The 60,000-nt window shown below is 38.4% G+C and overlaps 1 protein-coding gene across 1 annotated transcript; it reads left to right on the top strand.

The window, feature by feature from the left end:
- Nucleotides 1-2,455: 2,455 nt before the first annotated feature.
- Nucleotides 2,456-44,894, top strand: LOC121381962 (ceramide kinase-like protein). The gene is made up of 13 exons (XM_041511397.1): nucleotides 2,456-2,745; nucleotides 7,840-8,130; nucleotides 10,015-10,146; nucleotides 12,393-12,456; nucleotides 29,092-29,234; nucleotides 30,058-30,132; nucleotides 32,186-32,366; nucleotides 34,938-35,015; nucleotides 36,345-36,454; nucleotides 37,462-37,673; nucleotides 40,225-40,575; nucleotides 43,643-43,842; nucleotides 44,433-44,894. The coding sequence occupies exons 1-13, from the start codon at nucleotides 2,520-2,522 to the stop codon at nucleotides 44,527-44,529; spliced, it is 2,160 nt and encodes a 719-aa protein (XP_041367331.1). The 5' UTR covers nucleotides 2,456-2,519; the 3' UTR covers nucleotides 44,530-44,894.
- Nucleotides 44,895-60,000: the final 15,106 nt, after the last annotated feature.

Raw genomic sequence — 60,000 nt, 5'->3', positions numbered from 1 at the left:
TTGAAGTAACCCCGAGGAAATACAGACTTTTTGAGGTATCAAGGCCTAATCCTTATGGTATATAAAACCTCTAATAAAATAAAGAAAACAACCCAAGTAATCCCGAGTAAACAAAGACATTATGAGGCATCACATTCTGATTCAGACGTAAATGAGACAATAAAGTTATAAAGTATATTATTAATAATACTCGGTAATATAAACTGTGATAATGTGTGTATAAAGTATTAACTTAAATGTCTCTATAACAGATATAATAAAACAATTAAATTAGCAGGGGCGGTAACAACAATTACGTGACGAAAAATCTGGCTTTGCGATTTCACAAAGGACCACTCATAACGAAGGTGAATAAATTTGACCACAAAGAACATGTTTCAATAGCGTGTATGTCCACCATGTGCAAGTATGGACCCGACGTCGGACAGATTTCCGTCAGTGACAATAAGAAAGAAAGAAAGAAATGTTTTATTTAACGACGCACTCAACACATTTTATTTACGGTTATATGGCGTCAGACATATGGTTAAGGACCACACAGAGTTTGAGAGGAAACCCGCTGTCGCCACTACATGGGCTACTCTTTCCGATTAGCAGCAAGGGATCTTTTATTTGCGCTTCCCACAGGCAGGATAGCACAAACCATGGCCTTTGTTGAACCAGTTATGGATCACTGGTCGGTGCAAGTGGTTTACAACTACCCATTGAGCCTTGCGGAGCACTCACTCAGGGTTTGGAGTCAGTATCTGGATTAAAAATCCCATGCCTCGACTGGGATCCGAACCCATTACCTACCAGCCTGTAGACCGATTGTCTAACCACGACGCCACCGAGGCCGGTCAATCAATGACAATAAGGTCTGTCCGCTGTTGGCCACAGATACCGCCCCAAACCATCACAGATCCACCACCAAAAGGTTCAGTCTCCTATATCAAAGGCCGTGGTATGTGCTATCCTGTCTGTGGGATGGTGCATATAAAAGATCACTTGCTACTGATGATAAAATGTAACGGGTTTCCTCTCTAACACAATGATAAAATTACCAAATATTTGACATGCAATAGCCGATGATTAATTAATCAATGTGCTCTAGTGGTGTCATTAGACAAAACGAACTTTTTTTTGGTGATTGTCGGGCACTTGTCGTATTATTGTATGAGACGGCCCTTGGAAGACGGAATGGCTCAGTGGGCGATCATGTGACGCAACGTCACGATATAAGTCGGCGAACTTAGAATTCTGCTGTCCGGACTTTGCCGAAGCTTAGCTGAATGTGGGTGTTGTCAGGTTTCTTTCTGTAGTGTGTGTATTGGTGATTAATATCTGAATTTTTTTTAATCAAGGAACTCGAAAATGATCGATGTAAATGTATTTGATGTCAAACATAGGATTGTTGTGGTATTAGAGCGGATATCTTTGACTACTTTTTGGTGGTCGGCGATTGCCAAAAAATTAAATAGCTGGGCTCTGACTGTAATGAGAGCGTATTTATGTCCAAATGTCCGTCTAGCTCTCTTACAGTCCTCGGGCTAGCATAATACATATAAATATTACGTGTATACATGGGCGTACATAGGATTTTGAAAAGTGGGGTTCCAAAATAGATTGCAGAGATATTGGGCATATATTTCTATGTTGAGTTTTGAAAAGGGGGGTTCCAAAATAGATTGCAGAGATATTGGGCATATATTTCTATGTTGAGTAAATATAATAATGTCAGATATCAATGTCAGATATATTAAATTATAAAAAAAAGCGATTTGTGTGTGGGGGGGGGGGGGGTTCGGTCGAACCCATCGAACCCCCCTATGTACCACCATGGTATATTGCTTAATTTTATATTATTTTAAAAATAATAAACATGGTATGTTTTGACCAATGTAAGGGTACATTTTAGTTTGTACATTTTTGAATGGGAATGTTTTGACCAAAGATGGATACGGTTTGGTATGGGACCTTTTGACCAACAATTATTATGGGTATCTTTTGGTTCGGTACGTTTCGGTTTGGGTACGCCAGTTCACATTTAATTTTTATATGAAATAAACAAACATTTCAAGAGAATAAAACATTAAATTATCATTTAACACGAATGGAATTTGTCATTTATTTCGAACAACACATGCCCGACAGCAGTGGGTGATTAAACTGATTCAGATGGGGGCACAAGCCGTATTTTTGTGTTTATTTATATAGAATAGGACCATACATCCAAAGAAACTCAGTACATTTACGTCCTCAAATGGATGGAGTATAGCACCCCCCCCCCCCCCCCCCCCCGGTTCCTACGTCCCTGCACAGTTTGTTTGATATGCATGATTCACCGATACGGTAACACAATTATGAACATGCAAGTGAGGAATGTTGATACGTTACTACGACAACAAAAAATCTACTTCCGGTATTGGTAATCCAGCCAATCAGAACGAGATTTAGACTGACCTGCAATCCGGAACATAACGAAAACACCGTCCAGCTGAAGAAATAACATAATATTAACAGTAAATATTCGATTAAACATGACCCATTTCGATGATGATGTTCATGATTTTACTTTCGATGATGACGGATTTCCAATTCAAGAGGTGCCAACCATCACCCCGGTTCCTGACGTGCCAGATTCGGCTTTCTGTGACGAAAAAAACATAACGGACTTGTTCAACATGTCTGGTGCCGTCTATGATGTGACGCTGTCTCTGGCCGAGGGAACGCTTTCTTGGACCAGCGGCAACGCGCTTCCAAATGGTGATTAGCAACAGTAATATTTAAAATGTGTAATGATAACATTTAGTTTTAAATTAGCCTAAAGTTATATTAACATAATGTGAATGTCTGCATTGTCAATTTGCCCCAAACCAGACTTGCCTCACCCCCACCCACAGGTATCCCCAAACAACGACATCGGATATGTTATACTAACATTATATAATAAAGAGTATATATATATATATATATATATATATATATATATATATATATATATATATAATATGTAACGGGGACCATACAACTCGGACCGGGGGACAACTCGGCCCAGACATCTCGGCCACGGGGCCGAGTTGTCCGAGACAACTTGGCCCCATGGCCGAGTTATTAAACTGATAGACGGGGCATGCTGTGACACATTATATGCGTGTTAAGTATGATTGTTGGCTATGTCGTAGTGTCGAAGTATTGTACTATAGTAATAATAATGCATTATACTGATAGATACTGCTAACTATATGGTCACCATTAAGAATGACAATTGTGTATGTCGTAGGCGCATATTGTAGTGTCGGATGGGTTTCTAGAAGTATTGTACTATAAAAATAACGCAAAAGACAGCATTTGCCAAATTCCCACATTTATTACATTAAATACATACGCACATATGTACGCAAAAAACCCAACAGAACACATATACATAAATAATTATAATAAAAAAATAAAACACCAATCACCAAAAGAACATAGAAATAAAACATCCAACAAAAGATAAAAGTCAGTGTTGTTACAACGATAAATCACTTTTGCATGTTTTTTCTGGGATCATCTCCAATGTTTAGGCAAAACAAATTATTTGAACAACGGAAACTATCTTCAAAGATAAATGGATCAGCAATTTATCAATTTAACAAAAAACAAATTCTTTTATTTCTGTGAGAATACTTTAATTTAAAAAACAACACTTGTTCAACAATATTGTTCAACAATAGACAAGATTGTCCATGTGCCGAGTTGTCTCTGGACTCCGGGCTGAGTTGTCTCGCGGTGGACCGGGTTGTCTCAGAACTCTGGGCTGAGCTGTCTCGACGTGGGCCGAGTTGTCTGGGCCGAGTTGTCCTCCGGGCCGAGTTGTCTGGCATTCATATGTAACTATAGTATTTGTATTAGGGGTTTCTGTTTGGGAGTACCTGTGCCCCCACCCCCAATATATTCAGTAAACTCACGCCTTAAAAGTTACCATCAACATCCCCAACTTCATTTGACAAATGACAAAAACATGAATATGATACTTATGGAAAGAATATTTTTTTTTTAGTTATGGTATTGTCTATTGCGGATCCATGACGTTTCGCCCCCCCCAGCCAGTTCGCCCCCAGTCAGTTCGCCCCCAGGCAGTTCGCCCCAGAATAATCTGTCAGTTCGCCCCCATGATGTGCCAGTTCGCCCCAAATCGTTTCCAGCATATATTTTTCAAAACACTTTTACTTTTGTTTTTAAGTTTAACCACGTTTTTTTGAGGGGGCTGGAACAGACTATAGGTAAAAAAAAAAACATAACGCAATAATATCAATATAAATAAATTTTCTTTATTAAAATATTAAAATTATGTAGGAAAAATTATGTTATGTTATGGAGCATTTCGGCATTTAATTATTAATATATCCTAACATTAAAATAATAAATAAATATATATATTAAAATATATATATTAATATATATATATATATATATATATATATATATATATATATATATATATATATATATATATATATATATATATATATATATATATATATTGATCACAAGACATGTAAATAAAAAGAAAGTTTACCTGTCCCTCAAACTCGGTGATTCCATCTGTTGCAAGTGTCACATTGAAGAGCTTCCTGGCGTGGGCGCACAGTGCAAAGGCATGTGATGCAAGATTCCGCCATTTCGCCAGGGATACGGGTTTTATGCCATTTAGCATCTTTAAGAAACTTAATCTCAATTACTCAATTGGCTTGGGTTTGTTTAAATATAATCAAAGTTCATCCTTGTTTTCGAAGGATTACCGGTAAGTAATTAATGCACTATTACGGTTCACTTGACCGCAGGTGTGTGTGTGTTTCAAACTTGTTATAACAATTACAGGTAGAACAAAGGCTACAGTGAATATCAAGATGAGGCCACGTTGTCATTACGAATCAAAGCGACAAACACCTTCAACCGACATCAAAGTACCATGATTACGCCGATATATGTATAGCGCGATAACTTGTGAATACCGTTCCTTCTTCTCTTACGTATTTACTGATTGGGTTTATTTTAAATCCTGCCCACCTCAAACTCAAACCAATTATACTTACCTGATTTAGTTTTTTTATTTGTCTTTGCAAAATCTGTCATAGCTGTTCTTCCTCTTTAAAAAATATCAGTTTCGATTTCCTGTCATATCTAAATATATCTATGCATTTGGGGTGGGGGCGAACTGGCGTTAGACTTGGGGCGAACTGGCGTTAGACTTGGGGCGAACTGGCATATGGGGCGAACTGGCACAAAGTGGGGCGAACTGGCTGGGGGACGAAATGTCTGGTTCCCGTCCATTGCCCTGTTTAGGTGAGGGACATGTTTTGGTGGGTGTGTTGTTTGGGCACAACAGAACACACATTTTAAAATTTCTGACAGAGTTGACTTTTGCATGGGGAAGATAACAAATGTATGTCACATTCACAGAAATTTTCGTAAAAATAAAAGTTTAAAACGAGCCAAGAAAGCAAGATTGAACTTGACCTACTCATAAACACGGCACATTTCTTAAGTTACAGTCTCTGGTTACCATATTATAATATCATGTACAAATATGAAATAGAAGCTTAATTGCACTTTTAAAAAACTTGTGTGTGTTCGCTATCAGCAGAGATTGTCAAAAGTATACGCTCGATTTGTCGTCTGTGCCGCCATTGCTCGGCAAAGCACAAATGACAGTCTGCTGTCAGTTTCAGTTAACACATGTATGCATTTGCGGATTTGAAATTAAAAGGGTCTTCTCAAAAAATTAGATGAGATATCATGCGCTGTACGAAGAATGTTTGGTTGAGGATAGGATACTACCTAGTATTTGCAGTGAATAATTTGCAAAACATAATTTTTTTAATGAATTGATTCTTAATTAACACAATTTATACACTCAAATTTTTTTATAATTATTATTCATGAATGGATTATGTGTATGTCACTACAATAGTCACAAAAATGTTGAATACCTTTTGTAGATCAAGATTCAAATATAGCCTAATAATTGAAAACAAATCCTAACAATAGGGGGCTTAAAAATCATTAAAAAGAATTCACTTGGCCTTGTTGATCTAGCACATGTGAGGTCATGTGCCACACACAGAATGTTCATTCATCTTCCTCCATTTTAAGTCAATTACTACGAATCAAGTGGACCCGATATCGGTAATTTTAAGGAATAAAGAAAAACGAGTTAGTAAAATTAATGGTTTAGGGCTTTGTAAAGTTTTGTATTTAAATACCTACTGTATATTGTTAATGGAAATGTTCACAAACTGTGAAGAAAAAACTCACAAATGAGTGCCAAGCAGATGACAATAAATTGAATGTTGATTGTGCGAACAGTGCACAAGAAAACAAACCGAACAGACTTGGAAGCCTAATGCAGTTAGGGACGTTGACAATACCATCTCAGGTAAAATAATCAACTGTCCCCCTCTCAATTGAAACTTGTGTTAGGGTTATGGCCTATCTTTTGTATTGATATACATTTAGGGAGGGTGTATAGGCCTACCAGGTGGTTATATATCTTTAGGGTTAGGGTCCCCTCTGTATATATGTTCTTTGCATATGACTTCATTCAGTCAGTAACTAATCTCATTCTTGCATTGGTTATTTAATTTTCCATTAATAATATTTTATGAAATTAAAAACAAAATTCATTCTAACTATTATTGTGTTAAAACAAAATATATGATTGTGTCACTGTAAAAACAAAACACTGCTTGGAAAATAATTATTTTCACTACAACTTCAAAGTTCAAATATTCAAACACATCTTATGATAGGCTGACCATTATTCAGGACTTCTAGATTATGGTAGCCCCACTCCCATGGCTAGTAATATTCAGTGTTGGACTAGTAAATAACTACTATTATTCCTATTAGTAAAATTGTATTTACTTAAAGTATGGCTAATGAATTTTTAAATGTGGCTTGTAAATGTTTTAAATCACTGATCCCATGGCTAGTGCATTTTTATTAAAATTCTAGAAGCCCTGTATTATTGTTTTATTCTGTGTGACATGGATATTAAAATACAATACTGCATAACCAGATATTTTTGTGGTCCAAGCTGTTTCAGGTTTCTTACTTTCAATGTTTGGCAACTCTAAAACGAGAGTGTTATATTTTCATGGTATAGCATATTGAATATTCTATTACATATATAATCAACATTAAAATTTTCACGTCGGCATCCATTTTCATGATATCACACTCAGTTGCAATTAAATACGGATATAATCAACATTAAAATTTTCACTTCGGCATCCATTTTCATGATATCACACTCAGTTGCAATTAAATACGGCATGCCAGTAATGTGACAATAATTCCTTATAATTTGAGGCATAATGAACAAATTCAAAAACAAATTTCCCATACCAGATTATGCTGTGATTCATATTTTCCCTTCTGGAATTAAATTATGGAATTCTGTAGACATCAGTACTAGACAATCCAAGTCATTATCAATTTTTTAAAAACAATTAAAAAATGAGGTGGAATGCCAAGGGAACTTTGGGGGAGGTTTGGAAGGGGATCGTAAAAAAAAGAAAGAAAATTATAACTTTCGCAAAATTTAGGGGGGGGGAGGGGCAGGCCCTAGGCCCCCCCTAGATCCGCCTCTGATTTGTGTGAGTTTTCTAAGTCGGATAATGTAATGTTAATCTGAGCTTGACATGTTTAACTCATACTCGTATACTGGCCTCGTTGGCGTTGTGGTTAGGCCATCGGTCTACAGGCTTTTAGGTACTGGGTTCGGATCCAAGTCGAGGCATTGGATTTTTAATCCAGATACCGACTCCAAACCCTTGATGTGTGATCTCTTTTTCATAAATTGTATTTCAGCAATAAAGAAGAAATCAAAAGGCTTGTCCTTCTTCAGGAGTAACAGTTCGAATAAGTTGCCGACAGATGTCAAAAGTCACGTGTGCCTGAGGGACCTTTATGGTGTTCGAGTTCACCGTCGCAGACGAGCTGATCAGAAACCCGGCGAGGGAACTTGTTTAGGTTTTGGTGTGTTTCTCAGTGAGAAAAAGGAACATTCGAACATACTGAAACCCAGAGTAATTTATTTTGAGCACCTGTCGGAGGAACTGTGCACGAGATGGGTAACAAAAATCAGAAGTTACTTGAATGGTGAGAATAAGGAATTATGGGGAAATAGTAATAAATGCTGTGTATACAGAACTTTAAAGTTTGTTTTGTTTAACGACACCACTAGCAATGGCGTAGGAAGGTGCCAAAAAGTGGGTGTGGGGGCCACACTTTTATATTTACACACTTTTATACTATTATAAAGCAAATATAAAGCAAAATATCTGAAAAGTGGGGGGGGGGGGGGGGGGGGGGGCACATGCCCTCCTTCCCTCCCGCTTCCTACATCAGTGACTAGAGCACATTGATTTATTAATCATCAGCTGTTGGATACATGTGAAACATTTGGCAATTTTGAGGAAACCCGTAACATTTTTCCACTAGTAGGAAGGGATTTTTTTATAGACACCATCCCACAGACAGGATAGCACATACCACATCCTTTGATATACCAGTCGAGAAATAACCCAATGGCGCACTGATGGGGATCGATCCCAAACCGACCACGCATCATGTAAGTGCTTTATACCACTGTGCTACGTCCCACCCGTAGATAAAGAGAGAGTACTAAAGTACGAATTGCTCTAATAAGTGAAAGCGAGTTGGATACATTTTTAAACAACAAGTTGTATTACTTGTAAGATACCGGCCTCGGTGGCGTCGTGGTTAGGCCATAGGTCTACAGGCTGGTAGGTACTGGGTTCGGATCCCAGTTGAGGCATGGGATTTTTAATCCAGATACCGACTCCAAACCCTGAGTGAGTGCTCCGCAAGGCTCAGTGGGTAGGTGTAAACCACTTGCACCGACCAGTGATCCATAACTGGTTCAACAAAGGCCATGGTTTGTGCTATCCTGCCTGTGGGAAGTGCAAATAAAAGATCCCTTGCTGCTAATCGGAAGAGTAGCCCATGTAGTGGCGACAGCAGGTTTCCTCTCAAAATCTGTGTGGTCCTTAACCATATGTCTGACGCCATATAACCGTAAATAAAATGTGTTGAGTGTGTCGTTAAATAAAACATTTCTTTCTTTCTTTACTTGTAAGATAAATGATATCTAGCGGACAGAAATGTAATATGTATTCTATTTGATACATATCCTTAAAAACCAGATTTAAAACAAATATAAAAATTGTTTCCAGCTTATACTTATTTACGGCATTTGCACTTATGCGTCACAAAGTAATCATGCAGTTTCTGGTTAACATATATGTCACAAAACTGTCAATATCTGTAGTGCCTTTTTGGTATGGCTATAGCAACTGGATCATCACCTCTGAGCAGCCAATCATGTGTCTTAAACTTGTTATCACATGTATGTGTGTTATTGGCATGTGTTGTAAAAAATAATAAATGATGTTCTCACCAACAGGTGTGTAAGAAATGTTTGCTTTTCCACACATGCACATCACTAACATTTCAAGCATTGGAAAAACAAACCCAATTGTAACAAATATGTCAGTAAATATTAACCTTTTGCTATAAGTGACACTGTTTGTACTGTATTCTCATATTCAACATCGTCAAGTGTTCTGTTAAATACAGATGTTTATGGATCCTACCAAAATTATGGTACACACATATAATGTTGCCATCTTGGAATATTAATTTATGGTCAGGTGATCATATTTGGGCATTCTGTTGTTTTTGGAAAACAATTTGTTTTTACATGACTAAGCTGATTAAAATACATGTTATTTTATGACTGTACTGATTCTAGTATGTTACCAAGGTGATATGTATAAAATACTGATCATTCAAATAAAGGCAATTTCAAGACATCATGGGGATTTGAATTTGAGATATATCTGAGTAACAATTTGTTATATTTGGTAGAGATTTTGATGATTTTAAGAAAATAGTATATTTTATCAAAGATAATAACTATATAATATACTGGTATGTATTTTATTTTCCTTTTTCTTTTAGCCATTCCAGGTCGCCCAAAGTCGGTGAAGCTTTTTCTTCAGTCACACGCAGGCGGCAAATGTGGTCGATACATCTATATGCATAAAATTCATCCAATTTTCCAGAATGCGGAAATTGATGTTGACATAACTGGTACTGTTTTTTTTCTTTCTTTCTTCTCAGTATGACATTTTATCTATATGGCTTTGTTATTTCGAAAATTGGTTACGCTCAGGGCCCAATTTCACAAAACATTGTAAGCCTAGTTTAGCACGTAAACGTAAATCTGTGATGAAACCACATTCTTCTTCTTATTAACATTACAACAAATATATAGTTTGAAGTACACATATTTCATTTTCTTAATTTTTCATAATGATATAATTTTCTGGTTGAAATAGATGCCAAACATGTGTCATGTGTAGGCTAAAATATGTAAATTTACAATGCTTTGATATCTGGTTTTAATTAACTGTGGTAATCCGTTTTAATGTGGGATGTTTTTGACTAAGAACTGAACTGTGTATTTGATCAGACCTTGCTTTTTAAGGTGCATGGGTGCAATCGCGCTCGTACAGTGCACATAATTTCAATTTGGCGAGTGGGAAAAACAGCACACGTTACACTCAACAAACGGCGCACGTAAAATAGATGGGTATATTTATTTCCACTGTTTACAAAAATCAACAGTTTTCATAGCTCATTTAGCTGACACGAAGGTCCTTTTATTAAACCAATAAAAATTAAAAACATGGCAGTAGCTTCCATGCAGTCGTTAAACTGGTATTTCTCTTTGTTGCACAAATCTAGGAAATACTGGCATAATAGACAATTTTGTAGACGTACCAGTCAATATCCAATCGGAGCTGCACTGTTTATTTTATTTATTTTGGAGAGTGATTTTTCACTCGCCTTAGCATATTGAGGTGTGCGATTTTCTACTCGCCTATAATTTTCAAAAACCAAGGACTGTTTGATCCAACACAATGGATGATAGCTGTCTTCCTCTGTCCATACTATTTGGATTAAAGCAAGGCTTTGTTTCAAAAGGATCTCATTAGAATATACTGATGAAAATAAGGGATAACACCAGTACTAAGAAGAAGGAATACAACCAGAATCCTTATTCATAGTGTCAGGAAGTTAACTGCGATATGGGCGGTTCATAGCCGAATGGTAAAGCATCCGCCTGATGCACGGTCAGTCTGGGATCGATCCCTGTCGGTGGACCCATTGGACTATTTCTTGTTCCAGCCATTGCACCACGATAGGTATATCAAAGGCCATGGTATGTACTATCACATCTATGGGATGGTGCATATAAAAGATCCCTTGCTACTAATGGAAAAATAGGCAGGACATAGCCGAGTGGTAAAGCATCAGTCTGGGATCGATCCCCATCGGTGGACCCATTGGGCTATTTCTTGTTCCAGCCAGTGCACCACGACTGGTAAATCAAAGGTCATGGTATATACTATCACGTCTATGAGATGGTGCATATAAAAAATCCCTTGCTACTAATGGAAAAATGTAACGGTTTTCCTCTTTAAGACTATGTCAAAAATTACCAACTCGTAATGTCGTTAAACAAAACAAACTTCTTTTTTTTAAAGCTGCATTATAAATATTCAATCCCACATTACTGACATTCAATCCTGCATTACATTTTTGTACTGCATGTATATACAGTTAAAGTTTGTTTTGTTTAATGACACCACTAGAGCATATTGATTTATTAATCATTAAATATTGGATGTTAAATACATGTATTTGGTAATTTCAACATATAATCTTAGAAAGCCACAGTTTTTCATTAGTAGCAAGGGATCTTTTATATGCTTCATCCCATAGACAGGATAGCACATACCACTGCCTTTGATATACCAGTTGTGTTGCACTATATACAGCCATTATGATGCTAATATAGTGACTGAACTCAGGTCTTCAATACCTTCTTATTATTTTATGTTCAAGCTTATATCTAATTAAGGTTCAAGCACACTGTCCTGGGCACACACCTCAGCTATCTGGGCTGTCTGTTCAGGACAGTGGGCAGAAATTGTCAGTTGTTTTGTGGAAGCTGTCAGTTATTACCTGAAATTATTTCGCCAAACTAAAATAAAATTTGCTAACTGCTTTCGAAATTCGCAGTTGGTGAATTTGGTGAGTACCTGGCCTGGTGCTTATAAAACTTTTAGAGTCTGGACTCGAGACTCTAATAGAGTCTGAGACACTAATGTCATAACAATGCCATACCCACTGTATGCGCGTGACATCATTAGAGATTGAGTCTGGACTCTATAAAAGTTTTATAAGCACGGACTCAGATTGATTTAAGCCTTTCCTCTCCATAACTAAATAACATGGTTATATTAAACTGAATGTTTTTTGTTTTCCAGAGATTCAACACAACGAACACATCAAGCAAGAGATGATTCATCTTAACTTAGACGACTTTGATTGGTACGTTTGTCCTCTTTGCATTTACATTTGTCATAGAAGTCTACAGAATTGTAGTTTTAGTAATCAGTGTCAGTAAAATATTTCATGGTTTGTGCTGTCCGTCGGTGGAAAAGTACACATAAAATATTCCAATATTTCTTTGAGAAATGAGATAACCTGTCTGTTTGTGGAGAAAACATGCTTGCTTTCTTTAGGGCTTACATTTTCTTCACAATGCAATGCAAAACAATATGGTTTTTCAATGTAGAGGCAAGGGACAGGATTTAGCTCAGTCGTTTGAGTGCTCGCTTGAGGTGCTTGCATTGCATGATTGAACCACCTCGGTGGATCCATTCAACTGATTTTCAGTTTTTTCTCGTTCCAACCAGTGCACCACAACTGGTCAAAGGCAGTGGTATATGCTTTCCTGTCTATGGGAAAGTGCATATAAAAGTTCTCTTGCTGCATTAGGAAAAATGTGTCAGGTTTCCTCTGATGACTGTGTCAGAATTACCAAATGTTTGACATCCAATAGCCGATGATTAATTATTCAGTGTGCTCTAGTGGTGTCGTTAAACAAAAATAAAAAACCCCTAAAAATTCTATGTATGAGCAATATGGAGAATGCAGAGCAAAGTACATTCTTTGAGGTTGCAGGGTTTCTGGAATTTTTATAAAATCCACTAGCCATGGGATCAGTGATTGATATATTTTTACTAGCCACAATTAAAAATTCACTAGCCCTACTTTACTTTAAGTTAATACAATTTTACTAAATAATAATAATAATAATCAGATATGTCACACTAACATTGGGGGTTGGGTGTAGGCAGAATATTCATATTTACAAAATAGACTTAACATTTGACTTTCTTTTTCACTAGCCGTCGGGCATGGCAACAGTAGTTATTTACTAGCCCAACATTGAATATCACTAGCCATGGGAGTGGGGCTACTATAATCTAGAAACCATGGGTTGGAGGATGAAATTTTGAAGTTTGGATAGTATAAAACACAATTTTATGACATCTGGAGTCCAAAATGTTCACTAAGTATTTTATATAACGGAATTAGATAGTAAAAATAAAAATAACCTGAACAAATTATGGAGGAGTGTGACGAAACCACGTTGTTTCATAAACCCGATTCAGGCCCCTCCTTCAATTGAGGTATAGAGTTCCGAATGTTCGGAAAACCCTATATGGGCCTCGTCTACAGACTGTGAGACAAAGGACTTCCAGAGAGAGGCCAAATATTCCAATCCTCTGTGTTTGTGTTCATGTATAAGTTTTTATATCGGCCTACCTACCGTTGTGTAGGAACAATATTTAAATATGTATTTAATATGTACATGTTCGGGCAGATTCCATATATTTTTCTTTATATTGTAACTACACATATTATTGTACCTATATTTAGTGAGATTACAAATACTGCACCTACGGGTGAGTTTTTGATAAGAATTTACCTACATTTTACATGTTTTTAACCTCTACTAAGTACGGGGAATGTTTTTAGTAAAATCTGTTATGACCAGTGGATGCGCCGTATCAGATACCTTTAGGGTCATGTTGCCCTGTGGTTGGAGATTGTGTTGTTTTCTTAAGAGACGATAATCCGATTAGTGAACAAACACTAATTAACTCAGTTACAGGCTGATAGCCGGTTTAGCCCCCAGCGGTGCAGCGGAGTCCGCGTTAGGGGTATAAAAAGGTTTGGCGGGACTTTTAAGGAGGGGAGCCCGACACCGACTGTTCCCACGATAGGGTACGGGCTACGTCTTGGTATTTCTTGGATGCCGGTCCTCAAGAGATATATTCTTGAGAGACCAAACCTCACCGCTGGACCTGGTAACTATGTTTCTGATCTGTCAGGTCGTTGATGTTTTATTTGTGTGATATTATTGTTTGTTTAGTAGACCTCGTATGTGAGGTCGGTAACCCTAACCTGTGGATTAATCTAACTGATAGATAAGCCTGATAAAGTAAGAATCAGAAGTTAATCCGATAAAGAGATCGACTAGTTGTTGTAATTAACAAGTGGGAGGCTAATATAAGAATAACCCTTGTATCCATTGTTAGATTTGTTTACTGTTAATTTAACAGGTTAATTAAGTCACACGTCAGTTATGGAATGCCGATAATTTGGCGTTCATTATAAGAATAGTACTAGTGTAATCTGTAGGTAGCCTAGAGAGGGCTGGGGATTCCTGGTAACGGGTAATTAACCCTGTCGGATTAAGACAGACTGTACCGTGAAATAATATATTGCTGTCATACTATATATAGGTATATATCAATAGGAAGGATTTGTATGGTATAATAATAATTGTTTCCCAAAATCACTGTTGTTGGAGTTATTTTTCATAGGACCATAAATAGTATAGCAGCCAACATTACGGCTGGGAGATAAAAGTATACAAGCGTGATGGTATGAGCCACCTAAGGTATTATATATATACTGTGGGACTAGACCACCGTGACAGGTAGGAGTAAAGATAAAAATGGGGCTCTCGCCTAGGATCTGAAACGGGACGGTATTTTGGTTAATGCAATAATGGGGGCTATAGAATTTTTTTTGTTGCAAATTATAGTGTCAATTAGTATTGTGGTATCCTCGTAAAATAAATAATTCAATATGAGTCAAAATTTGGTGGACAATCTTAGCGTTACGCAGATTAAACGTAGCAAGAGGGCGGATTTAGTAGAAATAGCCAAGGACAGAAATATTGACATAGAGCAGGCAAAAACGATTAGTAAAATGAGGGATATAATTATAGCAGAGAGCTTTGGTGTCGAAGAAGACACGGAAGGAGTAAGGGTGGAGCAAATAGATCCCATCCCCGAGGTAGAAGGGGTTACGCTTAGTGCTGAACAACAGGTAGCATTTAAGAAGTTGGAATGGGAAATGGAAATGAAAAGATGGGATAGAGAGAAGGATGAAAATGAGAGAGAGAGACAGTTTCAGATAGAAAAGATGAGAATGGAACATGAGTTTCGAATGAGAGAAGGAGAACCTAGAGGGGCTCCACGTGATCATGGTAGGAATGAGGTGGATAGTCAAGGTTTCAGGTTGTCCGAGGCATATAGGTTGGTACCTGTGTTTGAGGAAAACCATATGGATAAGTTTTTCCAGTTATTTGAAAGGATGGCACAGGAGTTATTGTGGCCTAAAGAGAAATGGTCGTTGCTAGCTCAGAGTAGGTTTAGAGGAAAAGCAAGTGAAGCGTATAGTGCATTAAGTAATGGAAGTGCTAGAGATTATGAGGTTTTAAAGGAGGCTGTCTTGAGAGCATACGAGTTAACTGGGGAGGCCTATCCACAAAAGTTCCGTCATTTAAAAAAGTTAGAATCTCAGACATATGCTGAATTTATTGCTGTGAAATCTAGATTGTCTGATCAGTGGATTAGATCACAAAAGAGTGGGGGTAGTTACGAAAAACTGAGAGAAATGGTTATTCTAGAAGACGTAAAAAATGGTTTGCCCATGAATGTAAGAATGCATTTAGAGGATAAACAAGTTGATACTTTGGAAGAGGTGGCGGCGTCTGCCGATAATTATTCTCTAATACACAAAGTTCAGTCGACGCATTCAAGTTTTAGTTATCATCAAAACAGTAGAAAACCCCAGTTTGGTAGTGCCAGTGTCAAACCGTCCGGCTTTCATTACGTCAGTTCTTTAGCTGGAAGTGGAAAACATAGGGTTCAGCAGCGCCCCTCAGTATTAGGACAGGTTGATCAGAGATCTCAGTTGTCGGCACAGGCAAAACCATTTCGACCGAGGTGTTCTTATTGCCACATGGATAATCATGTAATTGCTGACTGTTTTAAGCGGAGAAGGGATAACAGTAAGGTGGTAGCATTGGTTCAACAAGAAGAGAGGTGCAAACAATCGCGTTTGACAGGTCTGCCAGAGAGAAATATGTATGAAGCCTATATTTCCTCTGGTAAGATTTGTGACGTCAGACTGGACCACCCACCGACACCAGTGACCATTTATAGAGATACAGGGGCAGGTCAGAGTTTAATTGTTCAGGGAGAGTTGAATAAGGTTCCTCATTCTTACACCGGGAAAAGTGTAGTATTAACCGCAGTAGGAGGTCAATGTATGACTGTCCCTTTGCATGAGATATATTTAAGTTCCCAGTTTGTGACTGTAAAGGTAATTGTGGGAGTAGTACCACATCTACCATTTGCCAATGTTCACGTTTTACTTGGGAATGATTTGTCCGACAAATGTTGTCAGAAACGTTGTGACCAATTGAAGGTTCAAGAAGTACCCATTAGCGTAGTAGATAAGGACATAGGGGATATCAAGTATCCAGCTTGCACCATGACCCGATCAATGACCAGAAAGGCCAAAATAAGACCAGCTGACGATATTAACCTATCAGAGACGTTCCTGAGTCATGAGGCCGAGAGCGAGTTGGGGAAGCGTAACACCGGGGGGAAATTCCATACTCCGGGGTTACGCAACCCAGTGGTCTCTACATCAGCGCCCGAGAGGTGTGACATTCCTCCACAGCCATGGGATAAGGAAAGTCTAATGAAGGCACAGAGGCCGACCAGTCATTAAGAGTTGTTTGGGATAAAGTTGTGGATTATAAGGAAGTTAGAGATAGCAAAGAAAGTTTTTATGTGCACCAGGGGGTTTTGATGAAAAAGAGTTGTGAGAAAGTTATACCTGACTGTGAGGAAATGATTGAGAGGTATAGAGTAGTGGTACCTACCGAATATAGACGGGAATTACTGAGTTTAGCTCATGAAGGGACTTTTGCTGGACACTTGGGTAGAACTAAGACCTATAATAAACTTGTGTCCGATATCTTCTGGCCTGGGATGTATAGAGAGACGTGTGAGTTTTGTGACAGTTGTCATGTGTGCCAAGTTACGGGTAAGCCTAATCAGAAAATACAACCTATTCCCTTGGAGGCAGTCCCAATTGTCGGGGAGGCATTTTCAAAGGTACTGATAGACATAGTGGGGCCTTTACCTAGAACTAAAAACGGATATGTGTATTTGTTAACCATAATGTGTGTTACAACTAGGTTTCCCGAGGCTATTCCCTTGAAAAAAGTTACTGCACCCATTGTAGCAAAGGCTTTAATTAAGTATTTCACCATGACCGGGCTCCCAACTGAATTACAGTCAGATAGAGGAAGCAATTTCCAAAGTAAATTGTTCCACCAAGTTTTGGGTCTGTTAGAAGTACATCAAGTTCGATCGAGTGCTTATCACCCAGAAAGTCAGGGAGCACTAGAAAGATTTCATCAAAGTCTTAAAAGTATGCTTAAATGTCATTGTATGGATAACGGGACCGATTGGGAGGAATCTTTGCCCTATGTGTTGTTTGCCACACGAGATGCCAAGCAAGAATCCTTGGGTTTTTCCCCCTTTGAGTTGGTGTTTGGACACACCCCGAGGGGACCCCTCAAACTGATAAAACAAAAATGGTTGACAGAAACTAGGCCAGAAAATTTGCTAAGCTATGTAGCTAGAATTAAGGACCAACTGTGGCGAGCCACTGAACTGGCTAAAAAACACCTAACCAATGCTCAAATTAACATAAAAAGGCAGTTTGACAAACGGGCTAAGGAAAGAGAATTTGAACCTGGGGATAAAGTGCTGTTGTACTTACCTATTCTAAGAGGGTCATTACAAAGTAGATATTTCGGACCGTATGTTGTCAATAGACGAGTTAGTACCACAGGTTATGTTATCGACACCCCAGACAGAGAACGAAAGACACGATTCTGTCACATTAATTTACTGAAAACGTATCGTGACAGACTGCCGATCAAACAAGTGTTGTCCATCCTGAGTGAGGTCGATGAAAGGAAACCAGACGCACTTGAAACAGTAGATGTAAAACTGTCAAACAGTGAGGTACTGGCCAACTTGGACAACGCGCTAGATCATTTAGAGCCAGCCCACAAACCAGAACTGTCACAGCTGATTAAAGAATTCAGCTGTCTGTTTCCAGATTCTCCCAGTGTGACAAATGTGGTAATTCAAGATGTGATTGTGGACAAAAACGTTATACCGATTAAACAACATGCATACTGCATAAACCCACAGAAACGGGCCTTCTTGAAAAAAGAGATGGACTACATGTTAACTCATGGTATCGTAGAACCATCGAACAGTCCCTGGGCGTCACCAGTCCTTCTAATTCCTAAAGGTGATAATTCATTCTGTTTATGTGCTGACCTACGAAGGGTTAACCAAGTGATACGGGGCGATTCATTCCCCCTCCTGCGGCTCGAGGACTGTATTGACAGGGTGGGCCATGCCAAATTCATTTCGAAGATGGATCTCCTAAAAGGCTATTACGCCATTCCGCTGACCGAACGAGCTAAACAAGTACTCGCTATCGTTACGCCTGAAGGGTTGTACCAGTTCCGTGTCATGCCATTTGGGCTGAAAACCGCCCCCGCCGCATTTTAAAGAATGATGAACTGTGTATTGGCAAACATGGAGAACGTTAGTGTATACATTGATGATGTAGTCTTGGCGACGGACACCTGGGAGGAACACCTGAGGGATCTGAGAGAAATATTCATGCGATTTCAGAAAGCCAACCTAACTATCAATCTCAGTAAATGTGAATTCAGCAAAGCCTCGGTAACATTTCTCGGTCATACAGTGGGTCACGGATGGGTGGTGCCACTGCATGCTAAAACCCAGTGTATTAACAGTTATCCAGCGCCAACCAACCGACGCGAAGTACGCCGTTTCCTAGGGATGGCGGGGTACTACAGAAGATTCTGCAACAATTTTGCGCACGTCTCGGCCCCGATTACCTCACTTCTAAAGAAAGAGGTGAAGTTCAAATGGACCGACAGTTGTGAAACCGCTTTCGGACTTCTTAAACAAATGTTTGTGTCAAACCCCGTGATGGCAGCGCCAGACTATCAGCGTCCTTTTAAGCTAGCTGTCGATGCCAGCGACGTTGGGGCCGGAGCCATTATGTTTCAAGAAGATCAGAAGGGACTCGATCACCCCGTGAGTTTCTTTTCAAAAAAATTTGACGGTCACCAATGTAACTATTCAACAGTTGAAAAAGAAGCCCTCGCCATGATTTTGGCACTCAAGCACTTTGACATTTATTTGAAAACTGCGTTACATCCTGTGGTGGTATTTACAGACAACAACCCTCTAACGTTCATACACCGAATGAAGGCGACCAATCAAAGAATTTTGAGATGGAGCCTCATGTTACAGGACTACCCAATTACGATCCAGCACTGGCCAGCAGCCAGTAATGTATTGGCCGACGCCTTATCAAGGGCGTAAAGATTTCCTGTCGTCTTGAGTGGACAGCGGTCAGCTGTGTTGTTTTGTTTTTCTTACCAGAGACATAAACACTAAGAGTGATTACTGGTAATCACCTTCTGTTGCTATTATGTATATGTATGCCCATAGGTGTCTGTTAACGCACTTGGATTGGTGTTTATTAATTATCTGTAAATGTATGAAGAAACGATAACTACGAATATTTCCGTACTGACTGTAGGGTAAATATTCTTTGTTGGGTGGGGGTGTGTGACGAAACCACGTTGTTTCATAAACCCGATTCAGGCCCCTCCTTCAATTGAGGTATAGAGTTCCGAATGTTCGGAAAACCCTATATGGGCCTCGTCTACAGACTGTGAGACAAAGGACTTCCAGAGAGAGGCCAAATATTCCAATCCTCTGTGTTTGTGTTCATGTATAAGTTTTTATATCGGCCTACCTACCGTTGTGTAGGAACAATATTTATATATGTATTTAATATGTACATGTTCGGGCAGATTCCATATATTTTTCTTTATATTGTAACTACACATATTATTGTACCTATACTTAGTGAGATTACAAATACTGCACCTACGGGTGAGTTTTTGATAAGAATTTACCTACATTTTACATGTTTTTAACCTCTACTAAGTACGGGGAATGTTTTTAGTAAAATCTGTTATGACCAGTGGATGCGCCGTATCAGATACCTTTAGGATCATGTTGCCCTGTGGTTTGAGATTGTGTTGTTTTCTTAAGAGACGATAATCCGATTAGTGAACAAACACTAATTAACTCAGTTACAGGCTGATAGCCGGTTTAGCCCCCAGCGGTGCAGCGGAGTCCGCGTTAGGGGTATAAAAAGGTTTGGCGGGACTTTTAAGGAGGGGAGCCCGACACCGACTGTTCCCACGATAGGGTACGGGCTACGTCTTGGTATTTCTTGGATGCCGGTCCTCAAGAGATATATTCTTGAGAGACCAAACCTCACCGCTGGACCTGGTAACTATGTTTCTGATCTGTCAGGTCGTTGATGTTTTATTTGTGTGATATTATTGTTTGTTTAGTAGACCTCGTATGTGAGGTCGGTAACCCTAACCTGTGGATTAATCTAACTGATAGATAAGCCGGATAAAGTAAGAATCAGAAGTTAATCCGATAAAGAGATCGACTAGTTGTTGTAATTAACAAGTGGGAGGCTAATATAAGAATAACCCTTGTATCCATGGTTAGATTTGTTTACTGTTAATTTAACAGGTTAATTACGTCACACGTCAGTTATGGAATGCCGATAATTTGGCGTTCATTATAAGAATAGTACTAGTGTAATCTGTAGGTAGCCTAGAGAGGGCTGGGGATTCCTGGTAACGGGTAATTAACCCTGTCGGATTAAGACAGACTGTACCGTGAAATAATAATATTGCTGTCATACTATATATAGGTATATATCAATAGGAAGGATTTGTATGGTGTAATAATAATTGTTTCCCAAAATCACTGTTGTTGGAGTTATTTTTCATAGGACCATAAATAGTATAGCAGCCAACATTACGGCTGGGAGATAAAAGTATACAAGCGTGATGGTTATGGTCACGTGATCGACTATAGTCCATGACCTAGAGGTATTAGCCACCTAAGGTATATATATACTGTGGGACTAGACCACCGTGACAGGTAGGAGTAAAGATAAAAATGGGGCTCTCGCCTAGGATCTGAAACGGGACGGTATTTTGGTTAATGCAATAATGGGGGCTATAGAATTTTTTTTGTTGCAAATTATAGTGTCAATTAGTATTGTGGTATCCTCGTAAAATAAATAATTCAATATGAGTCAAAATTTGGTGGACAATCTTAGCGTTACGCAGATTAAACGTAGCAAGAGGGCGGATTTAGTAGAAATAGCCAAGGACAGAAATATTGACATAGAGCAGGCAAAAACGATTAGTAAAATGAGGGATATAATTATAGCAGAGAGCTTTGGTGTCGAAGAAGACACGGAAGGAGTAAGGGTGGAGCAAATAGATCCCATCCCCGAGGTAGAAGGGGTTACGCTTAGTGCTGAACAACAGGTAGCATTTAAGAAGTTGGAATGGGAAATGGAAATGAAAAGATGGGATAGAGAGAAGGATGAAAATGAGAGAGAGAGACAGTTTCAGATAGAAAAGATGAGAATGGAACATGAGTTTCGAATGAGAGAAGGAGAACCTAGAGGGGCTCCACGTGATCATGGTAGGAATGAGGTGGATAGTCAAGGTTTCAGGTTGTCCGAGGCATATAGGTTGGTACCTGTGTTTGAGGAAAACCATATGGATAAGTTTTTCCAGTTATTTGAAAGGATGGCACAGGAGTTATTGTGGCCTAAAGAGAAATGGTCGTTGCTAGCTCAGAGTAGGTTTAGAGGAAAAGCAAGTGAAGCGTATAGTGCATTAAGTGATGGAAGTGCTAGAGATTATGAGGTTTTAAAGGAGGCTGTCTTGAGAGCATACGAGTTAACTGGGGAGGCCTATCGACAAAAGTTCCGTCATTTAAAAAAGTTAGAATCTCAGACATATGCTGAATTTATTGCTGTGAAATCTAGATTGTTTGATCAGTGGATTAGATCACAAAAGAGTGGGGGTAGTTACGAAAAACTGAGAGAAATGGTTATTCTAGAAGACGTAAAAAATGGTTTGCCCATGAATGTAAGAATGCATTTAGAGGATAAACAAGTTGATACTTTGGAAGAGGTGGCGGCGTCTGCCGATAATTATTCTCTAATACACAAAGTTCAGTCGACGCATTCAAGTTTTAGTTATCATCAAAACAGTAGAAAACCCCAGTTTGGTAGTGCCAGTGTCAAACCGTCCGGCTTTCATTACGTCAGTTCTTTAGCTGGAAGTGGAAAACATAGGGTTCAGCAGCGCCCCTCAGTATTAGGACAGGTTGATCAGAGATCTCAGTTGTCGGCACAGGCAAAACCATTTCGACCATTTATTGCCACATGGATAATCATGTAATTGCTGACTGTTTTAAGCGGAGAAGGGATAACAGTAAGGTGGTAGCATTGGTTCAACAAGAAGAGAGGTGCAAACAATCGCGTTTGACAGGTCTGCCAGAGAGAAATATGTATGAAGCCTATATTTCCTCTGGTAAGATTTGTGACGTCAGACTGGACCACCCACCGACACCAGTGACCATTTATAGAGATACAGGGGCAGGTCAGAGTTTAATTGTTCAGGGAGAGTTGAATAAGGTTCCTCATTCTTACACCTGGAAGAGTGTAGTATTAACCGCAGTAGGAGGTCAATGTATGACTGTCCCTTTGCATGAGATATATTTAAGTTCCCAGTTTGTGACTGTAAAGGTAATTGTGGGAGTAGTACCACATCTACCATTTGCCAATGTTCACGTTTTACTTGGGAATGATTTGTCCGACAATTGTTGTCAGAAACGTTGTGACCAATTGGAGGTTCAAGAAGTACCCATTAGCGTAGTAGATAAGGACATAGGGGATATCAAGTATCCAGCTTGCGCCACGACCCGATCAATGACCAGAAAGGCCAAAATAAGACCAGCTGACGATATTAACCTATCAGAGACGTTCCTGAGTCATGAGGCCGAGAGCGAGTTGGGGAAGCGTAACACCGGGGGGAAATTCCATACTCCGGGGTTACGCAACCCAGTGGTCTCTACATCAGCGCCCGAGAGGTGTGACATTCCTCCACAGCCATGGGATAAGGAAAGTCTAATGAAGGCACAGAGGGCCGACCAGTCATTAAGAGTTGTTTGGGATAAAGTTGTGGATTATAAGGAAGTTAGAGATAGCAAAGAAAGTTTTTATGTGCACCAGGGGGTTTTGATGAAAAAGAGTTGTGAGAAAGTTATACCTGACTGTGAGGAAATGATTGAGAGGTATAGAGTAGTGGTACCTACCGAATATAGACGGGAATTACTGAGTTTAGCTCATGAAGGGACTTTTGCTAGACACTTGGGTAGAACTAAGACCTATAATAAACTTGTGTCAGATTCCTTCTGGCCTGGGATGTATAGAGAGACGTGTGAGTTTTGTGACAGTTGTCATGTGTGCCAAGTTACGGGTAAGCCTAATCAGAAAATACAACCTATTCCCTTGGAGGCAGTCCCAATTGTCGGAGAGGCATTTTCAAAGGTACTGATAGACATAGTGGGGCCTTTACCTAGAACTAAAAACGGATATGTGTATTTGTTAACCATAATGTGTGTTACAACTAGGTTTCCCGAGGCTATTCCCTTGAAAAAAGTTACTGCACCCATTGTAGCAAAGGCTTTAATTAAGTATTTCACCATGACCGGGCTCCCAACTGAATTACAGTCAGATAGAGGAAGCAATTTCCAAAGTAAATTGTTCCACCAAGTTTTGGGTCTGTTAGAAGTACATCAAGTTCGATCGAGTGCTTATCACCCAGAAAGTCAGGGAGCACTAGAAAGATTTCATCAAAGTCTTAAAAGTATGCTTAAATGTCATTGTATGGATAACGGGACCGATTGGGAGGAATCTTTGCCCTATGTGTTGTTTGCCGCACGAGATGCCAAGCAAGAATCCTTGGGTTTTTCCCCCTTTGAGTTGGTGTTTGGACACACCCCGAGGGGACCCCTCAAACTGATAAAACAAAAATGGTTGACAGAAACTAGGCCAGAAAATTTGCTAAGCTATGTAGCTAGAATTAAGGACCAACTGTGGCGAGCCACTGAACTGGCTAAAAAACACCTAACCAATGCTCAGATTAACATAAAAAGGCAGTTTGACAAACGGGCTAAGGAAAGAGAATTTGAACCTGGGGATAAAGTGCTGTTGTACTTACCTATTCTAAGAGGGTCATTACAAAGTAGATATTTCGGACCGTATGTTGTCAATAGACGAGTTAGTACCACAGGTTACGTTATCGACACCCCAGACAGAGAACGAAAGACACGATTCTGTCACATTAATTTACTGAAAACGTATCGTGACAGACTGCCGATCAAACAAGTGTTGTCCATCCTGAGTGAGGTCGATGAAAGGAAACCAGACGCACTTGAAACAGTAGATGTAAAACTGTCAAACAGTGAGGTACTGGCCAACTTGGACAACGCGCTAGATCATTTAGAGCCAGCCCACAAACCAGAACTGTCACAGCTGATTAAAGAATTCAGCTGTCTGTTTCCAGATTCTCCCAGTGTGACAAATGTGGTAATTCAAGATGTGATTGTGGACAAAAACGTTATACCGATTAAACAACATGCATACTGCATAAACCCACAGAAACGGGCCTTCTTGAAAAAAGAGATGGCGTCACCAGTCCTTCTAATTCCTAAAGGTGATAATTCATTCCGTTTATGTGCTGACCTACGAAGGGTTAACCAAGTGATACGGGGCGATTCATTCCCCCTCCTGCGGCTCGAGGACTGTATTGACAGGGTGGGCCATGCCAAATTCATTTCGAAGATGGATCTCCTAAAAGGCTATTACGCCATTCCGCTGACCGAACGAGCTAAACAAGTACTCGCTATCGTTACGCCTGAAGGGTTGTACCAGTTCCGTGTCATGCCATTTGGGCTGAAAACCGCCCCCGCCGCATTTTAAAGAATGATGAACTGTGTATTGGCAAACATGGAGAACGTCAGTGTATACATTGATGATGTAGTCTTGGCGACGGACACCTGGGAGGAACACCTGAGGGACCTGAGAGAAATATTCATGCGATTTCAGAAAGCCAACCTAACTATCAATCTCAGTAAATGTGAATTCAGCAAAGCCTCGGTAACATTTCTCGGTCATTCAGTGGGTCACGGATGGGTGGCGCCACTGCATGCTAAAACCCAGTGTATTAACAGTTATCCAGCGCCAACCAACCGACGCGAAGTACGCCGTTTCCTAGGGATGGCGGGGTACTACAGAAGATTCTGCAACAATTTTGCGCACGTCTCGGCCCCGATTACCTCACTTCTAAAGAAAGAGGTGAAGTTCAAATGGACCGACAGTTGTGAAACCGCTTTCGGACTTCTTAAACAAATGCTTGTGTCAAACCCCGTGATGGCAGCGCCAGACTATCAGCGTCCTTTTAAGCTAGCTGTCGATGCCAGCGACGTTGGGGCCGGAGCCATTATGTTTCAAGAAGATCAGAAGGGACTCGATCACCCCATGAGTTTCTTTTCAAAAAAATTTGACGGTCACCAATGTAACTATTCAACAGTTGAAAAAGAAGCCCTCGCCATGATTTTGGCACTCAAGCACTTTGACATTTATTTGAAAACTGCGCTACATCCTGTGGTGGTATTTACAGACAACAACCCTCTAACGTTCATACACTGAATGAAGGCGACCAATCAAAGAATTTTGAGATGGAGCCTCATGTTACAGAACTACCCAATTACGATCCAGCACTGGCCAGCAGCCAGTAATGTATTGGCCGACGCCTTATCAAGGGCATAAAGATTTCCCGTCATCTTGAGTGGACAGCGGTCAGCTGTGTTGTTTTGTTTTTCTTACCAGAGACATAAACACTAAGAGTGATTACTGGTAATCACCTTCTGTTGCTATTGTGTATATGTATGCCCATAGGTGTCTGTTAACGCACTTGGATTGGTGTTTATTAATTATCTGTAAATGTATGAAGAAACGATAACTACGAATATTTCCGTACTGACTGTAGGGTAAATATTCTTTTTTTGGGTGGGGGTGTGTGACGAAACCACGTTGTTTCATAAACCCGATTCAGGCCCCTCCTTCAATTGAGGTATAGAGTTCCGAATGTTCGGAAAACCCTATATGGGCCTCGTCTACAGACTGTGAGACAAAGGACTTCCAGAGAGAGGCCAAATATTCCAATCCTCTGTGTTTGTGTTCATGTATAAGTTTTTATATCGGCCTACCTACCGTTGTGTAGGAACAATATTTATATATGTATTTAATATGTACATGTTCGGGCAGATTCCATATATTTTTCTTTATATTGTAACTACACATATTATTGTACCTATACTTAGTGAGATTACAAATACTGCACCTACGGGTGAGTTTTTGATAAGAATTTACCTACATTTTACATGTTTTTAACCTCTACTAAGTACGGGGAATGTTTTTAGTAAAATCTGTTATGACCAGTGGATGCGCCGTATCAGATACCTTTAGGATCATGTTGCCCTGTGGTTGGAGATTGTGTTGTTTTCTTAAGAGACGATAATCCGATTAGTGAACAAACACTAATTAACTCAGTTACAGGCTGATAGCCGGTTTAGCCCCCAGCGGTGCAGCGGAGTCCGCGTTAGGGGTATAAAAAGGTTTGGCGGGACTTTTAAGGAGGGGAGCCCGACACCGACTGTTCCCACGATAGGGTACGGGCTACGTCTTGGTATTTCTTGGATGCCGGTCCTCAAGAGATATATTCTTGAGAGACCAAACCTCACCGCTGGACCTGGTAACTATGTTTCTGATCTGTCAGGTCGTTGATGTTTTATTTGTGTGATATTATTGTTTGTTTAGTAGACCTCGTATGTGAGGTCGGTAACCCTAACCTGTGGATTAATCTAACTGATAGATAAGCCTGATAAAGTAAGAATCAGAAGTTAATCTGATAAAGAGATCGACTAGTTGTTGTAATTAACAAGTGGGAGGCTAATATAAGAATAACCCTTGTATCCATTGTTAGATTTGTTTACTGTTAATTTAACAGGTTAATTAAGTCACACGTCAGTTATGGAATGCCGATAATTTGGCGTTCATTATAAGAATAGTACTAGTGTAATCTGTAGGTAGCCTAGAGAGGGCTGGGGATTCCTGGTAACGGGTAATTAACCCTGTCGGATTAAGACAGACTGTACCGTGAAATAATATATTGCTGTCATACTATATATAGGTATATATCAATAGGAAGGATTTGTATGGTATAATAATAATTGTTTCCCAAAATCACTGTTGTTGGAGTTATTTTTCATAGGACCATAAATAGTATAGCAGCCAACATTACGGCTGGGAGATAAAAGTATACAAGCGTGATGGTTAATTGTTGTCACGTGATCGACTATAGTCCATGACCCCTAGAGGTACGAGCCACCTAAGGTATTATATATACTGTGGGACTAGATCACCATGACAAGGAGCAATAGCCCTGGCTACAGATTTCGAATGATATCATAAAACTGTTGTAGGCTATGATGTTACTATGACGGTTTGTATGATATCGTAGCGCTAAGATAGATTCGAAAATATGAGCCCAGCTTTTACAATACATCATCCCCTATGCTGGGTAGGCAGCTGACATGTGTATCCATGACAACAACATTCTTGAACCACCATTGTATATTAATAGGAAAATAAATTTTATCACAATGCTTGTAACATATATAGACAATAACTTATGAGTTACGAGGAATTACAGATTATCTATCCCGAGTGAAATTAATGTTGTCAGTCACGAGCTTTAGCGAGTGACTGACAACATTAATTTCACGAGGGACAGATAATTCGTAATTCCGAGTATCGAGTGTGTTATTGTATTTATTACCCATAGTGTAAATAGTTTAGAAGCTCAAACTTTAAATGTGTTACATGACACAAACTATATGATATACAAGACGTGAAAGTCCGATGAAACTGATGACGTCACGAATGAAAAGCAATGACCTCAAAAGCTATCTTTAGGTACACAAATCAAACGTAAGCAAGAGAGGTCACATTCATAATGATTTGATGTTTCTAGTGGGAAGTGAATGAACTACAAATAAATTAGTTTAGAGTATGTTTAATTGTTAACAAGAACAAATTGCTTAAATGATTTCAACAAAAACTGAACACTGGTGGAGCTAAATGTTTTGTAAAATCTCATCAACGAGAGACGACAGTCGAGGAAACCGATGACGTCACCAAACTAACGTCATGACGTCAGCGGGGAAAGATAGCTTCTATCTTTCCCTAGGGAAAGATAAAAAATATATTCACCCACATCTCATTGCCCATATGGGTAATATACATGTATATTTGACATAAATTGGACACTTCATTTTGTGAAGCATTTCACTGACGCATGAATAAACGAAGGTAGGATAACACAAACAAAACCTCTCCTTCTTCATTTCGTTCACTCTAATTATTACTATCAAGTCCTAAATAGGTTGCTTTTCCAAACTTAAATGATTCTACCCATCATCAGGGTGAACTGAGCAGTTTTCTTAATGTGTTCTTTATCGCCATGTAATATTTCTGCCAAGGATACGTAAGCAGGCCATATATGGTCTCTTTATTATAATTTGTTGGTGCTGGCTGCAATCCTGGAGGAATTAATTCGGTTGTTCGTCTCTCCTCCCTGTTGACATAGGCACGTTGCTGTGTTCTAGAGCTTGAGACAAAACAAAGCTTGAGAATTATAATTTCTGTGTTTTGCAGGATAGTGTCTGTGGGTGGTGACGGAACTGCTAATAAAGTAGCCGACGCACTACTGAAGCGGGCGCAGAAGGAATATGACGTAGAACTGAAACCTGGTCTGAATCCCGTGAAAGCTCCTCTGCCTCTTGGAATTATACCGCAAGGTATGTAGCACAAACATAACAGAGTTATTGTTGTTAATTTAATGTTATTTTCTAAACATTTAACAAAAAGACAAGTCAGGACTATTTTATTAATTATATACAGTACGAAACTCTCAAACTGGGAATTTGCATTTCATTTTTAATTTTTATTATTATTATTTTTTTTTGATGATATAATGGTGTTTTTTTAAAAATTATTTTGGACATCACAAACATAACTTTATTTTATTTTTAACCTATCTTCTTGCTTATATCCCATTTAAGGTTCAAACACATACACCTTAAAGTAGCTATCTGGGCTGTCAGGACAGTGGGTTATATACGTAGTTGGTTAATGGTTAGTGAGAGAGAAGTTGGTATAGTGGCTTTACACCTTCCCTCTGGCGGGGCAAGACGTAGCCCAGTGGTAAAGCTTTCGCTTGATGTGTCGGTGGGCCCATTGGACTATTTCACGATTGGTATAATCAAAGATTGTGGTATGTGCTATCCTGTCTATGGATATAAAAAATCCTTTGCTACTAATGGGAAAATGTAGCGGGTGTACTCTCTAAGACTATATATCAGAATTACCAAGTTTGACATCCAATAACCGATGATTAATAAATCCATGTGCTCTAGCGGTGTCTTTAAACAAAACAAACTAACTTTACACCTACCCACTGAGTCATTAAAACATGTTTTCATCACTATTCTGACATCTGAGATGGGGGTCACTGATGATACAAATCATAATATCTGTTACCTTTTATTTCCATCGGTCTTTTAAAAAAATATTCATGATAAATATAAAACTCTTTACATCATATCTTGTGCTCTTGTCTAGGCAATACAAATCACATCGTACATTCAACAACGGGATGTGATGACCCAATCACAGCCACTCTACATATAATTTATGGTAAGTTGTTTAGTGATTATTTATTTTAAGCTGTAATCATTATTTATAGAATGTTTATTTTAAACTGTGCCATCATCATTGTGTTGGTTTCCACCCATTAAAAAACGTGTGTGTGTGTGTGTGTTGGTTTCCACCCATTAAAAAACGTCTGTGTGTGTGTGTGTGTGTGTGTGTGTGTATACCATACCATTTTTCAGCCATATTTTCTTCTTAATTGTTAATGATTTCTTCCATTTGTTTTCTTGAGACCACCATAAATATGGCCTAAATATGGCCTAAATTAGAAATGAGTAATAACAAAAATATTTTTTGCATGAACAGGAAAAAAAAAAGTCTCTCTGGCTATTTGTCCATCCATCAGTCTGTCCATCTGTTTGTGTCTGCCAGGTTTTAGTTCATTTGTGCATGAACTGTCTGTTTTTTTGTCTGTCTGTCTATCTCTATTTGTCCATCCATCAGTCTGTCCATCTGTTTGTGTCTGCCAGGTTTTAGTTCATTTGTGCATCTGCCAGTCTGTTTTTTTGTCTGTCTGTCTGTCTCTGTTTGTCCATCCATCAGTCTGTCCATCTGTTTGTGTCTGCCAGGTTTTAGTTCATTTGTGCATCTGCCAGTCTGTTTTTTTTTGTCTGTCTGTCTGTCTCTGTTTGTCCATCCATCAGTCTGTCCATCTGTTTGTGTCTGCCAGGTTTTAGTTCATTTGTGCATCTGCCAGTCTGTTTTTTTGTCTGTCTGTCTGTCTCTGTTTGTCCATCCATCAGTCTGTCCATCTGTTTGTGTCTGCCAGGTTTTAGTTCATTTGTGCATCTGCCAGTCTGTTTTTTTGTCTGTCTGTCTGTCTCTATTTGTCCATCCATCAGTCTGTCCATCTGTTTGTGTCTGCCAGGTTTTAGTTCATTTGTGCATGAACTGTCTGTTTTTTTGTCTGTCTGTCTATCTCTATTTGTCCATCCATCAGTCTGTCCATCTGTTTGTGTCTGCCAGGTTTTAGTTCATTTGTGCATCTGCCAGTCTGTTTTTTTGTCTGTCTGTCTGTCTCTGTTTGTCCATCCATCAGTCTGTCCATCTGTTTGTGTCTGCCAGTTTTAGTTCATTTGTGCATGCCAGTCTGTTTTTTTGTCTGTCTGTCTGTCTCTGTTTGTCCATCCATCAGTCTGTCCATCTGTTTGTGTCTGCCAGGTTTTAGTTCATTTGTGCATCTACCAGTCTGTTTTTCTGTCTGTCTGTCTGTCTCTGTTTGTCCATCCATCAGTCTGTCCATCTCTTTGTGTCTGCCAGGTTTTAGTTCATTTGTGCATCTGCCAGTCTGTTTTTTTGTCTGTCTGTCTGTCTCTGTTTGCCTGGGGGCGGGACATAGTCCAATGGTAAAGCACTCACTTGATGTACAGTCAGTCTGGAATTTGGCTATTTCTCATTCCAACCAGTGTGCCACGACTGGTATATCAAAGGGCATGGTATGTGCCATCCTGTCTATGGGATGGTGTATATAAAATATCCCTTGTTACTACTAATGAAAAAACGAAGCAGGTTTCCTGTTTTAAACTTTGTAAACAAATTTACCAAATGTTTGACATCCACTAGCCAATGATTAATAAATCAATGTGCTCTAGTGGTGTCGTTAAACAAAACAAACTGAAGGAAGGAAATGTTTTATTTAACGACACACTCAACACATTTTATTTACGGTTATATGGCGTCGGACATATGGTTAAGGACCACACAGATATTGAGAGAGGAAACCCGCTGTCGCCACTTCATGGGCTAATCTTTTCAATTAGCAGCAAGGGATCTTTTATATGCACCATCCCACAGACAGGATAGCACATACCACAGCCTTTGATGTACCAGTCGTGGTGCACTGGCTGGAGCGAGAAATAGTGCAATGGGCCCACTGACGGAGATCGATCCCAAACTGACCGTGCATCAAGCGAGCGATGTACCACTGGGCTACACCTCGCCCCCAAAACAAACTGTTTTAACTATTTGCCTGTTTTGATTTTTTATCCATCTGTCTGTCTGCTAGTCACTACTACTACTTATTTTATTTTTTCCCCAGGTCACAGTGTCAGTGTTGATGTATGCTCTGTGTGTACAGAGCACAAATTCCTCCAGTGGGCTTTCAACTCGCAATACGGTTTTCCCGCCAGTGTGTTGTCATTCATGGACAGATACAAAGCTTTGGGCTCAACAAAGTTAGATGTAGCTTTCATCAAGGCCTTGACCAAAGCCAAACTGAGGTATGCGATCACCATGTGAAATATGTGTTTATTACCTATGAGGTACAGCATAACGAGGGTCATATTTATCGTACAATTTCCCTCGTATGTCATAACTAAATCGTATGTCCTCCTGGCATTGTCGTTTAACGATTGGCTGTTGTAAGAGTACATTTCTTTCTGGTTGGCTGACACGACATTCCAGCTAATTTTGAATTTGAATGACGTCAGTATTCCAATGACATCACTTTACATCTCCTTACAGTAACACGAAACTGGGTACATGACGTTCCCGTTTTCAGGGCGCTGGGAAAACGCCAATGCAAAATTGCTATTGAATTTTTGTTTGTTTGAACATTATTAATTATTTATACAAAAGTTAATCAGTACAAATGTGCCAACCACTGAAATTATGCAGATATCAGGACACAAGAACATTAAAAAAATAAACAATTGCTCCCGCGTCACAAAAGATAAACACGAGGGACTCTGTAACCTCATTTGCAACAAAAATTAAATTGTGTCAGTAATAAACAGAATATTACATTCGTGTCCATGACAGACGACGTTTACGACACTCGTGCCTAAAATATGATAATTTAGGCACTCATGTTGTAAACATCGTCTGTCATGGACACTCATATAATATCCTCTATGTGTTGAATTGTCGAAATTGAATTAGATATTGATTGCAATGTTTAGATGATTTATACTTGACTGTATATGTATAGATGTACAGTGAAACCTCTCAAAACCAGACCCTCTGTAAACCGAAATTCCCTCAAAACTGGACCCTCATAAACCGGAATTCCCTAAAAACCGGACCCTCATAAACCAGAATTCCCTAAAAACTGGACCCTCATAAACCGGAATTCCCTAAAAACTGGACCCTCTGTAAACCGAAATTCCCTCAAAACAGGACCCTTATAAACAGGAATTCCCTAAAAACTGGACCCTTAGTAAACTGGAATTGCCTCAAAACCGGACATTTTTCGTGGCCCCTTATTAAATATCTGTACAGAAGAGCACCTCTCTAAACCGGTTACCTCTTAAAACTGGACTTTTTACTTGGTCCAGAGGATCTCTGGTTTAGAGGAGTTAATTTCACTGTATTACGGTAATGGGGAGGTGATTCAGCAATATGTTTATCTGATGTTTTGGAGTTCTGCTCTGCCTGTATATGATTGATATAACAGTGAAAAAGGAGTTAAAAGTATGAAATATATATACTGTTAAATCCACATAATTACATATCGGTTTATAGAATAATTATGTTATTTGCATAGTATGGTTTAGCACAGAATCATTTAATATTTAAGTAGTTCAAATTATATTGCCTAATTGAATGGACTTAAAAACATATATTCTGGTTATTTGCATATGGAAATTTTTTTTTGTTTGACCGTTTAAATGAAATTAAAATTTATGTGATATTCATATTGGCTATTTCTGTTTATTTATAAAAGTATACATAAAAAGAATTTTTTTCTGAGTCTGACCATACACAGGTAATTTTAATCAATAGTCAGCAATAATACATTTATATATAAAATGGTCCAAAGTTATTTAAATAGTTCAGTAGTATTAAAGAGTATTTTATCATACAAGGGGCAAGATTTAGCCTAGACGGTTGAGTGCTTGCTTGAGGTGCTTACATTGCAGGATCGAACCACCTCTGTGGATCCATTCAACTGATTGGATTTTTTCTCTCGTTCCAACCAGTGCACCACAACTGGTCAAAGGCCATGGTATGTGCTTTCCTGTCTATCAGAAAATGCATACAAAAGATCTCTTGCTGTATTAGGAAAAATGTAGCAGGTTTCCTCTGGTGACTTGTGAGTCAGAAATAGCAAATGTTTGACATCCAATAGCCGATGATTAATTAATCAATGTACTCTAGTGGTGTTGTTAAACAAAACAAACTTCTTTTTTTAGTTTTTAGTTTTTTTTTAATAAATGTTTTTTAAAACATAGCCTGGCATTTCAGAATTGCTTGGCTGTCAGCTGATGCATGTCCAGGAGGGATGATTTTTGTAATGTTAAATGAATGTGATATTATAGAGTATACTGGTTTTAGTCAGATTGTTCACAAGCACTCACCATCCTTAGCATGCCACAGGTTCAAGAGGAGAATTTCTATGTTTGAGAATTAAAGGGACAGACCCTAGTTTCAACCCGTTAAAATTAACACTAAGTTTAGTTAATCTACAAACCTGTAACTCATTTGGATAAAGTTACAATTGAGTGAAACATCAGTCTGTGACTTTGAAATGGTGAAACACCCTCTAAAAATAGACTAAAACTCGACTCCATAACTGTTACTTCTCAGACGCACATGCATTTTTTAAAAATATGAGAAATGCATTTTGTGATATTAAAAACACCAGGATGACCCCAAACACTTGGAATGTACGGAAGTTGATAATTTAAACCATAAAATCTAAGTAAAGTATGATTTCAGTTATAAAAAATGGCTATAATAGTAAAAAAATATGTCTTAGTGTTTAAAAACTAGGGTATGTACCTTTAAACCAGGCACAGAATTACTGGGAAATTCAATACTCTGTATTTCTCATATTTTCTTTTCTGCAGGTCGTACGATTGTGTTGTGGAGTACATCCCAGCTCCATCTATCATTTCACCTGTTTTCAACACGCCGTGTCTGACTGGGTAAGAATTACTGTGTTTTTCAGATATTGACCTGAGTTATCTGCCCTCGTTACCATGTTTCCGAACAACAGAGCCTTTTAACAACTAAAATAACATATTACATATTTATATGTTTGTTGACAATATCAGTGTCTGTATACTCAGTCTGTTTCTGATTACTGTAGATCTAGAAATTAATGTGTCCCTAAATTAATGTGAGTGACGGTGGGCAGACAAAAATGCGACATGAAATTAATGCAAGTGGCCTCCCTTTGAAATATTACTTTCTTAATAACACACGTCTGTGTACGTTTAGGTTAAATCTGAGTTGCAGACGTCTTCAATGAGATCAACTCACTAACATGTCTGTGTACACATCAATTAACCTGTTTAGTCCCTAGTGTTTTTGGTGAGATCAACTCAAAAGCATACCTTTTTTTGTTTTTAATAGCGGCTGAACTCTTCCCTGATTTTATTATCTTAAAGAGTTCACAACTACTGAGCTTCCAGCTCCCTTAGGGATGACTGATGACATGCACATAGCTAGCTTCCAAACACAGAAATAACTGCGTCATATTATTAATGCGGATAACACAACCTCATATTTTTTGCATTAATATTATGATCGCATTAATTTCAAGATCTACAGTATCCAAATGTTTGTTATTAATTGTATTTTGTCTGTCATGTTGTCAGTTTGTTTGTAAAATAAATGTAGGGAAAGGTCCTAATATAGGCTTGTAGCCTGTCGATCGACCAATCCCACCAGTAAATGGAATAAAATATTGTTTGAACTAAATGTTTGTTATAGCTCAAACTTCATTGGATGGGTATAAATTAAAAAACAGAGAGTGTCAATTGGCAGGTTTTGAACCTACTGCACCGATTCACACAGCCTTTGACAGTCCAGGTATTATTCACTCCGCCAAAGTGGCGTCTACAAAAATAGACACACCTTAACCTGTGCAGAATATGTCAGTATTATTCATCTTTATTTCAACTTGTTTCCAGGCTTATATCCAATTAAGGTTCAAGCATGCTGTCCTGGGCACACACCTCAGCTATCTGGGCTGTTTGTCCAGGACAGTGAGTTAGTTGTTAATTGTTAGTGGTTAGTGACAAAAGATGGTGTAGTGGTTTTACACCTACCCATTGAGTCATTAAAACTTGCTCTGGGTGGGAGCCGGTACCGGTCTGCGAATCCTATACCTACCAGCCTTATGTCTGATGGCTGAACCACGATGCCACTGAGGCCGGTATGTCAGTATCAAAGTTTGTTTAATTAACCAAAACATTCATTTGAGGTGTTTCATTTTATTTACATCAAGACATATTGCCCTCTTCTTGCAGATGCAACATTTGTTGGACAGAAAACCTGAACGACAGCAGTCTTATCACAAGTGACTTGGTAGAAGAGTTTGACCCTTTGGCTGTGTCTGGTTCCAGTAGTTCTATTATAGGTAAGAGTTGATGACATGGAAGAAGAGTTACTTCCCTTATAGCTGTGTCTGGCAATAGCAGTTCCATTATTATAGGTCTCACTACACAGTTCACTTCTGGATGAGAGTTCATGGATCACGGTCCACTATAGTTCCTACTTGTCGTATATGTTGTGGTTCACATATTCACTTCTAGTAATTATATCTAACAATTGTATGTTTAATGGTAAGCATTCTAGATGGATTTTGCTCATGTTATTTTGTAATATTGTGCATTTACTTTTTGGGACATGGGTGAACCACCTGTTCATACCGGTACTACAGCCAGATGCAGTCATATAGCAAAAAAATTAGACTGAAATGTTCTTAATTTTGGAGTGAAAATAAATACTTATATAATAAATATTCGCAATGGTGTATGTTGTTAGTGCCAGCAAGAACTGTCAGTAGAAGAACTGTAAAGTTTTACATTGTTACAGATTTGACCAGTGTCAGTCTGTGGAAGAACTGTAAAGTTTTACATTGTTACAAATTTGACCAGTGTCAGTCTGTGGAAGAACTGTGAAGTTTTACATGGTTTCAAATTGAAACAGTGACAGTCCAGGCCCATAGGAATCAGGAGTGGGGATTGGGGGTTCTGTGCCCCTCTTCTTGAGGTCAAAAATTTATTTTTTGTCCTACTCTATATAAAAATAAAACTATGGCTTGTTCTCTTTTCACTATAGATTGTCTCCCCCCTCTCCCCCCCCCCCCCCCATTTTATATCTATGAGCCTGCAGTCCATGGAACAACTATAGTTTTACATTGTTTGTTTCAGATTTGACCTTTTAAAGTCCATGGAAGAACTGTAAGGTTTTACATTGTTTCAGATATGACCAATGAAAGTCCGTGGAAGAACTGTAAAGTTTTGACATTGTTTCAGATTTGACCAATGAAAGTCCATGGAAGAACTGTAAAGTTTTGACATTGTTTCTGATTTGACCAATGAAAGTCCATGGAAGAATTGTAAAGTTTTGACATTGTTTCAGATTTGACCAATGAAAATCCATGGAAGAACAGTAAAGGTAGTTTCATGAGTGTGGGCGTGTTCTCAATACCTGGCCTGAACCACCTGGCTCCCCGCGGCCTCAGTCCAACCACCCACCTCTCGGATGGGCATCTCGACCTGGTGCTTGTACACAACACGGACAGGAAAGACTTTGTTCGATACTTAAGGAGGCACGGGAACTCCAAGAATCAGGTTGGTCTTATTCTTAGATATATATACTCTTCAAAAAAACGTAGAAGAACTCTAATAAGAATTCACAATTGCCAAAATTGTAAGGTATATTAGCTGTGGGGAATGGTTATATAATAATAGTGAATTAATTGGGTAAACATTACAACCAGTAGTTCAGTATTACAGTAGGTTTTATGACCACCAAATATCTTGAAGGACAATTGGGGTCAGAAGTGAAATTTTAAAGTTGATGGGGGTTTTTATCAGTAAATCACAAATGAAACAATATAAATGACTAAAAACAAAACAATAACATCTGTATGATCAACAGAATGAAAAAGATTGACAGAAATAATGTTCCACAGTGATTAATGGACCTTCCTGGAAATTGTCAAAATCAATAATGACACCCCACGCACGTGTACGGGGCAACTGTGTGATGCATGTGCAAACTATGGAATGTGTTTCGGTGTGTTGATAAACAGACCTGAACGTTCTTTACTAGGATGTCTGTGATCTTAATAGTTGATATTAATATTTCAGGTTCCCCTACTTTTTTTGAAGAGTATAATTATATTGTCTGAACAATGGTGGAACTTTATTTTGTTTAGTGGGAGGCAATTTCTTTGCTTCTCAGATTTTAATTTGAAAGCAAATATTAGAAACTGACAAGTAGTTGTAGAGAGTAGTCTGGAAATTAGGCCATTTCTTAGACTTTTAGTGTCATGTTTTCAACAGTAATGAGGGACGGGACGTAGCCCAGTGGTAAAGTGTTTGCTTGATGCGTGGTCAGTCTGGGATCAATCCCCGTCGGTGGGCCCATTGGGCTATTTCTCGCTCTAGCCATTGCACCAAGACTGGTATATCAAAGGCCGTGGTATGTGTTATCCTGTCTGTGGGATGGTGCATATAAAAGGTCCCTTGCTGCTAATCGAAAAGAATAGCTCATGAAGTGGTGACAGCAGGTTTCTTCTTTCAATATCTGTGTGGTCCTTAACCATATGTCCGATGCCATATAACTGTCAATAAAATGTGTTGAGTGTGTCGTTAAATAAAACATTTCCTTCAACAGTAATGCAGAAAATGTGATATAAACGTGGATAAAAACTTATGATTTATATTATTACGCATTATCAGAAAACATATTGTGCATTTTAATCAGAATATGCTTCCTGCCTCCTGTCAATTTTTAGTATACCATATATCACTGTGTATTAGCTGACTCTGTGGATAAGCCGACCCCTTAGTTTGCCCCTCAATATCTAGTACACAAAGGTTGGTATTTGTTTTGAGATATTTTATTGATCAGAAAAATGTCAAAAGGATTGCACAACAGACAGAGCCTATATAAGTGCTCTCCTAAACAAGATGGACATCAGACAATAATCAGTATTCATAATCATATATAAAACGTAATAGCATAATGTCCAATGGCATAAAGTATTTAACATAATTAATATTTATTAACATATAGTAATAGAAGGTATAGAGTAGATAGAATAGAAATGGATAGTCGAGAAAAAATATGGTAGTGATGATCCTATTGTTGGAGCTAAACATTATGAAAATTATCGTCACAGTTATCTCCGCATGCACAGCTTGGGTTATCAGAAAAATAGCTTAATAATAAATGATAGTTTAGGTTGCTAGCAGAGTTACGAAGCTGACAATGGATAATGTTACATATACGATTTCCATAAAGATAGAGAGTAGATAAAGGATCAATTGGGATTTCCCTTTTTTATTAAATTTTTTATAGGTATGCAGACATGGTTGGTATGATGTATAAGCCGGGTCAGCTTTTATGTAGTTTAAAACGGGCAAAAATATAGATATATCCGATCAAAATAATGTCGGTCTCATGCAACAGTGAATTGCAGGAATTTGTTTTGGTGAACTTATCAAAGTAAAATGTACAAAAACTATTTTAATAAAGATTTCAAGATAGCTAAAACAGAATAAAGGTTGATAAAAAAATCCCCTGATGTGAGATAACATTGTCCTGTTCTTTTATTTCTCGATTGAATCAATCACATGGACATCGCTAGCTGATAAATGTCGTTACAATTTTATACAGCTGTGTGATATCTCTAATAAAACATAGTTTTTAATAATTTATTATGGAAAGTAAAAATCAACAGTTCTGACCAACTAAATCTGCAAATGAAAGAAAGAAATATTTTATTTAACGATGCACTCAACATATTTTATTTACGGTTATATGGCATCAGACATGGTTATGGACCACACAGATATTGAGAGAGGAAACCCACTGTCACCACTTCATGGGCTACTCTTTTCGATTAGCAGCAAGGGATTTTTTATATGCACCATCCCACAGACAGGATAGTACATACCACGGTCTTTGATATACCAGTAGTGGTGCACTGCCTCGAGCGAGCGCTTTACCACTGGGTTATGTCCCGCCCCTAAATCTGCAAATGAGTTAAAAATATCAGTGGTCATAAAACGACTTGATGACCATTTCGATCACGTGACAAATGTGGCGCCAAATACTGGTACTACTTGTTTGTGGGTGTCGTTGAACAAACTTTAATCTTACATTTTTCAGTTTGACTTTCCCTTCGTTGAAGTCCAGCGCGTGAAGGAGGTGAGATTTCGACCGCGTGTTCCCATCAGCTGGAACTACAAGGACCACGACTACAGCGAGATCGATTACGAGATGGCCAAGCTGAGACGCCGCCAGAGTCAGCAGACGAAGAGTGTCGATGTCCTTGACCTTGAAGATGTGAGCAGCTGTTCATCGTCGTCTCAGTCGGTGGGTGAGCGCGCAGATAGTACGCTGGCACTCAATGGGCTCAGTGCATCGGACGACGACAATGATCACGATGGCAACGACAATGATGATGTTGATAATGACAACTGCAATAACAGAATAAAATCAGCCGATTCAAAGTCAAAGGTATCTAATTTTTTTTTTTTTTTTTTTTTTTTTTTTTCAGGGTTCTGGCTGGCTTATCAAAAAATGTAAAATCTAAAAAGTCTGAACCACATTTAAAAAAAGAATTTATTTAATTTTTTTTTTTTTTTACCCCAGATCGCAATAGCAGTGTCAGGGTTGAGGCCCTGATTCACTGCTGTACATATACATGTTACAAAATAAGATGACACATTAAAGCAACAGTTTATATACATGCGGACAGAGTGTCTGAACCACATTGTTAACGACTACGATAAATTATTACTCTCCTACCGGGATATAGCCCACTGGTAAAATACTACTAATGGAAAAATGGGCGGGACATATAGCCGAGTGGTAAAGCGTCGGTCTGGGATCGATCCCCATCGATGAACCCATTGGGCTATTTGTTGTTCCAGCCAGTGCACCACGACTGGTATATCAAAGGCAGTGGTATGTGCTATCCTGTTTGTGGGATGGTGCATATATAGATTCCTTACTATTAATGGAAAAATGTAGCGAGTTTCCTCACTAAGACTAGATGTCGAAAAATTACCAAATCTTTGACATCTTTTAGTCAATGATAAGTAAATAAATGTGCTCTAGTGGTATCATATTATACAAAACAAACTTTAACTTCAACTTTCTCCATACCTTTAATTACCGTTAGATTCCCCTACATATGGTGCAGGAACAAATAGTGGAAAAACCCCATTAGATTCCCCTACATATGGTGCAGGAACAAATAGTGGAAAAACCCCATTAGATTCCCCTACATATGGTGCAGGAACAAATAGTGGAAAAACCCATTAGATTCCCCTACATATGGTGCAGGAACAAATAGTGGAAAAACCCATTAGATTCCCCTACATATGGTGCAGGAACAAATAGTGGAAAAACCCATTAGATTCCCCTACATATGGTGCAGGAACAAATAGTGGAAAAACCCATTAGATTCCCCTACATATGGTGCAGGAACAAATAGTGGAAAAACCCATTAGATTCCCCTACATATGGTGCAGGAACAAATAGTGGAAAAACCCATTAGATTCCCCTACATATGGTGCAGGAACAAATAGTGGAAAAACCCATTAGATTCCCCTACATATGGTGCAGGAACAAATAGTGGGAAAAACCCATTAGATTCCCCTACATATGGTGCAGGAACAAATAGTGGGAAAAACCCATTAGATTCCCCTACATATGGTGCAGGAACAAATAGTGGAAAAAACCCATTAGATTCCCCTACATATGGTGCAGGAACAAATAGTGGAAAAACCCCATTAGATTCCCATACATATGGTGCAGGAACAAATAATGAAAACCCCCCATTAGATTCCCCTACATATGGTGCAGGAACAAATAATGAAAAACCCCATTAGATTCCCCTACATATGGTGCAGGAACAAATAGTGAAAAAACCCCATTACAATGACACAGATTCCACATACTAGATTGTAACCATGTCTCCTTTATCAATTTCACTGAGATCTCCTAGGACAAAAAGCATGTCATTTTTTTACTGGCTGTCATTTTGCTTTTTTTTATGAAATACTCTTTTAGAGGGGTAATCTAATCTAACATTATGTGCTAAGTGTAAAAAGGGAGGATATAATTTCTTAGGAGGGGATGGTGGGAGAAGGCTTTTTAAAAAATAAAAATGGAGTAGGCTACATAGTAAAAGTTGATGGCATTTTCACTCGTCTTAATATACACTGAATAAGATATGATTAAAAAAATATAAAACAACCCAGACATGTAAAGTAGGTGACCAATTTGATAACTAGATACCAGATTGATAATTTCTGACATGAGTCTCAAGAAAATCAATCGTTGGAGCAAACTTTAGTGAACTCCCAAGGATTGATTTTCTTGATACAAGTGTCAAAAAACCATCTACAAAAGGACGAGTGCCAGAAATATTTTCTAATTCAATGATTCTTATAATTTTAGTATAATTATTATAAAATTCACTGCATTTTATTTTTGTACCTTGACGTCACTCCTCTCAGCTGATATCTGTTACGTCACTAAAAGGAATGAAGGCAGCATTACATATTACGTGACGTCAGGTACTACCGTTGATTATGGAATCACCTAATGAACAGGTAGCAGTGGCTGTCTATCTCCTAAACGATGAGCAAAATTAACCAATGAAAAGGGTGGATTACCGTCTACGGGTGTGTGTGCTAGACGTTTTTTTCTAGCACAGCTTTCTGTCACCTTTCTACTGGTTGACTGAGCTAGAATAATCAAATTGGCTAAAGATAAAAAGACTGGACCCATATTCACAAAACTTCATAAGCGTAAACGTAAATCTACGACTGAAGAGAAATTCACGAAACAACGAAAACGTAAATTACGTGTAAAGTTGGACGTAAATATAAGAGTGCCTCCGGTTACAACTAACGCTGCACGTAAGTCGTGTACATATAATAAATCAAGCAGGATCGCCGTTATTTACTATTATTTACGGAAACTAGCAGCATTTCCAATAATTGAAGTAATTTGCGATAGCGAACGCCCACGGATTGAACATATTTTTGTTGGTGATCGAACGGATGTTGTCGACTCGGCCAATTTCTCCTGAGTTATCTTTTCCTTTTTAAGAAATGTCCTCAAGTTCGTACCAAAACGCGGATCCTAACCAATACCAAAATGCCATGGTTCGCCGTTCGCGATGTTATTGTTAGCAGACGACAAATGAAATTGCGTTTTGCGCATTTGTTATTATCCGGTAGCCATCATTTCTAATGGTTTTTAAAATTATTTCCCGGTGAGAGTGTTAAATCGTAGATTTACGTCCAACTAAGTTACGTTTACATTTACGACCGTCTTTGAGAATAAGGTGCTTCTTGCACGTAAACGTAAATCTACGGCAGACGTAAGTGCTAGTCGTAGATGTAAATTTACACCTTTTTGTGAATATGGGTCCTGATCTTGACAATGTATTACAATTACATCTGACATCTTGTAACCCTTGATATGTTCTGAAGTGTAGTTAAACCTATTTTTCTTTCTGTGATATTGAATGATTTTTGTAATATTTTTTTGTGTGTGTGTGCTAAAGTCACCAGCTGTACCAGCTTTCCCACCAAACAAGTTGGTTGGTCCTCAGTATCGGCCCACCTTCACTGATCAGGAAATTGCGCGGAGGAAAAAACATCAGCGCAAGAAAGAGGAAAGGGCCAAGGCCAAGGAGGAAGCTCGGATGTTTTCCAGCTGGAGTATCGACAACGAATTGTCCAAGGAGAGGGAACTCAGTTTTAAGTAAGTTCATTTTCAAAGTTTTAACTTTTTTCTTTAGTACAGTGAAACCTGTCGAAACCGGACCCTAAACCAAACCGGAACTCTTGTCAAACCAGCCAAGTTTCATGGTCCCGAATTTTCTAAATTCTAACACATGACTTGCTAAACACCGAATCCTGTCTAAATCGGATAAATATTTGGTCCCCGATTTTAAACAGGATTCACTGTATATATGCAGTGGCGTAGCGTTGGTTGTCAGAGCCCGGGGCAAGGCAAGTATTGCACCCCCTAACCAGTGAACCGTTAACCCCCCACCCCAGCCACCCCCCGAGTCCCATCCACCAGTCCAGAATTTTGCGCCCCGGGGCAACTGCCCCGGTGGCCCTGCCAACGCTATGCTACTGTATATATGATATGTTTGTTTTATAAAAAATATCACACTTATTAAGTTAGTCTATAATATCAGTGATTACAGGTGTGTGTGCCTAGGGAGGTTTGGGGTTTTAACCTCTCCCCCATTCCTACTTCAATGCATTTAAAAAGAAAAAAACAAGGCATTTAAGAAAAAGACCTGACAAATTATCTGATAGTTTTAATTGTTTATTTTGTAGAATTTTCCATGGTCTCCTGCAGATCTGTGGTCAGGGTGTGTCACCTGAAGCTGAACCTAAAGATGTGAACTTCAACTGTCTGCCTTTTGTGAAATAAAAATTGTACCAAACGGTTTACTGACCAACATTTTGGAGAACCACGTCTGACGAGTCACTACAGTTAAAACTGCTTGTATTAATCTCCTTAGCATTGCATAGTGCCAGCATTATCATCATAGTCATAGTCACCACAACAACCACCATCATCATATGACCACCATTGTCTTCATACCACCATCACAATCATATTATTAAGACCATGATCATCATCATATGACCACCATCGTCTTCATACCACCATTACGATCATATTATTACGACCATGATCATAATTATATTACCACCACCATCACTATCATCATATTACCATCATTAGCATCACCATGCCATCACCAATGCCACCATCACCATTACCTTGCCATCACCAATATCACCACCATCATTACCATGCCATCACCAATACCACCACCATTACCATGCCATCACCAATATCACCACCATCATTACCATGCTGTCACGAATACCACCACCATCATTACCATGCCGTCACCAATACTACCACCATCATCATACTTAAAACCATCACTATCATCATGCTACAGTCTTGCAAAATTCATCACCAGTGTGTTTTGTCAGTTGGATCCTGCCATTCGCCGACTGCTCTGTGCAAATTATTATCCGAGTTCCTTCCCACTGTATACGTTTTATTTGGTAATGATCAATAGCATGCAGTTTTGGGTTCCTTTCCACTGTATATATTTTATATGGTAATGGTTTGTAGCATGCAGTTTTGTGACATGCATGATGCAGAGCAAGTGCTACTTGCCTTCTTGACATTAACAAATTTAATGGAGAGATGTTGTAAAATTACATGTTCATTAAGACCTGCATTAAACAGCCATCTAAGAAATAGAAAAAAAGAGGCAGATGTAGGGACGTATCTAGCATACAATTGTTAGGTGGCAGTACCAAAAGAATCGGGGGATGGGGGTGGCAGTGTAAAAAAAAACCCATCAAGGACAGTAATTGTGGATGTTTTGCAGGTTGACAAAAGGGGGGCAATTTATAACTAAAAGGGGCACTCTTTCATATATATTTCTGGAGGTGCAACTCCCCCCCTTGTCCCATCCACTGGGTATGGCCCTGAGATGACTACTTAATACTGGTATATAAATGTAAAATTGTTGAAAATTATAGAAAAAATAGAAACCTGGTCCTTAAACACAGAATACTGCTTAAAACGGCTATCCACGTGAGTGGGTTTCACTGTTGTTATTAATTGCCAGGTAAATTAAAAGAGTTATAGATGCAGTTATACTGTTATTGGTTTCATTTGGAAGTAGCACCAGAGAACAACACAATTTAAAATAAAAGTGAGAGAGAGATATTTTTAATTTATTGTTTTCATAACGTGTATTAATTTTGTTTTAATAGGGTTTTTTTCATTCCGAAAAGCTATTAAATTTAAAAATAATGTTTTGCTGCTTATTTATTAATGGTGCTTAAAAGCTACTAGGGGAATATTGGCCGCAGTATATTTAATATCAGTATATAATTTAATAGAATAAAGAGTTAGTGAGACAGTAGGGTATTGACTGACATGTAGATTTTATGTGAATAAAACACTAAGTGTATGGGTCTGTGTACAGAGAAACGTATTAATCATGCAACACTATATAGACCACTTGGAGAACATTTAATGTATGGTACTTAGTATTAACAAATATTTTTGGTGTTGTAACATACATTTTATATATATACATGTACTTTTATGTGTGTGTGTATTTGTGTGTGTGTGGGTTTGCATGTTGGAGTGGCAAAATAAGTGCTAAAATAGAATATGAAATATTAACACATAACAGACAGGAATTTTAGTGAAATGAAAAAAACTATTTTATAAAATAACCAAATGGTTTTTTTTATGTGCAATAACATTAGTCAAGATATAAATGAAATAGCAGTACCCATCCATAGTGAAGAAAGTTTTCTGCTCCATTAAATATGAAGTTATCGACAGCCCAGATAGCTGAGATGTCTGCCCAGGACAGCATGCTTGAACCTTAATTGGATATAAGCTCGAAAATAATTTGAAATGAATGAGTTAATTAATAAAAAAAAAGAAATAGAGGGTATAAAGAAATAGAATCTGATTAAAATTAGCTCTAGTTATTAACCAGTGGAGCTAATTTTAATCAGATTAAAACTAATAGAACATGTTTATTATTTGAAAAATACTTTTTCTTTTCTTTTTACGTCAAGTCACACTGAAATTATTGACAAGAAACATCTTTAATGGAGACTGAGATTAGGTATATACACGACTGACTGTACAGTAATCATTTGAATACTTTTTCTTAGCATTTGTTGAGCGTGAGACTAAATAATCATCATGTTGAGAATTGACAGTTGCATCTATTTTTATCTAATTTCATAGCTATGTGTTATTATTTGCACTACATTGAGTTGACGTAATCTATTTTTATTTTGTCAAGTGACAGATCCTTTGAATTGTGTGGCTCTTTTAACAGCCAAGTGCCAAACCACATGTCACTCTTTGAGATACCATATTTAATTCCCCATAGCTAAAATTACACAGTTTACAAATTCCGATAACTATACAAAAAAGGAAAATAATTTAGGTAATTAAGTTTTCTCAAACTGATTTTTATAGACTACATGTTCCGTATATGTATTGAAGTTTACACCAGATTTGAAATTTATTTTCTTTTTCTTCATTTCTCTTAAACAGTAGGGGCCCATGGGACAAAGCCTAGTGGTAAAGCACAGTCGGTCTGGCATTGATCCCCGTCCATAGGCCCATTGGGCTATTTCTCGCTCTAGCCAGTGCACCACGACTGGTATATCAAAATCTGTGGTATGTGTTATCCTGTCTGTGGGATGATGGATATAAAAGATCCCTTGCTGTTAATAAAAAAAAAGAGTAGTCCATGAAGTGTTGACAGCGGGTTTCCTCTCTCAGTATATGTGTGAACCTTAACCATATGTCCGATGCCATATAACTAAATAAAATGTGTTGAGTGCATCGTTAAATAACACATTTCCTTCTTTCCTTGATTATTGAATGCATTTATGTAATTTCTTTTATTAAACCTATGTCAACTGGGAATAACAAACAATAAATTCAATAAATGAAATGAAATTTATTGAACATAATGCCCTATATATATATATATATATATATATATATATATATATATATATATATATATATATATTATATTGCAAACATAATAAAGTATTGAATAATATACATATTTTAGGTATATACTAATGTATATAATGAAAGTCACAAAGTAAATAACTGAGGGTGGCATTGTACAATGCTGTCTACACCAATGTTGAAGTTACTCCCCCTGACTACACTTTAATTAACACCTGGATTGAATTTCCAACCCTTTGACACACTTGCTTAAGTCAGCAATGGTGTTACTAATTACCTTTAATTGATTAAAGATTTGTTCCTCCATCCAGTGTTGAAAACTATTGCAGATGTAGTGCAAAATAAAGAACTGACAGTGGCGTTGGTAGTGTTAAGTAATTCCCCTTGACTAGGCCAAACAAGATATATTTTTCTGGGGATCATAAGACCAAACAAAATAAATTTCTGGTCTTTGGTTGGTGCTCGTCAATTTTGACCCTCTTGCAGCAATTTTTTTTTTTTTTAATTTCCCAAGGTATGTCGATTTTTGCTGGACTTTTCTTACTACGGGTAAAATTGCATTCAGAGCCAAAATGCCATCACGAATCAACTAGGATTCTGATTTCAATTTAAATATGCCCCGTATTTCAGTATTAAATATACCCACCTTCTCTATTCTTTAAATATATATATATTTTTTTTTTTACCCCCCCCCAAAAAAAAACAACCACACCCAAAAAACAACCCCAAAACAAACAACAACAACCCAAACAAAACAAACCAACAACAAAAAAACAACAAAAACCAAAACCTGCATCACGGCATCAATTCTGGAACTTTGGTCTGACCAGACACCAACTTTGTTTTTTAGAGCCCTACTCTTAGTTACAACCTTATGAGTGATTTTAATTGTGTGATACATCAGAATTATAGTTCCGTCCATTTATACATTTATACATTTTCTTTTAATTAATCTATTATTTTACTCCATTTGTGTATGAATTAAAATGTATTTATTCTAACTTGGATTGTTATTATTATTTTTGTTTTGCAAAATGTACCTACTTGTATTTTGTATGGATTTGTATGGGTTAACATAAATATATGATAGTCAATGCACTTTTGTATATTTTCTTTTATCACTGAACCGTGTGCCAATTAAACTTTTTGTTGTAAAAATATATGTACATAATTTTACAAAGTGTATTCTTTTACAATAACTGTTGTAATTTTCTCTAATTGTTTCATGAAAATCCACCTTAACAAAGTCCCATTTTGGTAATCTAGTTTTTAGTGTGTGCTACAATTGGCCGAAATTCTGTCAAACATACACAGGCTATTTATCCTCTATAAGTTTTCTGCTAGCACCGTGCTTATCAGGCGCATTTGCAAGAATTTTAGCAGGGGGTTGTATAAATCAAAATGAACAAAGTTTATACAAGGGTTAAGTCATGCTTATGCAAATAGACTTATGACTCTAAACATAATGGCAATGCCATACAAATTACATGCATGTAGAGTCTAAACAGTTTTACAAGCATGTGGCCTTTAAAACTATCTACCTTTAATCAGAATGTTTGTGTGCGATTTGTTTACAATATATGTACATGTAGTATTAATCAGTATGCATATATTTATTATTTTCTATAATAACAGTCATCCTGAATTCTATATAAATATTTAACACATTCAGGGTTTCTGCCAGAGGGTAAAAAGGGTATGGAGCCATACCCAAATTTTTTGTAGATATTATTTTTTTTAAGTTAATCTTTTGACAAAATTAATGACTCTTTATCATTACTGTATGATTTTTTTTTAACCCTAACCCTAAACCTAACCCATTTTCTTTGTTGGGGATAACAGGTGTATGAAGCACACACATTGTAAATATTCAGTTCCATAGCACTATATCCAAAAATTTCTTTCTGGCAGAAACACTGACATCTATTAAGTAGATTCAAAGTTGTTGCTATAAATATGTAGGCCTATGTAATTTATTTTGTTATGCATTGCACAGGCTATACTTGAGCATTTTTAGATGATGGTTGATCTTTAAATACATACAATTGCCGTCCATATTTAATTTGTTTATTAATTTGCATTGAAATAATGTTGTCATTTGTTTTTACATGAATATGTATGTTTTCACTTGGTAACATTGAAAATACATTTAATATTTTATTTCTTTAAAGTTTTACCTTGACCTTCATTATTAGAAGATCTGTTGATCCAAACAACATTCCGGCAGTTACTGTATTAGTGTACATTAGATTATATTTTTAAAAATTATTTATTTTGCATTTTAGCAGTGGTTTTATAGGTAGATATTTTTGTAATGTTTTATTTTTTAAATATCATGTAAAAGAAATGCCACTTATTTATGACTCTAATCGGAAAGAGTAGCCCATATAGTGGCGACAGCGGGTTGCCTCTCAAAATCTGTGTGGTCCTTAACCATACGTCTGACGCCATATAACCATAAATAAAATGTGTTGAGTGCGTTGTTACATAAAACATTTCTTTCTTTCTTTTTTTTATTTATGACAAGAAATCATCTTGAGATTTTTTCCTGTGGTATATAATATTTGTAAAAAAAAACCTGACTTAAATATGTTTATGATCATCGGAAAAAAAATAGGTCACTGTGACTTATTTATTTATTCCATGAAATAGCATACTGGTCAGCTGTATAGCAGTTTTAGAACATGTTTTTGTTAAAAACAAATTATAAATCATTTGTTCATTTGTCACAGTAAATAGACAAATTTAATATTAAAACTGTAGTCTGCGGAATATTGATTTTAAATTATCTCATTCTTCGATACATCAAAATTGAATTTGTATCCTATTACGTCTAATTTTCCCTTAGGTTAATGTATAACATTTGTGGCAGTTTTGTTACTTTAAATGTCTTTCGACACATTCCAAAGGAACCATGACTTCATTGACTATATGAACATGTATGTCTTTCTCTAAAATGTAAAGTTTTAAAAATATAGATTTTAATTTTCCTGAAAATTGAATTGAAGGTTAGTAAAAATGAAGTAAAATTTATCAATGAAATTTTTCTTCTTCACCTATTCTAAGACAATACAGAGTGGCTAAAAATGCCTAAAACACAATAAAATAGTGGTTTACTGCATGAAGAAATTCCAATTTTTGATGATGTTGTTACATTTTGAAGTGGTGAATCTCAGGTTTTCATGGTTAAAATGGGCTCTTGGGAGACACTAATGTACATGTATGTGTTTTAACGTAGCCTCTATATGTTCTAATTTTAAAGGTAATATCTTGAAACTTTCTGAGCATTACTTTAATTATGTGTATATAATTAGAATGCATTAGTGTGAAACAGGTTTTAAAACTATTATCTTCTCTTTTGGTTAATATCAGATTCTGTATATCCATAGAACCAGTTTGGTGTTTGACTGTGATTATTTTATGGCAGACGGCTTTGTAGTGGCAATTGTCAGAGTGAAGTTGACAGGAGATAATTTAGTTTGCAAACAACACTGTAATGTGTTAACATTGAAGACATCTTTATGGTAATTCTAGGCCATGCAAAAGCAGTACCTTTAGTGTACAATGGGTGCACTTTGGTCAGGTTTAGGTGAGCAAGACCAAAGTGTTTAGAGTGCACATTCAGAGCAAGCTGTTGTAGCGCACGCCTGTCCTGGGCACAGGTGTCGGCCTCAGCCGGCTTCTCCGTCCAGGACAGGAAAGGGTTGGGGAGGGAGGAGGAGGGACCGCCTGCACTAGCAGGCGTAAGGGAGCACCAGCAGTCCGACAGCAGCCGGTAACAGGTGGAGGGTGGTATGGTGCTATGTAATTTGGAATATCCCGTACGATTCAGCCAAAGAGAAATGGGTGCGCGTTTTTAGGTCACTTTAGGTGTATTTGTTTAAATCGATATCCCAGGAGAACGAGTTGGACAATAGGCTTGACGTTTTCAAGATGTGATGCACCCCAGGCAGCCAAAGATGCATTAACAAAATATACAGGCCTGCTGGTATTAATAGAAGTGCTATAGCCATTAATGCGTTTTCTTACACACCCGTTGGTGATAACGTCATTCGTTATTTTTGGTAACACATACTTGTTTACCCGTGTACGTGTGTTAACCATTTCAAGACATACGACCAGGTCACCAATGCCATACATCCAATGAAAAGACTGCACGATCGAAATCGATTACACTGTGATGTATAGTTAATCTGGCAATCATTTGTCTGTGACGCGTAAGTTAGCTAAAAGTGCAAAGGATGTAAATAACTTTTAGTGAAAAAAAAGATGTTAAAATTTGCCTAAAACCTTATTTTTTGAGGATATGTAAGAAATAGAATAATACATTCGTGTCCTTTAGATACCATTTATCTTACAACTCGTTGTTTGAAAACGTATCAAACTCGCTTTTGATCGTTAGATACATTTTAAAACAAGTCTTTGTAAGTTAAATGGTATCTAATGACCACTCATGTATTATTAGCTATATACAAAACACATTTAGTCAATAATTGAAATATATGGCCTGGCCTTATTAGACGCAGTCGTCGGTTCAGGTCACACTACAATGTAGACTCTAACGCCGTAAACGGTCGCTTTTCTTCACTGTTCTCTGTAAAAAAAAAATTTTTTTATTAAGTTCAAAAACATGAAGGAAGATTCGTTTTCTATGTGCATATTTATTTGGTGGTGCGGTACGGGCGCGATCACCAATTTAAAAAATAAAAAATAGAATCGATGTGTTGATGCGACCATGATCCTCACACCGCGCCACACCACGGGTGCAAAAACCGCGCACATGGAAACCGGCCCATATCAAAACAAAATGATCATTAAAACTAAAGGCGAAAACACACGGGTTTAGTTAAATAGAGAATAATACATGAGTGCCGTTAGATACCATGCATTTATCTTACAACGAGTTTTAAAATGTATGTAACGAGCGAAAGCGAGTTTGATACGTTTTTAAACAACGAGTTGTGAGATAAATGGTATCTAACGGAAACTAATGTATAGGGCCTAATTCTATTTATTACATATCCTCAAAAACCAGGTTTTAAGAAAATTTTAACATCTTTATTGACTAAAAGATATTTACAACCCTTTGCACTTGTAGATGACTTGTAAACGCGTCACAGACACGTGATTGCCAGGTTAACTATAGTCAAGTGTAATCGATTTCCACCGTGCTGGTTTTGTATTGGACGTATGACATTGGTGACCTGGTCTTCACCTAGGAGCAGCCTGTCACGTGTCTTGAAATTGTTTACACATGTACGTGTGTAAACAATCATGTGTTATCAAAAATAACGCATGGTGTTCTCACCAACGGGTGTGTAAGAAACATCAGTTGTTTGTTGTAGTATTTATTTCGCGTTGGAAAAACGATGTTATCAAATAGCGCTGGAAGAGACTAAAGCCTGAATGATCTGTAACAAGTTTTGTTTTAAAGATGACGTATATCCCTTTGAAAAATGTACCTCCCTATACCTAGATTTTTGTAATATTTTGATAAATATATATCAGAATTTTATCTTTATGCTAATGCCCGGCAATAGACGAGAGTATTGTGTACTAGTAATATAAACAACTTCCAAGCTCATAACAACGTCGAATTTCCCTATATCCAGGTCGTGAATGTTTTGATAAAAGTATACCATAATTTTATATTTGTTATAATTCACGGGAATAAATGGGACTGTTATGTACTAGTATATGAACAACTTCCAAACCCAAAAACAACGTCGTATCTGCGAATTTGCATCGTCAGTTGGAAATTTGTCGGACAAACCCCAGACTCGAAAGAGGTGAAGTGGGTGTGGGGAGAATACGCTTAAGTCAGTCGTGTGGCAGGCGAAAGTGGGGGAGGGAGATTGGGGATCAAAATCCCGCAGCTCCATGCCAATTGTTTTTCATTTTTTTAAATCTCTTTTCAGGGACAGCATGTCCCACCCACCCTAAAAACTACCCTCGCTAGTCTAGACATCGTCCCACGCACTATTGCCTGTACACACGCACACAAGTGAAGGAGGGCTCAAGGACCTTTAAAAAAAACCCCGTAAATGTCTTGGCCTTCAAGTGGTGGGGGGGGGGGGGGGGGGCTCCCACACCCCTTCCCGGTTCATATAGCCCTGCTATACTCAAATGAAAACCAGTGGTGTTTCACAATATGTATGTACTTTACGTTTTGTTCAGTGTGTGCAATACTCAGTGTGACTGATGTATGAAATTTTAAAATAAACTGTTTTTGAAATTTAATCACTTTGTTATTTTGTTTGACTGATAGACTTGGGGTGAGGTTAAAGGGACAGTCCTGAGTTCACAACCATTGTAAAATGTAAAATGTTTCCGACCAATAGAGCCATTTCGATGACGTAACATACATATTAAATACATTTTCTTATTTAGAATATCAGTGTCTGTATTTACAAGGTGTTTGATGTTGTCCTAATGCTTGTAGTAAGCCAAACCAGATTTTACCTCCCAATAATTTCGTACGTACGAAACATATATATCACGAATTAAAGTAAAAATTTAGTGCTACAAACAGTATACGATCGCAAACGCATTCGATATACAGACACTGATATTGTAAATGAAATGTGTTTAAATTGTAAGTTACATCATCGAAAAAGGACCGGCGTCGTGGTTAGGCCATCGGTCTACAGGCTGGTAGATACTGGTTTGGATCCCAGTCTAGGCATGGGATTTTTAATCCAGATACCGACTCCAAACCCTGAGTGAGTACCCCGCAAGGCTCAGTGGGTAGGTGTAAACCACTTGCACCGACCAGTGATCCATAACTAGTTCAACAAAAGCCATGGTTTGTGCTATCCTGCCCGTGGGAAGCGCAAATAAAAGATCCCTTGCTGCCTGTGGTAAAAGAGTAGCATATGTGGCGACAGCGGGTTTCCACTAAAAACCAGTGTCGGAATACCATATGTTTGACGTCCAATAGCTGATGATAAGATAAAAACTCAATGTGCTCTAGTGGCGTCGTTAAATAAAACAACTTTACTTTTCCTACGTGCCTGGGATGCCCTCCCCTACTCCAAAAACAGAAAGAAAAAAATAATAAACAAAAAATTTAAAATAAATAAATAAAATAAATGTACTGATAAATAACTTGGAAAGTATTTAAATCAGGATAATAATATATGGGAATTACCTATATGTGGTAAATAGTTTGTGTATGTAGGTCGAATAACGTTTTGCATATCAATTGTAATGCCAAAAAACACCTGATTCAAGTTTGTAAAGCGCTCGCCTGATGGGTCCACTGAGCTGTTTCACGTTTCAGCCAGTGCACCATGACTGGTATATCAAATGTCGCGGTATGTGCTGTTCTGACTGTGGGACAGTGCATATGAAAGATCCTTTTTCCTACTAATGGGGGAAATGTATCGGGTTTCTTCTCTAAGACTATGTGTCAGAATTATCAAATGGTTGACGGCCGTTGATTAATAAACCAATGTGCTTTAACTTTATTTTGCTTTAAGAGATTATCATTGTGTCCGCCATCCTTCTGACACGCTGATCTCGCTGTCATGGTGGTCCAGTGTCTTTAACCGGTATAATAAGATAGTTTACAGACCTAATCTTCATGTTGTTTTTTCAAATAACAAACTGTTAGTTTTGCTCCCTTTTGTTTAATTTGTATTTTTTATTAAAATTTTGTACGTTAAACTAGTTGCAGCGATGGCCTCGTTGTAAAGCCATCGTACATAAGGCTGGTAGGTACAATGGGTAGGTGTAAGACCACTACACCCGAGTCTTCTCTCTCACTAACCATTAATAACTAACCCACTGTCTTGGACAGACAGCCCAGATAGCCGAGTTATGTGTGCCCAGGACATCGTGCTTGAACCGTAATTGGATATAGGGGAGAATGGGGCAAAATGGCCCCCTCGGGTAATATCCCCCCCCCCCCCCCCGAAAACCCAGCCATCCCGTGCTGCCATCTCTTTGACAAGTATAGTACTTATACCTCTGCACAACAGCATGCAGGAACACTATGGCGGCGGTGGCTGTACATGCTCATTCCAGCACAGTCTGAGATGACATATTCCATCCACACCTGATCTATCGGTAGGTATCTGAGGAAAGTGTGTTTGTAGTAACACCCTATACTCATAAGTTTGAATGTTATTGCATGCTTCTTTGGTAGAAATCAGTGACCAAAAATGACAGCTTAAACTTCCTGCCCGATTTGTAAAATTTTCCATGTGGCCATGTTTGTATCAAAATCGTAGGTGGGGCAAAATGGCCCACTTTTGCTGGAGCAAAATGGCCTAGGGGGCCATTTGACCCCACGCCGTCCATCACTTGTCGCAAACATTTGTAAGTTGCTAGGTTGGCCTAAATATAATTATAAATTATAAACAAGACCTATTATAGTGATCGCATTTTGCCAACCCACCGACAGTGCCTCCTATTTCTTTACAGTGTGAAGCAATTGAGACATAAATATGTTTCTTGAGGTCATCATCACCTCATCTCTTGGCTACCTGATCTATGGTATAAGAACATTGTTAATTCTGCTGTGTGTTATATGACAATCACCTCATTTCAAAATATTTTTTTAAACAGACTACAGTTGTATTCGCAGAGAAAACAAGGAACTTTTGACCAGGGTGGTCTCTGTTGTTAGACAATCATTGATTCAACAAATTACTTTAGCCGTCAGAGCACAGGCTGATTTGTAGGCTACCATGAGAGGACAAGGACATTCTGATCTCGATGATATCATTTTGTAATTGATGTTCCATGTAGCGGGGTGGGGGTGGGGGGTTGCAATGTTGTTTTTTAAAAGGTTTGTACTAGTATGTATGTGTGTTAATTTTAGGATAAAACTTGTTTTTAAAATTAGAATTATATTTGCAGTTTGTAATCTGACATGTCACATGTGCTATTTCACCAACACCATTGCACTGTCATCCAATTGAGACACACTGGTGTAGCAATCCCCAGTCATTATTATACGTATAATTTGCGCCCCCAGTTACTATTATACGTATAATCTGCGCCCCCAGTTACTATTATACGTATAATCTGCGCCCCCAGTTACTATTATACGTATAATACACGCTACACTTGGATTACTTGTACTCACCTAGTTATTATTATACATATAAATTGTAATATGCACTTTGTACCACAGCAATATGTAGTAGCAATGGTATCTGGACTGTAGAGTGTTTTAAGTAATGGAGAATGTACGAGGAGGTGTAGATTCGTTAAAAATAATTCATAAGCCCCGTAGGGCCGAGTTATTATTTTTCTTCATGAATCTAGACTTCCAAGTGCATTTTCTAACTTAATCCATTATTCATTTTTTTTTTAAATATATGACTGCTAAATTAATTCTATTTGATCTTCTTCTTTTTTTTTACAATTAAAATATTGGTTAAAATGGCAAAGCATATTAAATGTTTTACAAAACTAATAACCCAAAACGGTAGGATCCTCTCGGACCTAACCTGAACGCATCGTGGGCTAAAATGTTGTACTTATTTACAGTGTTATGTCAGTAATCAAAGAAGCTTCTCATGGTGTATATATTTATTGAATTGTTGCATATATAACATGTAGCCACATATTAGGCCAAAAAAAAAAAAAAAAGAGTTGGTGATCGTTCCCGCCCGTACCTGAATTTATTTTATTTTTATTTTGTTAAAAACTGTTAAAAATGCGCCGAAATAGCAGCAATTCAACTTTCGTAAGTACCGCAATTGGTTAAACCATCACCAGGTACATCTGGCGGCCAGTGAAGGAACTACAACATCCAGGCGCATGTGCTGTTGGCTGTTACTCCCGCAAACAAAATGGTATCCAGGGTTTTATAAAGTTTTCACAGAAATTTTTGACTTTTCAACTCAACTCGCGATGAGAGTAGACGTGGTTAGCTGCGCTCTTGACTTACCCCCCCACCTGGGGGGACTGCTCGCCAGTTTTGGAAAGCTGAGTGAGTATCGCGTCACGCACACCGGGTCACGGGCTTCCGTGACCTTGGTGTACGGGGACGCGATCTCACCGACAAGGAATCGGAAGTGGAGGAAGAGGAAACCTGCGCCAGGAGCGGCACGGGGGGGGGGGGGGATCTAAGCTGGCGGCTCAACCGCCAGTGGCGGTCCCTTCTGCGACGCCGCCCCCAGTCCAACCTGAGACGACGCGACCAGCCCCAAGGGAACCGTCGGCCACCGAACTGGACGAGCTCAACACTGCGGTGTGTGAGACGCCCAACGACCCTCCATCACCGACCGTCACATGGCCCAGGAAGAACTGGCCGGTATCTCCGGTACAGCCAGTCGCCTCGCCATCGGCCCGATCGACCACCGTTGGAGAAAAAAGGAAGGCAACATCACCGACCGACCGGCCAGCCAAGGCCGAGAGACCAGCCCCGGTAGTCGCTCCCCCTGAAGAGTCCGAATGGACCGTCGCTGTGAACGGACTGAATAAACAACTTCACCAGTACATGCAGGGGGACACGACTGACCCGACGCAGCTACGAGGCAGCCACCTCAACACAGACTGGAGATCCCTGGAGGACGGCAGCAAATACGAACTCCACAACAAGATGTTTGGAACTCATGACACCGTAGTCGTGACGCACCAGAGGGACAAGACCTACCGCCAAGTCATACTTCCGGCCAAGTTGGACAACAAGAACATCCACAAGATGATCCGGGCGGTCTGCGGCCCCGACTACGGTGCTGTAGTGCGTACTTTGCTACGACGCCAACATCTCCTGCCTCTACTCCGGGAATCTTCAGGCTCGCCAAAGTAGACACCAACCTCCATTTTCTTTTTTTGGGCTTAGTTGGACTTTAAAAATTTTTCGGCCGCGGCTCAAAATTCTTATGTTTATTTTTTTATAAATAGTCCAACGCATTTTACTTTGGTGCCCGATCAATTGCTCAAATCACCTTAAAACCTTTTAGGCCGAGCAGTCAAAAACTTTTGGTTTTAAATTCTTAGTCCGGACATGTGTAGAAGTGTAGAATGTCGTTAGGATTTTAGGACTTAGGTCTTTGACCGACCACTAAATTTTTTATTCCAAATTCCGCCCACCTCAAACGTACCCCTCCCCCCTCCTGGCCCGGACTTAGTCACTGGCGAAAGTCAGAGATTAAGCCCGTGACAGGCGTGCGTGAAACCTTCGTGGTATATACGCACGTGTAAAACTTTTACTCACTCACTCACAGAAATTTAAAAAAAAATAATAACCTCCTCCCCCCCCCCCCCCCCCCCCCCCCCGATTTGTGCGATCAAAAGGACGATTACTAACTTTTTAAAATTTATTTGGCCTTATGTTACTGCATGCTGTCATTTATATGTGATTTAATTTCATGATATAACCTTCCAGCATGCAGGCACGGTAGAACAATCATACTGTTTGGAACATCAGTCGTTAATTACAGATATCCCCAAGGGATCCATATACATTTGACTGACATTTTCACGATACAGTGATAGATGCTTCATTACAACCTTCTTCGTTCATTCATAAAACTGTGGTTTGAGACCCACACAACGCAGATTCACCGACATTTCGACGGTCACATGATATCGTCAACTGAGCTTTCATAATTTTTCTTGTTTATAGACATGATGAGATGACAGTGATGCTCCGGGAATAATCGAATTGCTTTAAAAAGAATCCCACAAGATTTATATTTAGATATTTCCTATTTTAGAGACTATTATAGTAAATTAAATGGCGTCGTTTGATCTTTATTTTCTGCGGGACGTAGGCTATCTGATGACTTGAAAACACGTTTTCGAAATAAATACAAATAAATTTGAATATATGATAAATGTACATGACAAATGTATATTTAATCGACTTGGTCAACTATTAAATTAACATTTACATAGAAAGCTATTTTCTTAAAGGGACATTCCTGAGTTTGCTGCATTATAAGATGTTTCCGACTAGGCATAATAAAATATTTCTACGATTAAACTTGCATATTAAATATATTTTCTTCTTTAGAATATCAGGAAGGAAGGAAGGAAATGTTTTATTTAACGACACACTCAACACATTTTATTTACGGTTATATGGCGTCGGACATATGGTTAAGGAACACAGATATTGAGGGAGGAAACCCGCTGTCGCCACTTCATGGGTTACTCTTTTCGATTAGCAGCAAGGGATCGTTTATATGCGCCATCCCATGGACAGGATAGCACATACCACGGCCTTTGAGGTACCAGTTGTGGTGCACTGGCCGGAGCGAGAAATAGCCCAATGGGCCCACTGGCGGGGATCGATCCCAAACAGACCGCTCACCAAGCGAGCGCTTTACCACTGGGCTACGTCTCGCCCCTTAGAATAGCAGTGTCTGTATATTCAATGTTTTG

Source organism: Gigantopelta aegis, chromosome 9, assembly GCF_016097555.1.
Source record: "Gigantopelta aegis isolate Gae_Host chromosome 9, Gae_host_genome, whole genome shotgun sequence".
NCBI lineage: Eukaryota > Metazoa > Mollusca > Gastropoda > Neomphalida > Peltospiridae > Gigantopelta > Gigantopelta aegis.
Note: the sequence above shows the minus strand (reverse complement) of the source record. Positions and strands in the feature narration are given on the sequence as shown.

Bases quoted from the DNA above. Each gene is read 5' to 3' on its own strand.
- LOC121381962 (XM_041511397.1), top strand. From the start codon at position 2,520: ATGACCCATTTCGATGATGATGTTCATGATTTTACTTTCGATGATGAC. The intron at 8,131-10,014 runs GTGAGAATAAGG...TTTTTCTTTTAG, and splicing joins AATCAGAAGTTACTTGAATG to CCATTCCAGGTCGCCCAAAG. The intron at 43,843-44,432 runs GTAAGTTCATTT...TTTATTTTGTAG, and splicing joins GAGAGGGAACTCAGTTTTAA to AATTTTCCATGGTCTCCTGC.